General features: G+C 46.8%; 2 protein-coding genes across 2 annotated transcripts; one reads left to right on the forward strand and one right to left on the reverse strand.

Moving 5' to 3' along the window:
• Nucleotides 1-41,011: 41,011 nt before the first annotated feature.
• Nucleotides 41,012-52,527, forward strand: LOC147982561 (uncharacterized). Its single transcript, XM_087516346.1, has 4 exons — nucleotides 41,012-41,664; nucleotides 50,211-50,576; nucleotides 50,639-51,377; nucleotides 52,310-52,527. Exons 1-4 carry the CDS (start codon nucleotides 41,113-41,115, stop codon nucleotides 52,525-52,527), a joined length of 1,875 nt encoding a protein of 624 aa, XP_087372472.1. The 5' UTR covers nucleotides 41,012-41,112.
• A 15,893-nt stretch (nucleotides 52,528-68,420) lies between these two features.
• Nucleotides 68,421-70,898, reverse strand: LOC125528395 (protein SOSEKI 5). The gene is made up of 3 exons (XM_087514467.1): nucleotides 70,385-70,898; nucleotides 69,359-70,292; nucleotides 68,421-68,747 (listed from the first exon to the last, which is right to left on the reverse strand). The coding sequence occupies exons 1-3, from the start codon at nucleotides 70,608-70,610 to the stop codon at nucleotides 68,534-68,536; spliced, it is 1,374 nt and encodes a 457-aa protein (XP_087370593.1). The 5' UTR covers nucleotides 70,611-70,898; the 3' UTR covers nucleotides 68,421-68,533.
• Nucleotides 70,899-72,089: the final 1,191 nt, after the last annotated feature.

The raw sequence follows: 72,089 nt of genomic DNA on the forward strand, positions 1-72,089 counted from the left end.
CAAAGTAGTTAGATTCCTCACTTGTACTGATCCATGGATTCGTACAAATCTGGAACCAACTCCTTATCTATGAGTGAATGTCTTCGCACGATGAGGTCAATGTCTTCTAAACTGATTTATCTTCAAAATCTTCTGAGAATGCATATGACCTCTTCCCCTTCCCTCGCGCCTTAATGCTGTCACAGGTACATGTCCATGGGAGAATCCCTTGGTTCTCATAGTCCGCATTCATTTGCAGAATTCTTACAGTATCACATAAATTCTCCCGAAGCCAGTTCCTGTCTGTCCAGCAAGCGAAAGCCTTTGAAGCCTTTAAACATATTGAAACCTTTCAGTTTAAAGCTCATGGCTTCAGAGAAATCAGCAAGGAAGGGTGGCAGAAAGCGTCAAGGAGAAACATCAAGAGATCTGCCCGATGACCTCTCAGAGCTGTACAAGACAGATCCTGAAGAGGATTACAATCAGTGCAAGAAACGAATCCAATGGATTCGACGCTATTGGGCAGAACAGTGGTTCAAGTACAGATTTGTGACAAAGGAATATGCTGAAAAGAATGCCATCAAGCGACCATGGGGAGACATCCTCTACAAAAATCTTCAACCTAGGACCAGAGATGAAGCCATTGAACAAGGCTTCTATCCCTGCATGGTCCGTGGACCACAGCCTGCGGATGCTGACCCATCGTCACTGCTATGGTGTCGTGACGACAATCTGTTTAAGCGCAACTTCCAGTTTGCCCAGAACTCAGTGAAGCAGAACAAGAAGTCTTTGGGATTAGATTTCAACCCTGGTCCCTCTGCTCCCCGTGCCGATGGAACTCGCGAAGCTGAACCCAATCTTCTTGGGCCCTTCTACAACCTTGAAGGTCTCATCACCCACATAGTGGTTCAAGGGACTGCCGTAAATGAGCCTGCAGATGACGCTGACTCAGATGAAGCGCATGCAGCGCCGAAGCCAAAGAAACTGAAGCAGCCAAAAGCTTCCAAGCCTGCCTCTGCACCAAAAATCTCACGAGCGAAGCCATTGGCAACTGCACCTCCTGAAGATAGTGTGCAGTCTGAAGATTTGTCACGCATCTCCAAGCCCCAGAAGGTCAAGATGCCTCTGCCACACACCGGCCAAGAGCTGACAGCTGCTGCCATTCTGTGCAACGATGCCATTGATCTGTCCAGTGATGAAGATCTTGCAGATGACGCTCTTGAGCAACTCATCAAGAGCAAAGAAGAAGCAGAAATCTTCAATGATCTGCCTCTCTTTGACGTGACAATCATCCACAACTTCATTGATGAGTGGTTTGACACGCCAAACATCAGCTTCGAAGATCTGCAACTACCCATTGGCCTCAGTGTCGCCTTCCATGGCACCATTGCTTCAGAGCTAGCTCTCGCTCAGCGCATCGTCGAACTGAAGCAAAAGATTGACTATGAAAAGGCTCAGTTCAAGAAGCATATGGCCAAGCTCAGCGTGCAAGAGGTGAAAAACTTCAAGATTATGCTGCACGAGCTCAAAGAAGCCTTTCTCAAGAAACACGCAGAAGCTCAGGGTTCTCGGGAGCGCATGAAGAGCCTGGCTGACAAGTGTGTGCAAGGCTACAACGAAGCTGAGAAGCGCAAGGCCCTTGGGCGTCCGGGCATTGATCCCAGGATGGCTGCTAAGCAGAAGAAGAAGCCCATTGTGGCCGAACCTCTCGCACCAAGGCAGGAAGCAGATCCCATTATCTTCCCAACTAGCATGACTGGCTCGAAGCCAAAGGCCTGGTCAACCACTTCAGAGCTGAAGAAGACGAGGACTGCTGAGGCTGAAGCCAGGAAGAGGAAACATCCTGAAGCCTCTCCTACTGCCCCCTCTAAGAAGAAGAGGAAGACCAAGAAGGAACGGACTGCTCCCACAGAGCCCTTGATTGTTGAACCCATCTCCATGGTTCACCCTGATGCTGAACCACAAGAACGTCAACTGACTGTCCATGAGCCTGCTTTCACAGAGGCTCATGACGCTGAAGACTTTCCAGCAGCCGATCCCATCGCTGCTGAAGACATTGGTCACCATGACCATGTTGAAGATGATGCAGTCCTTCCTCAGCTCGAGCACCAACAGGTATCATCGCCTGTGCTAACGCACAGCGAACTCATCAGCATTGGTCGTCCTCTGACGCCAATTGCTCAGGATGCTTCATGGGCTGATCGCCCACAAGAGGAAGAAGACTTTGAGGCTCAGCCAACACCAACTCCACAGGCGTCGCCAGCGTTGCGCAGGCTTCGCAAAGGACCAAGGCCTCCAGTCTCTACGTCTGAAGCTAAAGCTGCTGAAGACATTCCGACTGCATCAGCCGATGAAGAAGAAGCCCCACAAGCTGCTACTCCCCTGTCCCACCAAGAAGCGGTTCTCGAGGAGAACGTGACTGTGACCGACCCTCCAGCTCGTCAAGTGGAGGTTGAAAATCTTGAGGCTGCCACCACCAACACCAATGAAGCCACTGACGTTGTCATGGCTGAAGCTAATGTGGAGCCCTCACCAACAAAAGCACCAGAAGTCAGCGAAGCCACTGATCCCACTGCCTCTGTTCCTGCGCCTGCTACCGGTCCTCAGTTCGACTATCATGTTGAGCACATGCCTCAGGTACAGAAGCCAATCCCAAGATTGCCCAGGTTCCCAGGTCCTGCATCAGCACCTGGATCTTTCAATATCAATGGCTTCAAAGCAGACAACACTTTCTTCAATAGCTCCAGGAACCCCTACTCAAGGGAAAGAATATCATCTGATCGGTTCTGGAGCTATCCGCAGCGAAGCTATTACTCCTGCATTCTTTACAATCAAGGTCGCATCTTCCCACACAAGCGTCTTGACATTGAAGCAATAGCTGGTCTGCCCTGTCTGGAAGAAGCTCTGGATTGCTTCAAAGAGGTTGAATTGCTGCCATTCGTCACCGATCAAGAGCATTGGAATGAAGAGTTGCTGCTACAATTCTATGCCACACTTCACATCCGCGGGTATAACAGAGATCCGAAGACTTGGGTCCTGGAGTGGATGACAGGAAATGTTCATCACGAAGCCAAAGCCTTTGACATCATTGAGCTCACTGGTCTACCCACTCCTGGCGATCTCTACGAATCTGGCTGTCAACTTCACAGTGAAGCTGTGGAGAGCATCTTTCAGAAGCCTGAACCTAACATGAGTCAGATGCTCAGTATGATGAAGCCATTGCCCCAAGATGCTGCATATCCCAAAGAGTTCTTTGTTGAAGACCTTGAGTATCTGCCAAGGACTATTTATCACATCATAAGGCGAACTCTCTGGCCCATCAAAGGACACTCTCCACATGCCAAGCTGGAAGGTGCAATGAAGACTTTGGTCTTCTATATTCTTCATGGAAAATGCTTCAATGCACAGGACTTCTTCATTCGCCAACTTGCTGCATTAGGCTCTGATCTTTTTGGCTTGAAGTTCTACGCCCCATGGGTAATGCGGCTGATCAAACTTCACTCCGCTATCTCATATCAGACATCTGCTTGCAATCATCGGATCTTTCTGCCTGATGTGGATATGTCTATTGAAGCCATCTATCCTGAGCCTGCCAAGGAACCTCTAAGTCTTCAGAATGCAGAGCATCAAAGTTTTTCTCAGAACATTGAAGGAGTTGAAGCAGTCACTCGTGTGTATCCTTTGGCTGGCACTACACATGCACCGCATCCTGCTCTCACTAAAGCTACTAATAGTACAACTGCCCAACGACCCAAGAAGCGCACTCGTGTTCTCAATGCCCGAAAGCTTCTTGTGGCTCTTCATCAGAAACAAGATAGGTGTCGGTGTCAAAACCGGCGGATCTCGGGTAGGGGGTCCCGAACTGTGCGTCTAGGTCGGATGGTAACAGGAGGCAGGGAACACTTTGTTTTACCCAGGTTCGGGCCCTCTCGATGGAGGTAATACCCTACTCCTGCTTGATTAATACTGATGATATGGGTAGTACAAGAGTAGATCTACCACGAGATCAAGGAGGCTAAACCCTAGAAGCTAGCCTATGGTATGACTGTTGTGTATGGAGTTGATTGCCTACGGACTACAACCCTCCGGTTTATATAGACACCGGATAGGGTTAGGATTACATAAAGTCAGTTACAATGGTAGGATATCTTGAATATCCGCATCGCCAAGCTTGCCTTCCACGCCAAGGAAAGTCCCATCCGGACACGGGACGAAGTCTTCAATCTTGTATCTTCATAGTCCAGGAGTCCGGCTGAAGGTATATCCGGCTACCCGAACACCCCCTAATCCAGGACTCCCTCAGTAGCCCCTGAACCAGGCTTCAATGACGACGAGTCCGGCGCGCAAATTGTCTTCGGCATTGCAAGGCGGGTTCCTCCTCCAAGTCCTTCATAGAAGATTGTAAACACCAAGAGTAGTGTCCGGCTCTGCAAAATAAGTTTCCACATATTGCCATAGAGAGAATAATATTGACACAAATCAAATCTGCCGACGTATTCCGTAGTGCGTCATCACACTACGGCCAAGCCCTTTACTCGAATCGTTTTTACTTTTCCACCTCAGCATGTTTTGCGAGGCGGTTTCCTTGGCACGTCTTGTCAAAGTAGAGATCGTGTACCCCCCTTTTACGGGATTCTCACCAATACGGACATGGGTAACCCAATCGTGCCCGTTAGCATGTTTTCTCGATTAAAGGCGAGTCCCAAACGGTTATGGGGAGGGATCCTGGTATTCAACCTCTTATAAAGAGACCAAGGCCTTACTCTTTTTTCCAATCTCAAACAAGTTCGCCCGTTGCCTCGAGTTCCAACACCCCAGGCTCCAAATTCCAGGCGCTTCGGACCTTCGACAATGTCCGGTTCCGACCTTCAAGGCCGATGGATGCCCTCTTCCGTCACGGAGGAGGACGTGCTAAAGTTGAGAGAGGCTAAGTTCTTGACCGCCAAAATTCCGCATAGGTTGCCTGCTCAAAGGCAGGCTATTCCTAGTCCCCAGCCCGGTGAGAGCGTAGTGTTCATGTCTCACTTCCTTCGGGGGTTAGGCTTCCCGATGGATCCCTTCGTGAGGGGGCTGCTGTTTTATTATGGGCTGGAATTTCATGACTTAGCCCCGGAGTCCATCCTCCACATTTCCTCATTCATCGTTGTGTGTGAAGCGTTCCTCCGTGTTACTCCTCACTTCGGATTATGGCTCAAGACTTTTGGATTGGAGCCGAAGATGATCGGGGGACGGCACGGAGAGTGCGAAGGCGCTGTCATAAGTAAGAATGCTGATGCTCCATGGCCCGAGGGCTCCTTTCAAGAGGAGCTTGGCTTGTGGCAATGAGAATGGCTCTATATCACCACTCCTAGGAGCGCCAAGTGGGTGGCGCCTCCTGCCTTTCGCTCGGGTCCACCATCACGGCTAGTGTCATGGGTCAACAAAGGATAAGATTGGGGTTTGCCCAAAGACGTGCCCTTGTTATAGGGCCGAATTAAGGATCTCTTGGAAGGAGACCTCAGTTTGGTCAAGGTGACGCAGGTCATGCTGATTCGCCGAATATTGCCCGGCAAACGTCGCCCCCTTCGCCTGTGGGAGTTTAATCCGGAGGGACCGCGAGCTCTCCAGAATTTTACGGGCGCAATGCCCGCGGAGATGTATAGAATGTTCTTCGGATCACAAGAGATGTGTCCGGATTTAACCGAGGACGCAGGCCTAAGCTGCAATCGCCCGGATACTCAAGTAAGCAACCCTGTGCCCGGACCTTCTATCCGTATAATTGTCATAAACTTGCCCCTAAAAGAGCCGTCCTTTTAAACAGGAGTGGATAGTGAAGGCAAAGCTGATCAGGTGTCCGGCTCCCCTTCCTGAAATCAGGCCGGATCCCGTGCTAGTCAGGATGCTGGAGATAATGCCTTTGGAGGGGGAGGACAAGGAAGCTACCGCCTCCTCGAAGGAGGCTGCCCCGAAGGGAGGAACCGACAATTCCTCTCCTAAGGGGAAGAAGAGAGCCGCCTCTGACGACCCGGAAACCATGGCCTCGATGTTGGGGAACGTAGTAATTTCAAAATTTTCCTACGCACACGCAAGATCATGTGATGCATAGCAACGAGAGGGGAGAGTGTTGTCTACGTACCAATGCAGACCGACTGCGGAAGCGATCACACAATGTAGAGGAAGTAGTCGTACGTCTTCACGATCCAACCGATCAAGCACCGAAACTACGGCACCTCCGAGTTCGAGCACACGTTCAGCTCGATGACGATCCCCGGACTCCGATCCAGCAAAGTGTCGGGGAAGAGTTCCGTCAGCACGACGGCGTGGTGACGATCTTGATGTACTACTGCAGCAGGGCTTCGCCTAAACTCCGCTACAGTATTATTGAGGTATATGGTGGCAGGGGGCACCGCACACGGCTAAGGAATAGATCACGTGGATCAACTTGTGTGTCTAGAGGTGCCCCCTGCCTCCGTATATAAAGGAGTAGAGGGGGGAGGCTGGCCGTCCAAGCTTGGTGCGCCAGGAGAGTCCTACTCCCACTGGGAGTAGGATTCCCCCCCCCCAATCCTAGTTGAAATAGGATTCGCGGAGGGGGAAAAGAGGAGGAGGGGGCCGGCCACCTCTCCTAGTCCTAATAGGACTAGGGGAAGGGAGGGAGGCGCGCAGCCCATCTAGGGCAGCCCCTTCTCTTTTCCACTAAGGCCCACTATGGCCCATATAGCTCCCGGGGGGTTCCGGTAACCCTCCCGGTACTCCGGTAAAATCCCGATTTCACCCGGAACACTTCCGATATCCAAACATAGGCTTCCAATATATCAATCTTTACGTCTCGACCATTTCGAGACTCCTCGTCATGTTCGTGATCACATCCGGGACTCCGAACAACCTTCGGTACATCAAAATGCATAAACTCATAATATAACTGTCATCGTAACCTTAAGCGTGCGGACCCTACGGGTTCGAGAACAATGTAGACATGACCGAGACATGTCTCCGGTCAATAACCAATAGCGGGACCTGGATGCCCATATTGGCTCCTACATATTCTACGAAGATCTTTATCGGTCAGACCGCATAACAACATACGTTGTTCCCTTTGTCATCGGTATGTTACTTGCCCGAGATTCGATCGTCGGTATCCAATACCTAGTTCAATCTCGTTACCGGCAAGTCTCTTTACTCGTTCCGTAATACATCATCTCACAACTAACATATTAGTTGTAATGCTTGCAAGGCTTATGTGATGTGTATTACCGAGAGGGCCCAGAGATACCTCTCCGACAATCGGAGTGACAAATCCTAATCTCGAAATACGCCAACCCAACATCTACCTTTGGAGACACCTGTAATGCTCCTTTATAATCACCCAGTTACGTTGTGATGTTTGGTAGCACCCAAAGTGTTCCTCCGGCAAACGGGAGTTGCATAATCTCATAGTCATAGGAACATGTATAAGTTATGAAGAAAAGCAATAGCAACATACTAAACGATCGGGTGCTAAGCTAATGGAATGGGTCATGTCAATCAGATCATTCAACTAATGATGTGACCTCGTTAATCAAATAACAACTCATTGTTCATGGTTAGGAAACATAACCATCTTTGATTAACGAGCTAGTCAAGTAGAGGCATACTAGTGACACTTTGTTTGTCTATGTATTCACACATGTATTATGTTTCCGGTTAATACAATTCTAGCATGAATAATAAACATTTATCATGATTATAAGGAAATAAATAATAACTTTATTATTGCCTCTAGGGCATATTTCCTTCAGTCTCCCACTTGCACTAGAGTCAATAATCTAGATTACACTGTAATGATTCTAACACCCATGGAGCCTTGGTGCTGATCATGTTTTCCTCGTGGAAGAGGCTTAGTCAACGGGTCTGCAACATTCAGATCCGTATGTATCTTGCAAATCTCTATGTCTCCCACCTGGACTAGATCCCGGATGGAATTGAAGCGTCTCTTGATGTGTTTGGTCCTTTTGTGAAATCTGGATTCCTTTGCCAAGGCAATTGCACCAGTATTGTCACAAAAGATTTTCATTGGACCAGATGCACTAGGTATGACACCTAGATCGGATATGAACTCCTTCATCCAGACTCCTTCGTTCACTGCTTCCGAAGCAGCTATGTACTCTGCTTCACATGTAGATCCCGCTACGACGCTTTGTTTAGAACTACACCAACTGACAGCTCCACCGTTTAATGTAAACACGTATCCGGTTTGCGATTTAGAATCGTCCGGATCAGTGTCAAAGCTTGCATCAACGTAACCTTTTACGGTGAGCTCTTTGTCACCTCCATATACGAGAAACATATCCTTAGTCCTTTTCAAGTATTTCTGGATGTTCTTGACCGTTGTCCAATGATCCACTCCTGGATTACTTTGGTACCTCCCTGCTAAACTTATAGCAAGGCACACATCAGGTCTGGTACACAGCATTGCATACATGATAGATCCTATGGCTGATGCATAGGGAACATCTTTCATATTCTCTCTATCTTCTGCAGTGGTCGGGCATTGAGTCTTACTCAACTTCACACCTTGTAACACAGGCAAGAATCCTTTCTTTGCTTGATCCATTTTGAATTTCTTCAAAATCTTGTCAAGGTATGTGCTTTGTGAAAGTCCAATTAAGCGTCTTGATCTATCTCTATAGATCTTAATGCCTAATATGTAAGCAGCTTCACCGAGGTCTTTCATTGAAAAACTTTTATTCAAGTATCCCTTTATGCTATCCAGAAATTCTATATCATTTCCAATCAGCAATATGTCATCCACATATAATATTAGAAATGCTACAGAGCTCCCACTCACTTTCTTGTAAATACAGGCTTCTCCGAAAGTCTGTATAAAACCAAATGCTTTGATCACACTATCAAAGCGTTTATTCCAACTCCGAGAGGCTTGCACCAGTCCATAAATGGATCGCTGGAGCTTGCACACTTTGTTAGCTCCCTTTGGATCGACAAAACCTTCCGGTTGCATCATATACAACTCTTCTTCCAGAAATCCATTCAGGAATGCAGTTTTGACATCCATCTGCCAAATTTCATAATCATAAAATGCGGCAATCGCTAACATGATTCGGACGGACTTAAGCATCGCTACGGGTGAGAAGGTCTCATCGTAGTCACTCCCTTGAACTTGTCGAAAACCTTTTGCGACAAGTCGAGCTTTGTAGACAGTAACATTACCATCAGCGTCAGTCTTCTTCTTAAAAATCCATTTATTCTCAATTGCTTGCTGATCATCGGGCAAGTCAACCAAAGTCCATACTTTGTTCTCATACATGGATCCCATCTCAGATTTCATGGCTTCAAGCCATTTTGCGGAATCTGGGCTCACCATTGCTTCTTCATAGTTCGTAGGTTCATCATGATCTAGTAGCATGACTTCCAGAACAGGATTACCGTACCACTCTGGTGCGGATCTTACTCTGGTTGATCTACGAGGTTCAGTAGTATCTTGTTCTGTAGTTTCATGATCATTATCATCAACTTCCTCACTTATTGGTGTAGGTGTCACAGAAACAGTTTTCTGTGATGTACTACTTTCCAACAAGGGAGCAGGTACAGTTACCTCGTCAAGTTCTACTTTCCTCCCACTCACTTCTTTCGAGAGAAACTCCTTCTCAAGAAAGTTTCCGAATTTAGCAACAAAAGTCTTGCCTTCGGATCTGTGATAGAAGGTGTATCCAATAGTTTCCTTTGGATATCCTATGAAGACACATTTCTCCGATTTGGGTTCGAGCTTATCAGGTTGAAGCTTTTTCACATAAGGATCGCAGCCCCAAACTTTCAGAAACGACAACTTTGGTTTCTTGCCAAACCATAGTTCATAAGGCGTCGTCTCAAAGGATTTTGATGGTGCCCTGTTTAACGTGAATGCGGCCGTCTCTAGAGCGTATCCCCAAAATGATAGCGGTAAATCAGTAAGAGACATCATAGATCGCACCATATCTAGTAAAGTACGATTACGACGTTCGGACACACCATTACGCTGTGGTGTTCCGGGTGGCGTGAGTTGCGAAACTATTCCACAGTTTTTCAAATGTACACCAAACTCGTAACTCAAATATTCTCCTCCACGATCAGATCGTAGAAACTTTATTTTCTTGTTATGATGATTTTCAACTTCACTCTGAAATTCTTTGAACTTTTCAAATGTTTCAGACTTATGTTTCATTAAGTAGATATATCCATATCTGCTTAAATCATCTGTGAAGGTGAGAAAATAACGATATCCGCCACGAGCCTCAATATTCATCGGACCACATACATCGGTACGTATGATTTCCAACAAATCTGTTGCTCTCTCCATAGTACCGGAGAACGGTGTTTTAGTCATCTTGCCCATGAGGCACGGTTCGCAAGTACCAAGTGATTCATAATCAAGTGGTTCCAAAAGTCCATCAATATGGAGTTTCTTCATGCGCTTTACACCGATATGACCTAAACGACAGTGCCACAAATAAGTTGCACTTTCATTATCAACTCTGCATCTTTTGGCTTCAACATTATGAATATGTGTATTACTACTATCGAGATTCAATAAAAATAGACCACTCTTCAAGGGTGCTTGACCATAAAAGATATTACTCATATAAATAGAACAACCATTATTCTCTGATTTAAATGAATAACCGTCTCGCATTAAACAAGATCCAGATATAATGTTCATGCTCAACGCTGGCACCAAATAACAATTATTTAGGTCTAATATTAATCCCGAAGGTAGATGTAGAGGTAGCGTGCCGACCGCGATCACATCGACTTTGGAACCGTTTCCCACGCGCATCGTCACCTCGTCCTTAGCCAATCTTCGCTTAATCCGTAGCCCCTGTTTCGAGTTGCAAATATTAGCAACAAAACCAGTATAAAATACCCAGGTGCTACTGCGAGCATTAGTAAGGTACACATCAATAACATGTATATCACATATACCTTTGTTCACCTTGCCATCCTTCTTATCCGCCAAATACTTGGGGCAGTTCCGCTTCCAGTGACCAGTCTGCTTGCAGTAGAAGCACTCAGTTTCAGGCTTAGGTCCAGACTTGGGTTTCTTCTCTTGAGCAGCAACTGGCTTGCCGTTCTTCTTGAAGTTCCCCTTCTTCTTTCCTTTGCCCTTTTTCTTGAAACTAGTGGTCTTGTTGACCATCAACACTTGATGCTCTTTCTTGATTTCTACCTCCGCAGCTTTCAGCATCGCGAAGAGCTCGGGAATAGTCTTGTTCATCCCTTGCATATTATAGTTCATCACGAAGCTCTTGTAGCTTGGTGGCAGTGATTGGAGAATTCTGTCAATGACGCAATCATCTGGAAGATTAACTCCCAATTGAATCAAGTGATTATTATACCCAGACATTTTGAGTATATGCTCACTGACAGAACTATTCTCCTCCATCTTGCAGCTATAGAACTTATTGGAGACTTCATATCTCTCAATCCGGGCATTTGCTTGAAATATTAACTTCAACTCCTGGAACATCTCATATGCTCCATGACGTTCAAAACGTCGTTGAAGTCCCGATTCTAAGCCGTAAAGCATGGCACACTGAACTATTGAGTAGTCATCAGCTTTGCTCTGCCAGACGTTCATAACATCTGGTGTTGCTCCAGCAGCAGGCCTGGCACCCAGCGGTGCTTCCAGGACGTAATTCTTCTGTGCAGCAATGAGGATAATCCTCAAGTTACGGACCCAGTCCGTGTAATTGCTACCATCATCTTTCAACTTTGCTTTCTCAAGGAACGCATTAAAATTCAACGGAACAACAGCACGAGCCATCTATCTACAATCAACATAAACAAGCAAGATACTATCAGGTACTATGTTCATGATAAATTTAAGTTCAATTAATCATATTACTTAAGAACTCCCACTTAGATAGACATCCCTCTAATCCTCTAAGTGATCACGTGATCCAAATCAACTAAACCATGTCCGATCATCACGTGAGATGGAGTAGTTTCATCGGTGAACATCATTATGTTGATCATATCTACTATATGATTCACGCTCGACCTTTCGGTCTCCGTGTTCCGAAGCCATATCTGTATATGCTTGGCTCGTCAAGTATAACCTGAGTATTCCGCGTGTGCAACTGTTTTGCACCCGTTGTATTTGAACGTAGAGCCTATCACACCCGATCATCACGTGGTGTCTCAGCACGAAGAACTTTCGCAACGGTGCATACTCAGGGAGAACACTTCTTGATAGTTTAGTGAGAGATCATCTTATAATGCTACCGCCAATCAAAGCAAGATAAGATGCATAAAAAGATAAACATCACATGCAATCAATATAAGTGATATGATATGGCCATCATCATCTTGTGCTTGTGATCTCCATCTCCGAAGCACCGTCATGATCACCATCGTCACCGGCGCGACACCTTGATCTCCATCGTAGCATCGTTGTCGTCTCGCCAATCTTATGCTTCCACGACTATCACTACCGTTTAGTAATAAAGTAAAGCATTACATCGCGATTGCATTGCATACAATAAAGCGACAACCATATGGCTCCTGCTAGTTGCCGATAACTCGGTTACAAAACATGATCATCTCATACAATAGAATTCAGCATCATGCCTTGACCATATCACATCACAACATGCCCTACAAAAACAAGTTAGACGTCCTCTACTTTGTTGTTGCATGTTTTACGTGGCTGCTACGGCCTTAAGTAAGAACCAATCTCACCTATGCATCAAAACCACAACGATAGTTTGTCAAATAGACTCCGTTTTAACCTTCGCAAGGACCGGGCGTAGCCATACTTGGTTCAACTAAAGTTGGAGAGACAGTCGCCCGCAAGCCACCTGTGTGCCAAGCACGTCGGGAGAACCGGTCTCGCGTAAGCGTACGCGTAATGTTGGTCCGGGTCGTCTCGTCCAACAATACCGCCGAACCAAAGTATGACATGCTGGTAGGCAGTATGACTTGTATCGTCCACAACTCACTTGTGTTCTACTCGTGCATATAACATCAACATAAATAACCAGGCTCGGATGCCACTGTTGGGGAACGTAGTAATTTCAAAATTTTCCTACGCACACGCAAGATCATGTGATGCATAGCAACGAGAGGGGAGAGTGTTGTCTACGTACCAACGCAGACCGACTGCGAAAGCGATCACACAATGTAGAGGAAGTAGTCGTACGTCTTCACGATCCAACCGATCAAGCACCGAAACTACGGCACCTCCGAGTTCGAGCACACGTTCAGCTCGATGACGATCCCCGGACTCCGATCCAGCAAAGTGTCGGGGAAGAGTTCTGTCAGCACGACGGCGTGGTGACGATCTTGATGTACTACTGCAGCAGGGCTTCGCCTAAACTCCGCTACAGTATTATTGAGGTATATGGTGGCAGGGGGCACCGCACACGGCTAAGGAATAGATCACGTGGATCAACTTGTGTGTCTAGAGGTGCCCCCTGCCTCCGTATATAAAGGAGTAGAGGGGGGAGGCTGGCCGGCCAAGCTTGGTGCGCCAGGAGAGTCCTACTCCCTCTGGGAGTAGGATTCCCCCCCCCAATCCTAGTTGAAATAGGATTCGCGGAGGGGGAAAAGAGGAGGAGGGGGCCGGCCACCTCTCCTAGTCCTAATAGGACTAGGGGAAGGGAGGGAGGCGCGCAGCCCATCTAGGGCAGCCCCTTCTCTTTTCCACTAAGGCCCACTATGGCCCATATAGCTCCCGGGGGTTCCGGTAACCCTCCCGGTACTCCGATAAAATCCCGATTTCACCCGGAACACTTCCGATGTCCAAACATAGGCTTCCAATATATCAATCTTTACATCTCGACCATTTCGAGACTCCTCGTCATGTCCGTGATCACATCCGGGACTCCGAACAACCTTCGGTACATCAAAATGCATAAACTCATAATATAACTGTCATCGTAACCTTAAGCGTGCGGACCCTACGGGTTCGAGAACAATGTAGACATGACCGAGACATGTCTCCGGTCAATAACCAATAGCGGGACCTGGATGCCCATATTGGCTCCTACATATTCTACGAAGATCTTTATCGGTCAGACTGCATAACAACATACGTTGTTCCCTTTGTCATAGGTATGTTACTTGCCCGAGATTCGATCGTCGGTATCCAATACCTAGTTCAATCTCGTTACCGGCAAGTCTCTTTACTCGTTCTGTAATACATCATCTCACAACTAACATATTAGTTGTAATGCTTGCAAGGCTTATGTGATGTGTATTACCGAGAGGGCCCAGAGATACCTCTCCGACAATCGGAGTGACAAATCCTAATCTCGAAATACGCCAACCCAACATCTACCTTTGGAGACACCTGTAATGCTCCTTTATAATCACCCAGTTACGTTGTGACGTTTGGTAGCACCCAAAGTGTTCCTCCGGCAAACGGGAGTTGCATAATCTCATAGTCATAGGAACATGTATAAGTTATGAAGAAAAGCAATAGCAACATACTAAACGATCGGGTGCTAAGCTAATGGAATGGGTCATGTCAATCAGATCATTCAACTAATGATGTGACCTCGTTAATCAAATAACAACTCATTGTTCATGGTTAGGAAACATAACCATCTTTGATTAACGAGCTAGTCAAGTAGAGGCATACTAGTGACACTTTGTTTGTCTATGTATTCACACATGTATTATGTTTCTGGTTAATACAATTCTAGCATGAATAATAAACATTTATCATGATTATAAGGAAATAAATAATAACTTTATTATTGCCTCTAGGGCATATTTCCTTCACTCGAAACGGGGGAGAAAATCCTCGTCAAAGGGTCCGACGCCGGGGACTTCCTCGGCCGGACTACGCCCTCAAGGGGATCAGCCCTCTAGCGAGCCGTAAGTAGAGAGAGGTTTTCCTTTTGAGGGATGAGATAAATCCTTGATTTATATCTGAGAAGATTAACCAAAATTTTACCTTGTAGCTCGGACCTCAGCCCTTCTCAGCAGAGCTCGTCTTCGGGGGATCTTCTTCCGGAGATGATGGAGAGTGGGACGCCTCCCCCTGCCGTACCGCCTAGCGAGGCGGGCGACCCTGAGGTGTCGTCGCGGAGGGTTTCTCTGAATCCGGCAGGGGCGGAAGATAGCTATGTGGCCTCCCAAGGCTCTCCGCGTCCGGCCTTCGAAGGAGGCCATAAGACAAGTCCGGCACCGTCTGGTGCTCGGCCGGAGGAGCTGAAGATTCTGCTGGGGCGAGCTTCTATCTCAGAGGAGCACCGTGCATTGATGGGCACAGTGATTGAAAGGATTTCATCCGCAGAAAGCGGATTGCATGAGGCCATCAAAAGTTTACTGACGGGTTTTGAGGTACGTTAGATAATGTACACTTTTGTCAGTTGCGCATAAGTAAGATGCGCCCTGTATAGATAGTAGCCCCTGAGACTCTGCGCGTTGTCAAGAAATGACGGCACGCAGAGGATCATAATCCCAGGTCTAAGATGTCGCCTTTGAATGTAGGTGGCGAGGTGTCCGGAATCAAGCTGAACTGATGATGTGGCCGAACTAAAGCGGCAACTGGACCTGTCAGACGCCGACATCGCGCTTGTCAACAAGCGGCTTGATGAGGCTCAAGGTATGTAATTCTTCGGGCGGCATCATGTAAGAGGAGCTTCATGTCAGTGTCTTACAATGTGTATGCTTGACGCAGATGGTACGGCCGCCGTGGAGAATCTTAGGGCAGAACTTGCCCGAGCTAAGGAGCAAGCCAGAAAAAGCGATGCGGCTGCCGAGAAGGCCCTTGAAGAGCTGAAAGCCGAATAGGCTGCTCACTGCCGAAGCAAAGAAGAAATGGCCGAGATGGCCGAGAAGTTAAAGAGCGCTGCAGACCGTTGCAAACTTCTTGAGAAAGAAGACCGGGCGAGACAGACGGACTTAGAGAAGGCCGTTGCCGATGCCAGGGATGCTCGCTCTGCGATGAGAGCTGCAAGGGAGGAGCTGCGTCAGGCCGAACAGATTGCGGCTGGAAAGCCCTTTATGCTGCGGAGGAAGTTTTGTGATCCGAAGTTTGCTCCGTTGGACCGGATGTGGAGTGTGGAGGATACCTATCTGGATTTGGCGGCGAGTGCTGCTGATGCGACCGAACACTTTCGAGATCAGAAAGATCGCGAAGTGGAAAAGCTTTTCTGGTCGCAGTTTCACAATCCAGAGCGTCCACTGGCAGTGGATGATCGTTTGGCTCAATGGGCCGAACTGAATAGGTTGTCTAGACTCGCCATGAAGTACGTCATGGGTCACCTGTGGCCAGGGAGATCGGAGCCGAAGAGTTACTTCAGCTTGGTGCAGCAATTCCTTGACGCGGTGCCGCGTATAAATGCAATGAAGAGGTCAGCATGCATAGAGGGCGCTAGGATGGCTCTTGCCCATGTTAAGACATACTGGGCAGAGATGGAGACCACCGTTGTTGCGTCCCGAGATTCGGACAAAAGCCGAGTATCCTCCGAACACTATTTTCAGGAAGTTCTTGAAGGCGCTCGTATAATAGAGACGCAGTGCTCGAAAGATGCTATGTTATGATAGCGTATGTAATTATAAAGTAATATTTTGATAAACTGTAGTGGCCTTTTTTATACTTGTGCCTCCAAGTATTGAGAACACCTCCTATGCGGCCGTTTTAAGATATATATTTTGATATTCTGAAAGATGGCAGTCGTTGGCTTCAGCCCCCACGCACATAGTGCGGGGGTGCTCGCAGAAGACGCATTTTCACACTTAACCCAACGTCTTGGTCCTACAAAGGAGGTGATAGCGCAGCGGGCCAGGCAACCGGACTATAATGCTTTAACACTTTCACTTAGCCATAGGTGTTTGACAATGAGACTCTTTAGGTAGCTCCTTGGTGGCAACTGCGCTCGTACGAATTCGGGGCGCGTGTGTGCCTAACCGGGAAGCGGCCCTTCGTTAAAGCGAAGGAATCCGATAGATTCCGATAGGTCATCGAGTGGCTGACCAGTCTCACGCTACATCATGACAGTCAGTTTTCGGCTTTCTCTACTGAGGTGCTTGCCCGGCCGAACCGGGGGCACAATCGCAGTAGTTCTCCTGGTGATACCTTAGCCGATAGAGCGGAACGTAAGGTAGCCGAACTCAGGAGCCTGGCAACCCAATATTTGACCAAAGACATGATTCGGAGCTGATGCATATAATGCCAAAACTCGCGACGCCAAACACTCCCTAAGGTGTTCGGTCTTTATGAGTGCGGGCGAAACGACACTCTTTATTAAAAAATCCCCTAGTGTCCAGGTACGTGCAAAAATTCTGACGTGGCCACATGCCAAGACGCCAGCCTCCTCCTTGGTTATATCAGAAAGAAAAAACCAGGGGATGTGTAGCAACAAGAGACAGTAAAAAAGGTTTATGCAGGGTCTTAATCTAAAAAGGATCCTTTAGGACAGGTCCCTACTGCACGTCTGCGCCTGTGTCTCCGATGTGCCGTATCCTGGACGGGCACCGCACGACGTTCATCTGTAAAAGAGAGGAACTGAGTTGAAAATGGGTCGTGCCGAAAAAAGTTTAAAATAAACAAAGTATAAAGTAAGATATATTGAGCTTTATTGTCTCTTATTGTATATGAGTGGAGCCCCTAGTGTGGGGGTATATGGCTTCTAGGCCTGCATCAATGATGATTTTGCACCGAACTCGTCTATCCGCGTTCGTGGTCTTTAATGACCTATTTCGAAGTTTTCTGGCCGGTGAGGCCGTTTTGCTGTGGGGCTGTCAAAGCGGCCGCACAGTCCTCCGCTTGGGGAGGCGCACTTTAGTGCTTCCCCTTCAAAGAGATGATGCCTCGTGGACCGGGCATCTTAAGCGTAAGAGATGCATAATGCGGTATTGCGTTAAAGCGAGCGAAAGCTTCGCGTCCCAGTAGTGCTTGATAGCGACTTGAGAACGGGACGATATGGAAGATCAGCTTTTCGCGGCGGAGGTTATCAGCCGAGCCGAATATGACTTCGAGCCGGAGAAAACCCATACAATGGGTGTCCGGACCAGGTATTACCCCTTGAAAGGAGGTTCTGCTGCGGCGGATTCTTGCTGGGTTTATCCCCATGTGCTGGATTGTATCCTGATATATCAGGTTTAGTCCGCTGCCGCCGTCCATAAGGACATTTGAAAACTGGAGTCCGCCAATTATTGGATCGAGTATCAAGGCAGTCTAGCCTACATTCTTGATATTCCTAGAATAATCTAGCTGATCGAAGATGATCGGTTTTGACAACCAGTGGCGGGACCCTTTGGGGATGGGCCGTGTGGTGCGTACCTTTACGGGCGCCGCACGTTTTGTTATGTGAAGTAAGTTTGCTGTTTTTACTTCTTGTGGGAAGCTCTTTTGTTTCCTGGTGCTCTGCTTTTGGGGTTCGTCCTCGTCATCGCTTGGTGTGTCGAGCCCCTTGTGTTCGGCATTTAGTCTGCCGGATTGTTTGAAAACCCAACAGTCTCTGTGGGTATGGTTAGCAGGCTTCCCGGGAGTATTGTGTATCTGACATATCCTGTCCAGGATTTTATTTAGGTTGTATGGATCCTCCCTGTTATCCTGGGGGGGCGATTTTTCCTGTTTTTGTCGTGAGCCTTTGAATCCGGCATTGACTGTCGTGCTCTTTGGACTTTTGTCCTTAGTCCAGCGACGGTCCTTGTTGCGTCGCGGTTTTCCGTTTCCATCCCTAGTTTTGGATGTACTTGGGTCGCTGGGGCTGCACCTTGCCAACCAGCTGTCCTCCCCTGCACAAAAGCGGGTCATGAGGCTTGTTAGTGCGGCCATTGTTCTTGGCTTTTCTTGGCCGAGGTGTCTGGCGAGCCATTCGTCTCGGACGTTATGCCTGAAAGCTGCTAAGGCTTCGGCGTCCGGACAGTCGACTATCTGATTCTTTGTAGTGAGGAATCTATTCCAGAACTGCCGAGCTGATTCTCCGGGTTGTTGAGTTATGTGACTAAGATCGTCTGCATCCGGGGGGCGGACATAGGTCCCTTGAAAGTTTGCTCGGAAAGCATCCTCGAGCTCTTCCTAGCTTCCAATTGTGTTTTCGGGAAGGCTTTTAAGCCAATGCCGGGCTGGCCCTTTAAGCTTAAGGGGTAGATATTTTATAGCGTGGAGATCATCTCCTCTAGCCATGTGTATGTGGAGGATATAATCCTCGATCCAAACTCCAGGGTCTATTGTTCCATCATATGCCTCTATGTTTATGGGTTTGAATCCCTCTGGGAATTCATAGTCCAGAACCTCATCGGTGATACATAGGGGGTGTGCGGCGCCCCTGTATTTGGGTGTGCCGGATTCTGATGATGGCTTCATAGCGTTGCTTACGAGAGCTTGCTTTCTTGGCCCGTAAATGGACCTGACTGGGCCGTGATGCGAATCCTTAAGTGGGCCGCATGCCGATTTAGGTGCGGCGCGGCTTGCCGCTTTATGGGGTCATCTATCCGACCGTGTGGCTCTTTTATTTTTTGAATGCGAGGGCTCTAGGGCCTCTTCGTCGAATTCAGGCAGTAGCTTTCTTTTCGGATAGCTTTTAGTGCGGCGACTATCGCCGTACTTATCTGTGGTATTGATTACTTTGCTCCATCTAATCCGGAGTGCATCTTCCGCTATTTTTAGCTTCCGCTTCTGCTTTTTAGGCTGCGTACAGTTGCAACGAGCCTCTCGTGGAGATTCTTCTGCTCCAGAGGTTTATTTGGCGTGAGGTCGTCCGGAATGCCATTTTCGCCGGAGGAGGGATGTTCGGTTTCTCTACCCGTATTGCCCTGTTCGGATAGTTGCTCTAAGGCCTGCTCGTCGTCTACCGGCTCGTCCTGCTCTATGGCTGGGTTTTTGTCAAGGCGGGGCTTGGGTTGGCGTTTACGTCGACGCTTTGATTGCTTTTCGGGGGGTCGATCTCCCATCCCATCCCCTTTTTCCTCGTTGTCCTTTCCTTTAGGGGTATCCACCATGTACACATCGTGAGATGAGGTGGCTATCCAATGCTCTATGGGCGTTGGTTCATCGGTATCTCCTGCATCGTCATCCATGCTGTCGATGTCTCCGGAGTCAAAGTCGAGCACGTCGTTTAAATTGTCGACAGTGGCTACCAAGTGGGTGGTGGGTGGGCTTTGAATTTCTTCATCATCCGTATCCCATCCTCGCTGACCGTAGTTCGGCCGGGGCTCTCCTGATAAGGAGAGAGTCTTGAGGGAGTTCAGGATATCGCCACAAGGCGAGTGCTGAAAGATGTCTGCGGCGGTGAACTCCATTATCAGCGCCCAATCGGATTCGATTGGCAGGGGCGCGTGGGGTTCGGAGTCCGGACAGGAGTCCGGATCCTCGGAGTCACGGGTAGTGCAGAGTGCGGGGCTAGCGTTCGGCTCGATCGCTTTCGGGATCGCAGCCCCTGAGGTGACGTCCAACCGTTCATCCTCGATTGGCGCAATAGGCTCCGAGTTAGGGGTCGGAACCGATGCGTATGCGGCCTCCAAGGCGCTGTTCGGCGGCTGAGCTATATCATGCCTATCGAGACAGTGCGGCGCGCTTGGCCGTGGCTCGAACCCGTCGAAGATCAAGTCTCCGCGGATGTCGGCCGTGTAGTTTAAACTTCCAAACCTGACCTGATGGCCAGGGGCGTAGCTTTCGATCTGCTCCAGGTGGCCGAGCGAATTGGCCCGCAGAGCGAAGCCGCCAAAGACGAAGATCTGTCCAGGGAGAAAAGTCTCACCCTGGATCGTATCGTTGTTGATGATCAAAGGAGCCATCGGGCCTAAGGGCGACGACAGAGAGGAACTCTCAATGAAAGCACCAATGTCGGTGTCAAAACCGGCGGATCTCGGGTAGGGGGTCCCGAACTGTGCGTCTAGGCCGGATGGTAACAGGAGGCAGGGAACACTTTGTTTTACCCAGGTTCGGGCCCTCTCGATGGAGGTAATACCCTACTCCTGCTTGATTAATATTGATGATATGGGTAGTACAAGAGTAGATCTACCACGAGATCAAGGAGGCTAAACCCTAGAAGCTAGCCTATGGTATGATTGTTGTGTATGGAGTTGATTGTCTACGGACTACAACCCTCCGGTTTATATAGACACCGGATAGGGTTAGGGTTACATAAAGTCAGTTACAATGGTAGGAGATCTTGAATATCCGCATCGCCAAGCTTGCCTTCCACGCCAAGGAAAGTCCCATCCGGACACGGGACGAAGTCTTCAATCTTGTATCTTCATAGTCCAGGAGTCCGGCTGAAGGTATAGTCCGGCTACCCGAACACCCCCTAATCCAGGACTCCCTCAATAGGCATCTTGACTGGCTGAAGCGTCAAATGCAAAGCCTCTTGGTGGATGTTAATCGCATTCGCAATCTTGCCACCAAGAATGCCTTTGTTGCCCATGAAACCTCTCGACGCACATGGAAAGGGCTGACGCTGATGTGTTCTGAAGATGATCTTCAAGAGGATGGCTTCTCTGAACGCTTCAAGTTTGACTCCACACCTCCTCGAAGGGCAGTGATGCGACGAACTCCATCTCTTGAAGACTCTGAGTTCTCTTCCTCTGCTGCAACTATGAATGCCAGAGTGATCGAGGATGACGACGATGCTACTTCACCGCCACCTCCTTCAGCACGCTTCGACACTGCTCCAAGTTCTTCTGCACCGCCGAACACCACCGACGACCCTGCGGCTTCACCTACTCTTCATGGGAACGAGTAGATGCTCTATGTCTTCAAAACCTTTTTGGTCCTTACTGACAAAACGGGGAGAAGCATATAAGTTTGATAGTCTTCAAGCGGGTCCATATGGGCGGGTGCTTTATACTTTTTGCTTCGTGTTTACAACTCTCATTTGCTTTGATACAGTTGGTTCTTTGAGTTGTAACACTTAAACTCGATGGTCGTCTACTACTTATTTGCCACCTCATGATGCGATGATAAATTCCGCATGTGCGACGATAAATTCCACACTTAGATCATTTTGCAGACGTCCATTTTCCATTCTGCATGTCATTATCTTCACATACCTTCACATGCATAGTGGATTGTCATCATAAGTTGAAGAGGATCTCCACAAGCACAACCTGCCATGTGCATTTGCATTCCAAAAGCAAATTACTTATATGCACATCTTCAGGGGGAGCCCTTGCAACTTATGAAGACAATTCCTTATCCTTTACAATTTCACATATTATATTCCCCGTTGAAAACTTCAACTAGTTTGTCATCAATCACCAAAAAGGGGTAGATTGTAAGTGCATCTGGTGCCACCCCTAGTTGGTTTTGGAGAATTGACGACAAACCTAGTTGAGGGACTAATGTGTTTGTGAGAATTGCAGGATAACACAGGTAGAAGTCCCTCATTGATTCGGTTTTCCTACCAGAGATGACCCCTAAAAATGTATGAAGACATTGATGTCAAAGGTGGTATATGAAGATATTCACATTGAAGACTATGACAAGAGAAGACATCGCATGAAGCCTATGGAGCTCGAAGACTTAGATCTTTCGTAGTTCTTTTTCTTCTTTGTTGAGTCATAGGAACCACCATACTGTTAAGTGGGGTCCAAGAGAACCAGTCAGAATGACTGAAGTGATGCTTAACCAAAACCTATGTCTTCGAGTGAAGACTATGAGAGTGAATCTTGTCCAGAGTCGGACAAGTCAGCTTTGCTTGTAGCCCAAGTAAAGTTGTCGTGTGAGTTTGAAATCTGACCGTTGGAACACGTGTCAGTTCCTTAGTGACCCAGGGTCATTTCGGACAAATCAGGTCGGGTTGCCTAGTGGCTATAAATAGCCCACCCCCTACAACCATAAATTGTTGGCTTCTCAAAGTTAGAGTACGGCTTTTGTCGTTTGAGAGCAACCCACCTCGAAGCCTTTGAGAGAGACTTCCTTGCGAGGATAAAGCCCTAACCACCTAGAGCCAAAGAGAATTAGGCATCACTTAAGTCTTCTTGTCTGTGTGATCTGAAGACTTATTACACTTGAGGACTGTGAATCCTCCAGCCGATTAGGCGTCGCGTTCTGAGCATCCAAGAGACATTGTGGATCGCCGGTGAACGAAGTCTGTGAAGGTTTGGGAGTCTACCTTGAAGACTTACCAGAGTGATTGGGCGAGGACTATGTGACCTTAGCTCAAGGGGAATACGGTGAGGACTGGGTGTCCTGAGCTGCGTGTTCAGGACTGGGTGTCCGGGACTGTGTGTCCTCAGGTTTAAATACCTAGCCGCCCTAACCAGACATACAGTTGTCACAGCAACTGGAACTGGTCCAACAAATCATTGTCTTCAACGAGTCACTGGTCTCATCCTTCCCTTCCCTTTACTTACTGTTACTCCTTGTGAAGTCATTATATGTTTGCACTATCTTTTGTCTTCACTGAGTGACTGCGTGTTCTATTTGGCTTCATAACATCTTCCTACCTGATCCTTACTACATTGCTGCTATTAGTCATTGTGCTCTCACTCCATTGAATACTTGACTATGGTTTGCCTAGTGTAGTCTACCTTCCGCTGCATGGTAATAGGTTTATTTCTATTGGTTGTCTTCGAAACTTCCACGTTTTGAAGACTTTCATAAAAATCGCCTATTCACCCCCCTCTAGTCGATATAACGCACTTTCAGTATGCTTGTTTGTTTGTCTATGATAGAATACCCGGAGTGCGCCGCTTGTTACTTCGAATCGCTAGGTTTCCTGGATCATCAGCAAGGCAAGTAACACTTTGATCATATCTTTCCTACTACCCAGTTTCATTGCATTAGATCAATCCTCACACAATGCATGATTAGGATCTAATTAAATTGTGGGATGGGAAGTAGTTGAGGTAGTACCTATTACCTGTTTATTATCAAACCTTTGGGAGTTACTTCTATGTTTGCTTATTATGACATGCTATGCTAGTAGACGTGGATTGGGTGAGTGATATCCATGACAGATGTGAGTTTGGTTAATTAATGGTTTATCTAAGGTGGCAACTTAAACACACATCTGGGTGGATTGAGGCACCTGGGTATTCCAGGACTTGCCTGTTTTCTTTTGGACTGCCACCCAGGCTCAAAGGGATCATGAGATAATTCATGCTAGAAACTTCCGTGTGCAGCCACAAGGTATTATGGGCTCTAGCATAGTTGACTAAGTCGTGCGAACTCTTACAATGGTAGACTAGCAGAAGTAGGGGATGTAGGTGGTACGGTCTACCCGATCGTAAGGTGCTAGCGCTTCTGAAAGACTATGTCTCGGTCATCCGTCTTCTCAAACACCTTGTAGTGCGAGAAACCAAACGGAGGCGATCGAGTCTTGTGGGGAAAAGTGCGCAAACCTCTGCAGAGTGTAATAAACTAATCATGATTAGCCGTGTCCCCGGTTATGGACATCTTGAGTATCTAGTACCTGGATTTTCATGTGAATCTCAACATGTTACTCTAAATTAATTTTGTTGGGTTTTGTTTAATGATGATGCTTAATTGGGATTGAGAATGTTGTCAACCATTCTCAATGTTTAAAAACTACCATGATAGATAAATAAATTTTATTCCTTTGAAGTAGGGAAAAATTGGCTTTACGCAAAACTATAACCATAGAGCTTTCCACCAGCCAAATATGCATATAGTATAGCTGTTTCATTCCATTACTCTCTATGTGTTACATTGCCAGCATATTCCATGTGCTGACCCGTTTCGGGCTGCAACGTTAATGTTGCAGACTTTTCAGACGACGATTAAGGAGTTTTTAGGTCGTGGTTCTATACTCAGTGATGCCGTTGGAGTTGATGGACTCACTTATCTTCCAAGCCTTCCGCTGTTATCGTATTTAGATGGCCTTAAGCCATATTTATTGTAATAAGTTCTCTTTTGAGACACTCGATGTAATAAGTGTGTGATTGCTACTCTGTTATAAATCCTCCGAGTACTGTGTGGTGTCAGCATTACTGATCCAGGGATGACACCGGAGCACAGAGATCAGACTGTTTGAGGTCTGGTCGCTACACAATCCAACTGAGCCAAGTACTGAACGTACGGCACCTCCGTGTTCAGCACACGTTCAGCACAATGATGTCCATCGAGCTCTTGATCCAGTAGATGGTCAAGGGAGAGTTCCTTCAGCACGACAATGTGGCGACAGTGTTGGTAATCTGATCCGCGCAGGGCTTCGCCTAAGCACTATGACAATATGACTCAGGTGGTAAACTATGGAGGGGGGCACTGCACATGGCTAAGAAATAACTATTGTGTCTTTGGGGTGCCCCCTGGCCACGTATATAAAGGAGGGGGGAGACAGGATGGCGGCCAGGAGGGGCGTGCCATGGGGGGGGGGTCCTACTTGGACTCCTAGTCCAAGTAGGATTCCCCCCCCCCCCTTTTCCTTTCTTCCATCGGAGGGAATAGGAAGCAGAGGGAGAGGGAAAGGGAAGGGGGGGTGCCGCCCCCTCCTCCTTGTCCTATTCGGACTCCCAAGGAGGGGGCGCAAGGCCACCCCCCGCGGGCTTCCCTCTCTCTCCCTTAGGCCCATGTTGGCCCAATAATTCCCCGCGGGGTTCCGGTAACCCCTCGGTACTCCAGAAAAATACCCGAATCACTCGGAACCATTCCGATGTCCGAATACTACCTTCCAATATATGAATATTTACCTCTCGACCATTTCGAGACTCCTCGTCATGTCCGTGATCTCATCTGGGACTCCGAACAAACTCTGGTCACCAAAACACATAATTCATAATACAAATCGTCATCGAACGTTAAGCGTGCGGACCCTACGGGTTCGAGAACTATGTAGACATGACCGAGACACATCTCCGGTCAATAACCAATAGCGGAACCTGGACACTCATATTGGCTCCTAAATGTTCTACGAAGATCTTTATCGGTCAAACCGCATAAAAACATAGGTTATTCCCTTTGTCATCGGTATGTTACTTGCCCGAGATTCAATCGTCGGTATCCTCATACCTAGTTCAATCTCATTACTGGCAAGTCTCTTTACTCATTCCATAATGCATCATCCCGTAACCAACCCATTAGTCACATTTCTTGCAAGGCTTATTGTGATATGCATTACCAAGAGGGCCTAGAGATACCTCTCTGATACACGGTGTGATAAATCCTAATCTCGATCTATGCCAACTCAACAAACACCATCGAAGACACCTGTAGAGCATGTTTATAATCACCCAGTTATGTTGTGACGTTTCATAGCACACAAGGTGTTCCTCCGGTATTCGGGAGTTGCATAATCTCATAGTCAAAGGAACATGTATAAGTCATGAACAAAGCAATAACAATAAAAATAAACGATCATTATGCTAAGCTAACGGATGGGTCTTGTCCATCACATCATTCTCTATTGATGTGATCCCGTTCATCAAATGACAACACATGTCTATGGTTAGGAAACTTAACCATCTTTGATTAACGAGCTAGTCAAGTAGAGGTATACTAGGGACATTCTGTTTGTCTATGTATTCACACATGTACTAAGTTTCCGGTTAATACAATTCTAGCATGAATAATAAACATTTATCATGATATAAGGAAATATAAATAACAACTTTGTTATTGCCTCTAGGGCATATTTCCTTCAGTCCTCCACTTGCACTAGAGTCAATAATCTAGATTACATAGTAATGATTCTAACAACCATGGAGTCTTGGTGCTGATCATGTTTTGCTCGTGGAAGAGGCTTAGTCAACGGGTCTGCAACATTCAGATCCGCATGTATCTTGCAAATATCTATGTCTTCCTCGACTTGATCGCGGATGGAATTGAAGCGTCTCTTTATGTGTTTGGTTCTCTTGTGAAATCTGGATTCCTTCGCCAAGGCAATTGGTCCAGTATTGTCACAAAAGATTTTCATTGGACCCGATGCACTAGGTATTACACCTAGATCAGATATGAACTCCTTCATCCAGACTCCTTGATTTGCTGCTTCTAAGCAGCTATGTACTCCGCTTCACACGTAGATCCTGTCACGACGCTCTGCTTGGAACTGCACCAACTTACAGCTCCACCATTCAATATAAATATGTATCCGGTTTGTGACTTAGAGTCATCCAGATCAGTGTCAAAGCTTGCATCGACGTAACCATTTACGACAAGCTCATTGTCACCTCCATAAACGAGAAACATATCATTAATCCTTTTCAGGTATTTCAGGATGTTCTTGACCGCTGTCTAGTGATCCACTCCTGGATTACTTTGGTACCTTCCTGCTAAACTTATAGCAAGGCACACATCAGGTCTGATACATAGCATTGCATACATGACAGAACCTATGGCTGAGGCATAGGAATGACCTTCATTTTCTCTCTATCTTCTGTAGTGGTCAGGCATTGAGTCTGACTCAACTTCACACCTTGTAACACAGGCAAGAACCATTTCTTTGACTGATCCATTTGAACTTCTTCAAAACTTTATCAAGGTATGTGCTTTGTAAAAGTCCAATTAAGTGTCTTGATCTATCTCTATAGATCTCGATGCCCAACATATAAGCAGTTTCACCGAGGTCTTTCATTGAAAAATTCTTATTCAAGTATCCTTCTATGCTATCCAGAAATTCTGTATTATTTCCAATCAACAATATGTCATCCACATATAATATTAGAAATTCTATAGAGCTCCCACTCACTTTCTTGTAAATACAGGCTTCTCCAAAAGTCTGCATAAAACCATATGCTTTGATCACACTATCAAAGCGTATATTCCAACTCCGAGAGGATTGCACCAGTCCATAAGTGGATCGCTGGAGCTTGCACACTTTGTTAGCACCTTTAGGATTGACAAAACCTTTTGTTTGCATCATATACAACTCTCCTTTAAGAAATCCATTAAGGAATGCAGTTTTGACATCCATTTGCCAAATTTCATAATCATAAAATGCGGCAGTTGTTAGCATGATTCGGACAGACTTAAGCATCGCTACAGGTCAGAAGGTCTCATCGTAGTCAACTCTTTGAACTTGTCGAAAACCTTTTGCAACAAGTCGAGCTTTGTAGACAGTAACATTACCGTCAGTGTCAGTCTTCTTCTTGAAGATCCATTTATTCTCTATTGCTTGCCGATCATCGGGCAAGTCAACCAAAGTCCACACTTTGTTCTCATACATGGATCCCATCTCAGATTTCATGGCCTCAAGCCATTTCGCGGAATCTGGGCTCATCATCGCTTCTTCATAGTTCGTAGGTTCGTCATGGTCTATTAACATGACCTCCAAAACAGGATTACCGTACCACTCTGGTGCGGATTGTACTCTGGGAGGTAGATGAGGAGCATAGCTAGCATCTAGTCAGATTCGGTGATGCAATCAATCTTGAGGAATCACTGGATTCACTACTGACTGACCGACGGTGCATAATGTTGTAAAGCTAAGCAGGCAGCACGATTGCGGGACTGCCTCTGCTCTGCATCCCAAAGGAATTGGAATTGTGACCCCGCCAGAGCAGAGCACCTCATGGTGGCAAAATTTCATGTTTTGACCCTTTTCTGAAAGTTACTCAAGATCTGACCCTTGTTTGTAAAAAAATTGGGATCTGGCCATTTTGCTACCGCCAGGGTCCATGGCGGTAGGGTATAACAGCCTACCGCCAGGGTCCTTGCAAGTAGGAAACACCCCTACCGCCAAACAGGTTGGCGGTAGGGTGTAACAGCTTACCGCCAGGGTCTGATACGTCTCCAACGTATCTATAATTTTTGACTGCTCCATGCTATATTATCTACTGTTTTGGGCAATATTGGGCTTTATTTTCCACTTTTATATTATTTTTGGGACTAACCTATAAACCGGAGGCCCAGCCCAGATTTGCTATTTTATGCCTATTTCAGTGTTTCGAAGAAAAGGAATATCAAACGGAGTCGAAATGGAACGAAATCAATTGGAGAAGTTATTTTTGGAAGGAAACCTACCGGATAGACTTGGACCCTATGTCAGAAGATGAAGGAGGAGCTCATGAGGGTAGGGGGCGCGCCCACCCCCTTGGGGCGCGCCCCCCTGCTTCGTGGCCCCCCCTTCGGTCCACCGACGTACCTCTTTCACACATATATACCTACGTAACCTAAAAGTTCCAGAACAGAGATTAGATCGGGAGTTCCGCCGCCAGAAGCCTCTGTAGCCACCGAAAGCCAATCTAGACCCGTTTCGGCACCCTGCCGGAGGGGGAATTCCTCTCCGGTGGCCATCTTCATCATCCCGGTGCTCTCCATGACGAGGAGGGAGTAGTTCTCCCTCGGGGCTGAGGGTATGTACCAGTAGCTATGTGTTTGATCTCTCTCTCTCTCTCGTGTTCTTGATTTGGCACGATCTTGATGTATCGCGAGCTTTGCTATTATAGTTGGATCTTATGTTTCTCCTCCCCCTCAACTCTCTTGTAATGAACCGAGTTTCCCCTTTGAAGTAATCTTATCGGATTGAGTCTTTAAAGATTTGAGAACACTTGATGTATGTCTTGCCGTGTGTATCTGTGATGACAATGGGATACCACGTGATTCACTTGATGTATGTTTTGGTGATCAACTTGCGGGTTCCGCCCATGAACCTATGCATAGGGGTTGGCACACGTTTTCGTCGTGATTCTCCGGTAGAACTTTGGGGCACTCTTTGAGGTCCTTTGTGTTGGTTGAATAGATGAATCTGAGATTGTGTGATGCATATTGTATAATCATGCCCACGGATACTTGAGGTGACATTGGAGTATCTAGGTGACATTAGGGTTTTGATTGATTTGTGTCTTAAGGTGTTATTCTGGTACGAACTCTAGGGCTGTTTGTGACACTTATAGGAAATAGCCCAACGGATTGATTGGAAAGAATAACTTTGAGGTGGTTTCGTACCCTACCATAATCTCTTCGGTCGTTCTCAGCTATTAGTGACTTTGGAGTGACTCTTTGTTGAATGTTGAGGGATAGTTATGTGATCCAATTATGTTATTATTGTTGAGAGGACTTGCACTAGTGAAAGTATGAACCCTAGGCCTTGTTTCAACGCATTGCAATACCGTTTACGCTCACTTTTATCATTAGTTACCTTGCTGTTTTTATAATTTCAGATTACAAATACCCATATCTACCATCCATATACCACTTGTATCACCATCTCTTCGCCGCACTAGTGCACCTATACAATTTACCATTGTATTGGGTGTGTTGGGGACACAAGAGACTCTTTGTTATTTGGTTGCAGGGTTGCTTGAGAGAGACCATCTTCATCCTACGCCTCCTACGGATTGATAAACCTTAGGTCATCCACTTGAGGGAAATTTGCTACTGTCCTACAAACCTCTGCACTTGGAGGCCCAACAACGTCTACAAGAACAAGGTTGTGTAGTTGACATCAAGCTCTTTTCTGGCGCCGTTGCCTGGGAGGCGAGTGCTTGAAGGTATATCTTTAGATCTTGCAATCGAGTCTTTTAGTTTCTTGTTTTATCACTAGTTTAGTTTATAAAATAAAACTATAAAAATGGAATTGAGTTTGTCTCATACGCTTCAGCTTTTTAATATCTTTCGCGAGTATGATGGAAAGGATAATTGTGCTCAAGTGCTAGAAGAAGAAATCTATAAAATGTTTGGCACTAAATATTTGAATGATGAGAATGATTGCAATGTTGTTAGTATGAATTCTTTGAATATCCATGATGCTAATGATATGCAAAGCCACAAGCTTGGGGAAGCTATGTTTGATGAAGATGATATTTTTTGTCCCCCAAGCTTTGATGAGCAAATTTACTATGATGAAAGCATGCCTCCTATCTATGATGATTATTGTGATGACACGTATACTTTAAATAATAATGATAACCATGAAACTTGTCATCTTGATCTTAATTTTCAAACACATGATAGTTATTTTGTTGAGTTTGCTCCCACTATTATTCATGAGAAGAAATTTGCTTATATGGAGAGTAGTAAAATTTCTATGCTTGTAGAATGTTTTATGTGATAGTTATATTGTTGAATTCATTCATGATGCTATGAAAATTATTATGAGGGAGGAACATATGCTTGTAGGAATTGCAATAATATCAAGTTTCCTCTCTATGTGCTTAAAATTTTGAAGTTATGCTTGTTTTACCTTCCTATGCAAGTTGATTCTTGTTCCCATAAGTTGTTTGCTCACAAAATCCCTATGCATAGGAAGTGGGTTAGGCTTAAATGTGCTATTCATATTATTCATGATGCTCTCTCTATATTTCAATTCTTATCTTTTATGTGAGCATCATTGACATCATCATGCCTAGCTAGGGGTATTAAACGATAGCGCTTGTTGGGAGGCAACCCAATTTTATTTTTGTTCCTTGCTTTTTTTCCTGTTTAGTAATAAATAATTCATCTAGCCTCTGTTTAGATGTGGTTTTATGTGTTTAATTAGTGTTTGTGCCAAGTAGAACCTTTGGGAAGACTTGGGGAAAGTCTTGTTGATCATGCTGTCAAAAACAGAAAATTTAGCGCTCACGAAAATTGCTGCCATTTTTATTTGGAGAGTGATATTTAGTTAATTATTTTTGCATATGATTAATAGATAAATTCCTCAGGTCCAGCAATTTATTTGAGAATTTTATGAGTTCCAGAAGTGTACGTTTGATCCAGATTACTACAGACTGTTCTGTTTTTGACAGATTCTGTTTTTCATGTGTTGTTTACTTATTTTGATGAATCTATGGCTAGTAAAATAGTTTATAAACCATAGAGAAGTTGTAATACAGTAGGTTTAACACCAATATAAATAAAGAATTATTTCATTACAGTACCTTGAAGTGGTGGTTTATTTTCTTATACTAACGGAGCTTACGAGTTTTCTGTTAAGTTTTGTGTTGTGAAGTTTTCAAGTTTTGGGTAAGGATTCGATGGACTATGGAATAAGGAGTGGCAAGAGCCTAAGCTTGGGGATGCCCGAGGCACCCCAAGGTAATATTCAAGGATAACCAAGAGCCTAAGCTTGGGGATGCCCCGGAAGGCATCCCCTCTTTCGTCTTCGTTCATCGGTAACTTTACTTGGAGCTATATTTTAATTCGCCACATGATATGTGTTTTGCTTGGAGCATCAATTTATTTTGCTAGGATTTGCTTGCTGTTATTTAGAACAATTTTTTGCATCTTTTATTTCAATAAAAGTTGCATTGATAGCCTTTACTATGCCTATGTTACAAGTATACATATTGCTGTTTGCAAACAGAAAGTTTACCGCTGTTGCAATAATTCCCTAGAAAAGTCAGAATGTGATAAAATGTTTAAACCTTTTGCATATTAAGATATGATAAATTTACTACAGTGGGAATTTTATTTCATATTTTTTGGAGTTAGGGAAGTATGGATGTTGCAGCATTCTTTACAGACTATCCTGTTTAGGCAGATTGCTGTTATGTTTGCGTTGTTTGCATATGTTTGCTTCTTTAATGATTCTATTTGATGATAGGACTATTAAATATGCAGAGACATTTAGTATGCAATGTTGAATAATAATTTTAGTGATTTGCTACAGTAGAGTATGATAAGGTTTTGGCAATGGTTTATACTAACTTATCTCACGAGTCCTTGTTGAGTTTTGTGTGGATGAAGCTTTTGAGATTTAGGGAGACCGTGATATGAGAGGAATTAAGGAGACACAAAAGCTCAAGCTTGGGGATGCCCAAGGCACCCCAAGATAATATTTCAAGAAGTCTCAAGCGTCTAAGCTTGGGGATGCCCGGTTGGCATCCCACCTTTCTTCTTCAACAACTATCGGTTAGTATCGGTTGATCCTAAGTTTTTGCTTCTTCACATGATGTTTGCCATTCTTAGAATGTCATTTTATTTTGCTTTGCTTTGCTGTTTGAATAGAATACCAAGATCTGAAATTATTAAATGTTAGAGAGTCTTCACATAGTTGCATAATTATTCGACTACTCATTGATCTTCACTTATATCTTTCGGAGTAGTTTGTCATTTGCTCTAGTGCTTCACTTATATCTTTTAGAGCATGGTGGTAGTTTTATTTTGAAGAAATAGATGAACTCTCATGCTTCACTTATATTATTTTGACAGTCTTAAATAGCATGGTAATTTTCTTAAAATCCTAATGTGCTAGGTATTCAAGAATAATAAAATTCTCTTATGAGTGTGTTGAATACTATGAGAAGTTTGATACTTGATAATTGTTTTGAGATATGGAGATGGTGATATTAGAGTCATGCTAGTTGAGTAGTTGTGAATTTGAGAAATGCTTGTGTTGAAGTTTGTGATTCCCGTAGCATGCACGTATGGTGAACCGTTATGTGATGAAGTCGGAGCATGATTTATTTATTGATTGTCCTCCTTATGAGTGGCGGTCGGGGACGAGCGATGGTCTTTTCCTACCAATCTATCCCCCTAGGAGCATGCGCGTAATTCTTTGCTTTGATAACTTGTAGATTTTTGCAATAAGTATATGAGTTCTTTATGACTAATGTTGAGTCCATGGATTATACGCACTCTCACCCTTCCACCCTTGCTAGCCTCTCTAGTACCGCGCACCTTTCGCCGGTATCATACACCCACCAAATACCTTCCTCAAAACAGCCACCATACCTACCTATTATGGAATTTCCATAGCCATTCCGAGATATATTGCCATGTAACTTTCCACCGTGCCGTTATTATGACATGCTTCATCATTGTCATATTGCTTGCATGATCATGTAGTTGACATCGTATTTGTGGCAAAGCCACCGTTCATAATTCTTTCATACATGTCACTCATGCATCATTGCACATCCCGGTACACCGCTGGAGGCATTCATATAGAGTCATATCTTGTTCTAAGTATCGAGTTGTAATTCTTGAGTTGTAAGTAAATAAAAGTGTGATGATCATCATTATTTGAGCATTGTCCCAGTGAGGAAAGGATGATGGAGACTATGATTCCCCCACAAGTCGGGATGAGACTCCGGACGAAAAAAGAGAGGCCAAAGAAGCCCCAAAAAAAGAGGCCAAAGAAGCCCCAAAAAAAGAGGCCATAAAAAAAGAGAAGGCCCAAATAAAAAAATAAAAAAATAAAAAAAATGAGAGAAAAAGAGAGAAGGGACAATGCTACTGTCCTTTTACCACACTTGTGCTTCAAAGTAGCACCATGATCTTCATGATAGAGAGTCTCCTATGTTGTCACTTTCATATACTAGTGGGAATTTTACATTATAGAACTTGGCTTGTATATTCCAATGATGGGCTTCCTCAAAATGCCCTAGGTCTTCGTGAGCAAGCAAGTTGGATGCACACCCACTAGTTTCTTTTGTTGAGCTTTCATACACTTATAGATCTAGTGCATCCGTTGCATGGCAATCCCTACTCACTCACATTGATATCTATTGATGGGCATCTCCATAGCCCGTTGATACGCCTAGTTGATGTGAGACTATCTTCTCCCTTTTTGTCTTCTCCACAACCACCATTCTATTCCACCTATAGTGCTATGTCCATGGCTCAAGCTCATGTATTGCGTGAAGATTGAAAAAGTTTGAGAACAACAAAAGTATGAAACAATTGCTTGGCTTGTCATCGAGGTTGTGCATGATTTAAATATTTTGTGTGGTGAAGATGGAGCATAGCCAGACTATATGATTTTGTAGGGATAACTTTCTTTGGCCATGTTATTTGAGAAGACATAATTGCTCTATTAGTATGCTTGAAGTATTATTATTTTTATGTCAATATGAACTTTTGTCTTGAATCTTATGGATCTGAATATTCATGCCACAATTAAGAAGAATTACATTGAAATCATGCTAACTAGCATTCCACATCAAAAATTATCTTTTTTATCATTTACCTACTCGAGGACGAGCAGGACTTAAGCTTGGGGATGCTTGATACGTCTCCAACGTATCTATAATTTTTGATTGCTCCATGCTATATTATCTACTGTTTTGGGCAATATTGGGCTTTATTTTCCACTTTTATATTATTTTTGGGACTAACCTATTAACCGGAGGCCCAGCCCAGATTTGCTGTTTTATGCCTATTTTAGTGTTTCGAAGAAAAGGAATATCAAACGGAGTCGAAACGGAACGAAATCAACTGGAGAAGTTATTTTTGTAAGGAAACCTACCGGATAGACTTGGACCCTACGTCAGAAGATGAAGGAGGAGCTCACGAGGGTAGGGGGCGCGCCCCCCTGCCTCGTGGCCCCCCCTTCGGTCCACCGACGTACCTCTTTCACCCATATATACCTACGTAAGCTAAAACTTCCAGAACAGAGATTAGATCGGGAGTTCCGCCGCCAGAAGCCTCCGTAGCCACCGAAAGCCAATCTAGACCCGTTCTGGCACCCTGCCGGAGGGGGAATTCCTCTCCGGTGGCCATCTTCATCATCCCGGTGCTCTCCATGACGAGGAGGGAGTAGTTCTCCCTCGGGGCTGAGGGTATGTACCAGTAGCTATGTGTTTGATCTCTCTCTCGTGTTCTTGATTTGGCACGATCTTGATGTATCGCGAGCTTTGCTATTATAGTTGGATCTTATGTTTCTCCTCCCCCTCAACTCTCTTGTAATGAACCGAGTTTCCCCTTTGAAGTAATCTTATCGGATTGAGTCTTTAAAGATTTGAGAACACTTGATGTATGTCTTGCCGTGCGTATCTGTGATGACAATGGGATACCACGTGATTCACTTGATGTATGTTTTGGTGATCAACTTGCGGGTTCCGCCCATGAACCTATGCATAGGGGTTGGCACACGTTTTCGTCGTGATTCTCCGGTAGAACTTTGGGGCACTCTTTGAGGTCCTTTGTGTTGGTTGAATAGATGAATCTGAGATTGTGTGATGCATATTGTATAATCATGCCCACGGATACTTGAGGTGACATTGGAGTATCTAGGTGAAATTAGGGTTTTGATTGATTTGTGTCTTAAGGTGTTATTCTGGTACGAACTCTAGGGCTGTTTGTGACACTTATAGGAATAGCCCAACGGATTGATTGAAAAGAATAACTTTGAGGTGGTTTCATACCCTACCATAATCTCTTCGTTCATTCTCCGCTATTAGTGACTTTGGAGTGACTCTTTGTTGAATGTTGAGGGATAGTTATGTGATCCAATTATGTTATTATTGTTGAGAGGACTTGCACTAGTGAAAGTATGAACCCTAGGCCTTGTTTCAACGCATTGCAATACCGTTTACGCTCACTTTTATCATTAGTTACCTTGCTGTTTTTATAATTTCAGATTACAAATACCCATATCTACCATTCATATACCACTTGTATCACCATCTCTTCGCCGAACTAGTGCACTTATACAATTTACCATTGTATTGGGTGTGTTGGGGACACAAGAGACTCTTTGTTATTTGGTTGCAGGGTTGCTTGAGAGAGACCATCTTCATCCTACGCCTCCTACGGATTGATAAACCTTAGGTCATCCACTTGAGGGAAATTTGCTATTATCCTACAAACCTCTGCACTTGAAGGCCCAACAATGTTTACAAGAAGAAGGTTGTGTAGTAGACATCAGGATCCTTGCAGGTAGGAAACATCCCTACCGCCAAACAGGCTGGCGGTAGGCTGTACAACCCTACCGTCTCGGTGCCCGGCGGTAGGTGTGGACACGCACAATGTTTCATACTTAGAAATTTTTTGCGGTAGGGCATGCAACCCTACCGCCAGGGGCCTTGACAGTAGGGTGTTATACCCTACCATCATGGACCTTGGCGGTAGCAAAATGGTTAGATCCTGATTTTTTTACAAACTAGGGTCAGATCTCGACTAACTTTCAGAAAAAGGGTCAAAACATGAAATTTAGCTTCACATGTTTATCTTCAGATATATATGGACGAAAGGGATCATTCTTTGGCATTTTGCTGCTAAAGTCTACGCAGATATATAGACGAAAGGAATCATTTTTTGGCACGTATCCATCAGAGAGTCACTGGGTTCGAGTAGCCAGCAACCTAGCTACCAGCAATGGTAGATTCAGAGATTGGCAGTGACCGGTGCTCTAAAAGTAGCTTTTCAGTGTGAGGCTGGAGCACAAATTTTCTGATTGTCTACGAGTACGCTAAGATAGATGCATCCAGCATCTAGCTAGCGGCAATGACAGAGACAATATGACGCTAAGTATAGTACTAGCAAAAGTACCCGTACGTTGCAACGGGAGAAACAAATTATCACTCTTAGCGTCCCATCCATATTACCACTTATTTTATTTGTCCACATTGTCTCTCACGATGTCCACTACATGTAAACGTAAAAACCCAAAGTTCAAATAATGTATAGTTAGAGCATCTCCAGCCGTTGGCCTCCCAGGGGGCGCCTAAAATCGCAGCCTGGGAGTAAGCCGGTGCAAAAAATTGGCCTAGGGCGAGTTGGTCCCCAGCCGCCGGCTCCAGGGCCGCCCCCAGGCGCGATTAAATAAAAAAAGTATAGCAAATTTCGGCACAGTTCGGCGAAGTTCGGCTAAACACGACAAATTTCGACCAACTTGGGCATATATTTGGACAAAATTCGCCGATTTTCATTACAGAGCAAATATATAAACTAATCTAAAAGATACTTGCTGAACACCGAGTAGTCGCCGCCATCCTCGTTGTCGGCCTTCTCCTCCTTGACGCGGGCGCCCCGGATGGACCCGGCGTCGCCATGGCGGACTGGTGGCGGCGATGGCGCGTCGTCGTCGTCGCTGTCGTCGATGACGACGACTCCTCCTTCGTCGTGGCCCCGGCGGCGCTCCGCGAAGCGCTGCAGGGCGCAGCACTGGCGCTCCATCGCCATCTTGAGGAAGTCCTCGCGTGCCCATTCAAGGGCCGCGTCGTCGTCGCGCTCGACCTCACCGTGCTCCGTCTTCACGGCGGCGAGCCCCGGCTCTGCCTTCACCGGCGTGATCCCTGGCTCCGTCTTTGGCTTGACGAAGCACGGAGCAGGAGCCGACCAGGAGGCGCGCCGGCCGCCCTCATTGATGACGATGCCGGCGCGGTGAGTGCGCCGGCCGAGCGGCGACTCCACCGCGGGTTCGGCCTTGACGCCGAGCAGCGCCGGAGGAGTGTGAGGAAGAGCGCGAGGAGGAGGAGGAAGAAGAGGAGGAGCCGAACCTCCTTGGCGCCCATGGTCGGTCGCGTCGGTGGTGCGCCTGGGTGGCCGCCCTCGCCGGGGGGGTACGCCAACGGCGGGTCGTTGCCGCCCTCGAGGTGCATCAGCACGCCCTCGAGTGTGCGGCCGGGGACGCCCCACCACAGGTGGCGCCCCTCGCTGTTCTTCAGGCCGCCAACCACCGCCGCGCCATTGGTGGACGCCAGCCGATGCTGCTGACGGCGCTCAAAGTACGCCGCCCAAGCCGCATGGTTGTCGGCGGCGTACTGGGGGAAGGAGAGTTGGGCGTCGGTGAGGGAGGCGCGCACGACGTCGACCTCCTTGGCGAAGTACCCAGGTTTGGCCACGGCGTCGGGCAACAGGGGAATGGGCACTCCCCCGTTGCTGAGCTTCCAGCCCGTCGGCCCAGCGCGCATGTCCGGCGGCGCCGGGATGTTCGCCTGGAACATGAGCCAAGACTCATGTTCACAAAGCGAGCGGCGGCCGAAGCCGTTGGCCGCCGCCACGTCTCCGGGGAAACGCTCGGCCATCGGGAGGGAAGGGAGAGCGAGGGCTCGACGGCGGCGCTCGGGAGAGGGGGAGCTCGGCGGCGGCTCTCGGGAGAGGCAGAGCTCGACGGCTAGGGCGGCTAGGGCTAGGGCTGGTGTGGCCAGAGGCGAGGGAAGCCGCCGGCTTTATATAGCCGCGTCGCGCCCGTGTGTACACGTGCGAGGGAGGGGAGGCGTCGTCGCCGTCCCGTGACGCGCCGCCCGTGAGGAATCAATGATAAGGCTGACCGGCGGCAGCCTTGCCATTGATTCCCCGCAAGAAACCGAGGCGTGGGGCGGAAGACGACGCGCGGTGTCGCTGACGCGGCGGGCCCGCGGCTCTTTCGCGCCAAAACTGCTCGCCCCGGCGTCCCCGAGCGCCCCCAGCGCGCCGGGTTCGGCCTGGGTCCGCTGGCGCTAATTTCGGCCCATGCCGACGAAAATCGGGCTCCTGGGAGCGCGGCTGGGCTGATTTTTCTGCGCCGGCGCGAAAAAATCGCCTAGGGAGGCCTTTCTGGGGGCGCGGCTGAAGATGCTCTTATAAGTTAGAGCATCTCCCATAATCGCGCCACCGCCACTGACCATCGCCGCCACGCCACCCACCCACCGCGCCAAAGTTCACCGCCACTATTACACCACCACCAAAAACCAATTTTAGAGGAAATTTTCACGAAAACTAAGAAAACAACTCACTCAAATTTAGCACAGATACCCGTGCGTTGCAACGGGAGAAACTTTTGATGTGGATTCAAATTTAGCGAGAATTGTTCAATCTTGTTCATTTCACCAACTTGCTCGATGCGCACCTTCTTCTACTCAACTTTGACAAAGCGCCCGTTCTTCTGCCCAACTGTGACAAATTCTATATCTATATCGATAGAGGAAGGTAAAAAAATTGAAAAAAAATCTAATGCACTCCATATCTTATAAAGTCACAAATATGGTTACTCACCCCGCCAAAAAAGGTTACTTTTCTCTCTAATGATTGTTCTTGTGATAGTGTAAACATAATGTAATTGTCGTCGTGTCTGCCAGAGTTTCACTAAAAGGAAAAGAAAAAAGGAAAATTAGCTAAAATCAGGAACCGAGAAAGAAAATTATGAAACTTAGAAACTTTTGTTCAAAATTGTACAATTAAAAGCTTAATTTTATCTAAAAATCAGATTAATAACAGAAAGTTCAAATATAAAATAAAATGATTTAATGTTGGATTTCCTACTAATTAATTACGTGATATGCATATATATGCTTGCTTTTTAAATAGGAAGGCAATCAGCAACAATAATTATCCCCACGTGCATCTTGCTTTTTTTTAGATCCGCATCTCCGCCTTTAAGTAGGAAAGCAATCAGCCGGCACTAATTAAATCATTGCCTTCCCGTGGAGTCAACTTCTTCATTTGCTTTTTTTTTCTTGGCGTTATTCCTTCCTCTCTTGTCTTTTTAATTACAAATAATCATTATTTCTTAGATTCTCGGGGCAGCTCTGCTTATTTTTCAGGCAATTCATAAGCTAACACATGCACTGGTTTAGCCCAGTTGGTTGCGCACGTTGAGATGAAACTGCAGGCGATGAGTTTGATCCCCATGAAAATCTACTAATTTTTGCTGCTGCTTTTCTACAATCTCGGCCCATATGGAAGGGCAAAGTCGCTGCTCACAATCTCGGCCCATGTGGGAAGAAGCTCATGACGGATAGAAAAACGTAATTTGTTGAATTAAAACCTATGTTTAAAATTCAAACTAAAAGTGTAAATTCACGGCAGGAAGCGTATTGTGACGGTGAACCCGACAAAGCCAATCCGTGCTTTATTATTAGAGAAAGATTTGGGAGTTTCGATTCACAAAAAATAGCTTTTCAGTGTGAGGCTAGAGCACAACTTTTCTGCATTGTCCCCCTCACCATGCACAATTAAGCTAACTACTGACTGATAGTAGTAGAACACGATAAGATTAAACTCCTTCCTGTCGGCATTGTACGACGACGACCGCTTCAGAGCGCCCAGCTCGCCGCCGTGGCCGGCACGGTCGCCGCTCGCCGACTTCTTGGTCTCCACCAGGCTGCCGCTGAAGTACTCCCGCTCCATGCTTGCGCCGACGCCAATGCTGTCCGAGAAGCCGTCTGCCACCGTGCTGCTGCTCAGGTCCGACCGCCCGCGCGGCAGCCTACGCTCCGCCGTGTACCTCGCCCTGCCCGCGCCGCCCGGGCCGTTCTCGCGCTTGGCGGCCGGGGGATGTAACCGCAGGAGATGAGCTGCATGAGCACCGCCGATGCGCGCATCCACCCGCCCGCGATCACGACGTGCTGCGCCAGCTCATCCTCCTCCCGGCGAGCGGCAACGGTGTTCGAGGCTGCTGGAGGAATCTGGTTCCCACTAAAACGTCCAGTAGCAAGGTGCCAAAGCTATATACGACACTTTCAGGTGGGATCGACAAGTCTTACAAGTAAACAAGTGTAAACCGAAATATGTGTTAACATGTATGTATGTAGCGCGCACGTCGCCTCCTAGTTTGTAGGATCTGAACTGACTAACCTGGCGTGCGTACCTTGTCCATGGGGTATATATATGTAACACCGATGTATGTGTGATAATCAACACAAGAGAGCAAGTTTACTCTCCAACTTGGTATCAGCAGTCTCCAGGCCGCCGCCATGTTGGAGCAGCACTCCTCTTCCTCCTCCGCGGCGACTCTCTCCGCCACCTCGTCGCCCTCCCTCTCCGGCACTGCTCCCTCCTCGGCCTCCTCTAGCGCGGGCACCTCCCCGTTCACCTTTGGCACTCTCCCGGCTAACCCTAGCGCCACTGCCCCCGCTTCCTCTCAATTCGCCCCCCTCTTCTCCTCCACCGTGCCGCCGCCGCCGCCCCCGGCCAAGCACCCTATCCTCAACGTCGACCTCACCAACCATATCCGCTTCCTTCTCAATCCCGCCGAGCACAATTATCACAAGTGGAAATCCTTCTTCCTTATGGTTCTGCTTCGTTACGGCGTCATGTATCTCATCGAGCACCCACCCCCACCCAACGCCAATAGCCAGTACCTCGAGCTCGACACCCACGTCGCCCTCGCCATGTATGCCACCCTCTCTGATCAGATCGTCGACCACGTGATCGGCGCCACCACCACTTTCGATCTCTGGTCTCGGATCAGGGACTACTTCCTCGCAAATCGCGCGGCTCGGTACATGATGCTCATGTTGGGGAACGTAGTAATTTCAAAATTTTCCTACGCACACGCAAGATCTTGGTGATGCATAGCAACAAGAAGGGAGAGTGTGATCTACGTACCCTTGTAGACCGACAGCGGAAGCGTTAGCACAACGCGGTTGATGTAGTCGTACGTCTTCAAGGCCCGACCGATCAAGCACCGAAACTACGGCACCTCCGAGTTTTAGCACACGTTCAGCTCGATGACGATCCCCGGACTCCGATCCAGCAAAGCATCGGGGAAGAGTTCCGTCAGCACGACGGCGTGGTGACGATCTTGATGTTCTATCGTCGCAGGGCTTCGCCTAAGCACCGCTACAATATTATCGAGGATTATGGTGGAAGGGGGCACCGCACACGGCTAAGAAAACGATCACGTGGATCAACTTGTGTGTCTAGGGGTGCCCCCTGCCCCCGTATATAAAGGAGCAAGGGGAGGAGGCCGGCCGGCCCCTATAGGCGCGCCAGGAGGAGTCCTCCTCCTAGTAGGAGTAGGACTCCTACTAGGAGGGGAAAGAAGTGGGGAGGGAGAAGGAAAGGGGGGCGCCGCCCCCCTTCTCATAGTCCAATTCGGACCAAGGGGGGGAGGAGGCGCGCGGCCCACCCTCGCGCCCTTCTCTCTCTCCACTAAGGCCCATATGGCCCATTACTACTCCCGGTAGGGTTCCGATAACCCTCCGGCTCTCCGGTTTTCTCCGAAATCACCCGGAACACTTCCGGTGTCCGAATATAGCCGTCCAATATATCAATCTTTATGTCTCGACCATTTCGAGACTCCTCATCATGTCCGTGATCACATCCGGGACTCCGAACTAACTTCGGTACATCAAAACTCATAAACTCATAATATACCTGTCATCGAAACCTTAAGCGTGCGGACCCTACGGGTTCGAGAACAATGTAGACATGACCGAGACACGTCTCCGGTCAATAACCAATAGCGGAACCTGGATGCTCATATTGGCTCCTACATATTCTACGAAGATCTTTATCGGTCAGACCGCATAACAACATACGTTGTTCCCTTTCTCATCGGTATGTTACTTGCCCGAGATTCGATCGTCGGTATCTCAATACCTAGTTCAATCTCGTTACCGGCAAGTCTCTTTACTCGTTTCGTAATACATCATCTTGCAACTAACTCATTAGTTGTAATGCTTGCAAGGCTTATGTGATGTGCATTACCGAGAGGGCCCAGAGATACCTCTCCGACAATCGGAGTGACAAATCCTAATCTCAAAATACGCCAACCCAACATTCACCTTTGGAGACACCTGTAGAGCTCCTTTATAATCACCCAGTTACGTTGTGACGTTTGGTAGCACGCAAAGTGTTCCTCCGGTAAACGGGAGTTGCATAATCTCATAGTCATAGGAACATGTATAAGTCATGAAGAAAGCAATAGCAACATACTAAACGATCGGGTGCTAAGCTAATGGAATGGGTCATGTCAATCACATCATTCTTCTAATAATGTGACCCCGTTGATCAGATGACAACACATGTCTATGGTTAGGAAACATAACCATCTTTGATTAACGAGCTAGTCAAGTAGAGGCATACTAGTGACGTTTAGTTTGTCTATGTATTCACACATGTATTATGTTTCCGGTTAATACAATTCAAGCATGAATAATAAACATTTATCATGAAATAAGGAAATAAATAATAACTTTATTATTGCCTCTAGGGCATATTTCCTTCAGTCTCCCACTTGCACTAGAGTCAATAATCTAGTTCACATCGCCATGTGATCTAACATCAATAATTCACATCTTTATGTGGTTAACACCCATAGTTCACATCGATATCTGACCAACACCCAAAGGGTTTACTAGAGTCAGTAATCTAGTTCACATTGCTATGTGATTAACACCCAAAGAGTACTAAGGTGTGATCATGTTTTGCCTGTGAGAGAAGTTTAGTCAACGGGTCTGCCATATTCAGATCCGTAAGTATTTTTCAATTTTCTATGTCTACAATGCTCTGCACGGAGCTACTTTAGCTAATTGCTCCCACTTTCAATATGTATCCAGATGAAGACTAAGAGTCATCCGGATCAGTGCAAAACTTGTATTGACGTAACCCTTTTACGACGTACCCTTTTTGTCATGTCCATAATCGAGAAACATATCCTTATTTCACTAAGGATAATTTTGACCGCTGTCCAGTGATCTACTCCTAGATCACTATTGTACTCCCTTGCCAAAATTAGTGTAGGGTATACAATAGGTCTGGTACACAGCATGGCATACTTTATAGAACATATGGCCAAGGCATAGGGAATGACTTTCATTCTCATTCTATTTTCTGCCGTGGTCGGGCTTTGGGTCTTACTCAACTTCACACCTTGTAACACAGGCAAGAATTCTTTCTTTGACTGTTCTATTTTGAACTACTTCAAAATCTTGTCAAGGTATGTACTCATTGAAAAAACTTATCAAGCGTCTTGATCTATCTCTATAGATCTTGATGCTCAATATGTAAGCAGCTTCACCGAGGTTTTCTTTGAAAAAATCCTTTCAAACACTCCTTTATGCTTTGCAGAATAATTCTACATTATTTCCGATCAACAATATGTCATACACATATACTTATCAGAAATGCTGTAGTGCTCCCACTCACTTTCTTGTAAATACAGGCTTCACCGCAAGTCTGTATAAAACTATATGCTTTGATCAACTTATCAAAGCATATATTCCAACTCCGAGATGCTTGCACCAGTCCTTAGATGGATCGCTGGAGCTTGCATATTTAGTTAACACCTTTAGGATCGACAAAACCTTCTAGTTGCATCGTATACAACTCTTCTTTAATAAATCTATTAAGGAATGCAGTTTTGTTTATCCATTTGCAAGATTTCATAAAATGCGGCAATTGCTAACATGATTCGGACAGATTTAAGCATAGATACGAGTGAGAAACTCTCATCATAGTCAACACCTTGAACTTGTCGAAAACCTTTTGCGATAATTCTAGCTTTGTAGATAGTAACACTACTATCAGCGTCCGTCTTCCTCTTGAAGATCCATTTATTTTTCTATGGCTTGCCGATCAACGGGCAAATCTATCAAAGTCCATACTTTGTTCTCATACATGGATCATATCTCAGATTTCATGGCCTCAAACCATTTCACGGAATCTGGGCTCATCATCGCTTCTTCATAGTTCGCAAGTTCGTCATGGTCTAGTAACATGACTTCCAGAACAGGATTACCGTACCACTCTGGTGCGGATCTCACTCTGGTTCACCTACGAGATTCGGTAGTAACTTGGTGTGAAGTTACATGATCATCATCATCAGCTTCCTCACTAATTGGTGTAGTAGTCACAAGAACAGATTTCTGTGATGAACTACTTTCCAATAAGGGAGAAGGTACAATTACCTTATCAAGTTTTCTACTTTCCTCCCACTCACTTCTTTCGAGAGAAACTCCTTCTCTGGAAAGGATCCATTCTCAGCAATTAATATCTTGCCTTCGGATCTGTAATAGAAGGTGTACCCAACATTTTCTTTTGGGTATCCTATGAAGACGCACTTCTCCGATTTGGGTTAGAGCTTATCAGGTTGAAACTTTTTCACATAAGCATTGCAACCTCAAACTTTAAGAAATGACAGCTTAGGTTTCTTGCCAAACCATAGTTCATACGGTGTCGTCTCGACGGATTTAGATGGTGCCCAATTTAATGTGAATGCAGCTATCTCTAATGCATAACCCCAAAACGATAGTGGTAGATCGGTAAGAGATATCATAGATCGCACCATATCTAATAAAGTACGGTTATGACGTTCGGACACACCATTATGCTGTGGTGTTCTAGGTGGCGTGAATAGTGAAAGTATTTCACATTGTTTTTAACTGAAGGCCAAACTCATAACTCAAATATTTTACTTCTGCGATCATATCGTAGAAACTTTTATTTTTATTACGATGATTCTCCACTTCACTCTGAAATTCTTTGAACTTTTCAACTGTTTCAGACTTGTGTTTCATTAAGTTGATATACCCATATCTGGTCAAATCATCTGTGAAGGTCAGAAAATAACGATACCCGCCGCGAGCCTTAACAGTCATCGGATCGCATACATCAGTATGTATTATTTCCAATAAGTCAGTTGCTCGCTCCATTGTTCCGGAGAACGGAGTCTTAGTCATCTTTCCCATGAGGCATGGTTCGCAAGCATCAACTGATTCATAATCAAGTGATTCCAAAAATCCATCAGCATGGAGTTTCTTCATGCGCTTTACACCAATATGACCTAAATGGCAGTGTCACAAATAAGTTGCACTATCATTATTAACTTTGCATCTTTTGGTTTCAATATTATGAATATGTGTGTCACTACGATCGAGATCCAACGAACCATTTTCATTGGGTGTATGACCATAGAAGGTTTTATTCATGTAAACAGAACAATAATTTATTCTCTTACTTAAATGAATAACCGTATTGCAATAAACATGATCAAATCATATTCATGCTCAACGCAAACACCAAATAACACTTATTTAGGTTCAACACTAATCCCGAAAGTATAGGGAGTGTGCGATGATGATCATATGAATCTTGGAACCACTTCCAACACACATCGTCACTTCACCCTTAACTAGTCTCTGTTCATTCTGCAACTCCCGTTTCGAGTTACTACTCTTAGCAACTGAACCAGTATCAAATACCGAGGGGGTGCTACGAACACTAGTAAAGTACACATCAGTAATCTGTATATCAAATATACCTTTGTTTATTTTGCCATCCTTCTTATCCGCCAAATACTTGGGGCAGTTCTGCTTCCAGTTACCAGTCCCTTTGTAGTAGAAGCACTTAGTCTCAGGCTTAGGACCAGACTTGCGCTTCTTCACTTGAGCAGCAACTTGCTTGCCGTTCTTCTTGAAGTTCCCCTTCTTCCCTTTGCCCTTTTTCTTGACACTAGTGGTTTCGTCAACCATCAACACTTGATGTTTTTCTTGATTTCTACCTTCGTCGATTTCAGCATCACGAAAAGCTTGGGAATCGTTTCTGTTATCCCTTGCATATTATAGTTCATCACGAAGTTCTACTAACTTGGTGATGGTGACTAGAGAATTCTGTCAATCACTATCTTATCTGGAAGATTAACTCCCACTTGATTCAAGCGATTGTAGTACCCAGACAATCTGAGCACATGCTCACTAGTTGAGCGATTCTCCTCCATCTTTTAGCTATAGAACTTGTTGGAGACTTCATATCTCTCAACTCGAGTATTTTCTTGAAATATTAACTTCAACTCCTGGAACATCTCATATGGTCCATGACGTTTAAAACATCTTTGAAGTCCCGATTCTAAGCCATTAAGCAAGGTGCACTAAACTATCAAGTAGTCATCATATTGAGCTAGCCAAACGTTCATAACGTCTGCATATGCTCCTGCAATAGGTCTGTCACCTAGAGGTGCATCAAGGACATAATTCTTCTGTGCAGCAATGAGGATAAACCTCAGATCACGGATCCAATCCGCATCATTGCTACTAACATCTTTCAACACAATTTTCTGTAGGAACATATCAAAATAAACACAGGAAAGCAACAACGCGAGCTATTGATCTATAACATAATTTGCAAAATACTACCAGGACTAAGTTCATGATAAATTTAAGTTCAATTAATCATATTACTTAAGAACTCCCACTTAGATAGACATCCCTCTAATCCTCTAAGTGATCACGTGATCCAAATCAACTAAACCATGTCCGATCATCACGTGAGATGGAGCAGTTTCATTGGTGAACATCACTATGTTGATCATATCTACTATATGATTCACGCTCGACCTTTCGGTCTCTGTGTTCCGAGGCCATATCTGTATATGCTTGGCTCATCAAGTATAACCTGGGTATTCCGCGTGTGCAACTGTTTTGCACCCGTTGTATTTGAACGTAGAGCCTATCACACCCGATCATCACATGGTGTCTCAGCACAAAGAACTTTCGCAACGGTGCATACTCAGGGAGAACACTTCTTGATAATTAGTGAGAGATCATCTTAAAATGCTACCCTCAAACTAAGCAAAAAAATAAGATGTATAAAAGATAAACATCATATGCAATCAAAATATGTGACATGATATGGCCATCATCATCTTGCTCCTTTGATCTCCATCTCCAAAGTACTGTCATGATCTATATCGTCACCGGCATGACACCATGATCTCCATCATCTTGATCTATATCAATGTGTCGTCACGTGGTCGTCTCGCCAGCAATTGCTCTTGCAACTATTGCTATCGCATAGCGATAAAGTTAAGCAATTATTGGACGCTTGCATCTTATGCAATAGATAGACAACCATAAGGATTTTGCCGGTTGCTGATAACTTCAACAAAACATGATCATCTCATACAACAACTTATATCTCATCACGTCTTGACCATATCACATCACAACATGCCCTGCAAAAACAAGTTAGACGTCCTCTACTTTGTTGTTGCAAGTTTTACGTGGCTGCTATGGGCTTAAGCAAGAACCAATCTTACCTACGCATCAAAACCACAACGATAGTTTGTCAAGTTGGTGCTGTTTTAACCTTTGTAAGGACCGGGCGTAGCCACACTCGGTTCAACTAAAGTTGGAGAAACTGACATCCGCTAGCCACCTTTGTGCAAAGCGCGTTGGGAGAACCGGTCTCGCGTAAGCGTACGCGTAATGTCGGTCCGGGCCGCATCGTCCAACAATACCGCCGAACCAAAGTATGACATGCTGGTAAGTAGTATGACTTATATCGCCCACAACTCACTTGTGTTCTACTCGTGCATATAACATCAACACATAAAACCTAGGCTCTGATACCACTATTGGGGAACGTAGTAATTTCAAAAATTTCCTACACACACACAAGATCATGGTGATGCATAGGAACGAGAAGGGAGAGTGTGATCTACGTACCCTTGTAGACCGACAGCGGAAGCGTTAGCACAACGCGGTTGATGTAGTCGTACGTCTTCACAGCCCGACCGATCAAGCACCGAAACTACGGCACCTCCGAGTTTTAGCACACGTTCAGCTCGATGACGATCCCCGGACTCCGATCCAGCAAAGCGTCGGGGAAGAGTTCCGTCAGCACAACGGCGTGGTGACGATCTTGATGTGCTATCGTCGCAGGGCTTCGCCTAAGCACCGCTACAATATTATCGAGGATTATGGTGGAAGGGGGCACCGCACACGGCTAAGAAAACGATCACGTGGATCAACTTGTGTGTCTAGGGGTGCCCCCTGCCCCCGTATATAAAGGAGCAAGGGGAGGAGGCCGGCCGGCCCCTATAGGCGCGCCAGGAGGAGTCCTCCTCCTAGTAGGAGTAGGACTCCTACTAGGAGGGGGAAAGAAGTGGGGAGGGAGAAGGAAAGGGGGGCGCCGCCCCCCTTCTCCTAGTCCAATTCGGACCAAGGGGGAAGGAGGCACGCGGCCCACCCTCGCGCCCTTCTCTCTCTGCACTAAGGCCCATATGGCCCATTACTACTCCCGGTAGGGTTCCGGTAACCCTCCGGCTCTCCAGTTTTCTCCGAAATCACCCGGAACACTTCCGGTGTTTGAATATAGCCGTCCAATATATCAATCTTTATGTCTCGACCATTTCGAGACTCCCCGTTATGTCCGTGATCACATCCGGGACTCCGAACTAACTTCGGTACATCAAAACTCATAAACTCATAATATAACTGTCATCGAAACCTTAAGCGTGCGGACCCTACGGGTTCGAGAACAATGTAGACATGACCGAGACATGTCTCCGGTCAATAACCAATAGCGGAACCTGGATGCTCATATTGGCTCCCACATATTCTAAGAAGATCTTTATCGGTCAGACCGCATAACAACATACGTTGTTCCCTTTGTCATCGGTATGTTACTTGCCCGAGATTCGATCGTCGGTATCTCAATACCTAGTTCAATCTCGTTACCGGCAAGTCTCTTTACTCGTTTCGTAATACATCATCTCGCAACCAACTCATTAGTTGCAATGCTTGCTAGGCTTATGTGATGTGCATTACCGAGAGGGCCCAGAGATACCTCTCCGACAATCGGAGTGACAAATCCTAATCTCGAAATACGCCAACCCAACATTTACCTTTGGAGACACCTGTAGAGCTCCTTTATAATCCCCCAGTTACGTTGTGACGTTTGGTAGCACACAAAGTGTTCCTCCGGCAAACGGGAGTTGCATAATCTCATAGTCATAGGAACATGTATAAGTCATGAAGAAAGCAATAGCAACATACTAAACGATCGGGTGCTAAGCTAATGGAATGGGTCATGTCAATCACATCATTCTTATAATAATGTGATCCCGTTGATCAGTTGACAACACATGTCTATGGTTAGGAAACATAACCATCTTTGATTAACGAGCTAGTCAAGTAGAGGCATACTAGTGATGTTTAGTTTGTCTATGTATTCACACATGTATTATGTTTCCGGTTAATACAATTCTAGCATGAATAATAAACATTTATCATGAAATAAGGAAATAAATAATAACTTTATTATTGCCTCTAGGGCATATTTCCTTCAGCTCAATCGTCAGTATCGCAACCTCAAGCAGGGCGACCTCTCCGTCGATAAATACGCGCGCCGCATGAAGCTGCTCACCGCGGGCCTCGCCGACATCGACCATGCGGTCTCCGAGGTGGATCTGACCACTCAGTTCCTCCACGGCATCGACGGCCGCCTTGACACGATCCGGGTCGTGCTGGGGGACACGGTTCCCTTGCCCCCATTTGAGACCGTGTTCTCGCGCCTGAAGCTCGCCAAAGAAAACCTCGCTCAGCGCACCGCCGACGCACCGGCCACGGTCCTCGCCGTCCATGGGCTCGATGGGCCACCCGGTGGCTCCGGATCCAACAGTGGTGGCAGCTCCTCTTGTCGACCGGGTGATCGGATCGTCCCCTGGACCGCATCCCTGATCGGGCGCCTGGGCGCGACTACAACAACCGCAGCGACGCTGGTGACCGCGGTGGTGACCGCGGTGGTGATCGCGGCGGTGACCGTGGACGCGGCCTTGGCCGTGGCAGTCGCAACGGCCAACAAGGTCGTGGTGGTTCCTCTCCCGCGCCGTTCAATCCCTACATGGGGTTCTTCGCCCCGTACGGCATGGCCATCCCTCCACCGCGCCCTGGCTGGGTGCCCCCGAACACCGTCGGTGTCCTCGGCCCCCGTCCGGGCTCCCATGCTCAGGCGTACCCGATGCAGTACTCCCCCTACCAGCAACCGTCTTGGGATCACCTGGCTCTCCTTCACGCCGCCTACAGCAACCATGGCTTCACCAACACCGCGCCGTCCAACGAGTGGTACCTCGACAGTGGCGCCTCCAACCACGTTACCGGCAACCTTGGTAACCTCAGCCACTCGAATTCTTCTGTACAGCGTAAATTCTCTAGCCTTGTTGTAGGCAATGGCCATCACCTTCCCATTCATGCCACCGGCTCCACCTCCCTCCCTCCCCACAATTTCCAACTGCGCAACATCCTTTTCTCCCCTTCCGTCACTACTAGCCTCATCTCTGTTAGCCAATTTACCAAAGATAATTTTTGTTACGTCGAATTTTACCCATTTGGCTTTCTTGTGAAGGATCTTCGCACACGGAGGGTAATCCTGATCTCCTCTAGCTCCGGCGACCTCTACCCGTTCTTCGGCAATAACACGACGTGGTGCACTGCCCTCTCCGCCACGACCTCCGATGGTGACATGTGGCATCGTCGCCTCGGCCATCCAAGCACCCAATCATTCCATGCCATTACTAGTAGTTTTCCCTTTCAATGTAATAAGCCATACACTGGCCCTTGTAATGCTTGCCAACTAGGGCACCAACCTCGACTACCTTTATTCTCCTCTACTAGCCGCACCAATGCTCCTTTCGAGCTCATTCATTGTGATCTGTGGACCTCTCCGGTCGTGAGTTTTTCTGGCTATGAATATTACTTGGTTGTTCTTGACGATTATTCTCACTTCTCTTGGTCCTTTCCATTACGGCGCAAATCGGACACGTCCATTACTCTCCAACGTTTCTTTGCTCATGTACGCACCCAATACAACATTGTCATTAAGGCCCTCCAATGCGATAATGGTGGTGAGTTCATTAACTCCACCCTCCGTTCCTTCTTCTCTACCCATGGCATTTCCTACTGTTTCTCGTGCCCACACACCTCCCCTCAAAATGGCAAGGCCGAACGACTCCTCCGCACTACAAATGACGTCGTGCGTACCCTCATGTTCCAAGCCAACCTCACCCCGTTGTTTTGGGTGGAGGCCCTTCACACGGCCACATACCTCCTCAATCGCCGCCCCTCACGTACCATTCATAGGCCATACACCTTACTATCGCCTCCACGGCATCCACCCCACCTACGACCACCTTCGAGTTTTCGGTTGCCTTTGTTTCCCTAACCTATACGCCACATCTTCACACAAACTTGCCCCCCGGTCTACTCGTTGCGTCTTCTTAGGCTACCCACTTGAGCACAAAGGCTACCGCTGCTACTACTTAGAATCGCGCCGCGTCATCGTTTCACGTCACGTTGTTTTCGATGAGACCATTTTCCCTACATCTCTCCCACACCACCAACCAGCTCGCCACCAGCCACAAACGATCCCAACCACCAAATCTCGCTACAGCCGCGTCCTCCCGATCCCCATGCACCAGCTGGGCCCCGCCACCTGTGCACACCCGCCACACCGAGCGATCCGCCAATCGCGTCGCCCTGCACACCGGCCACCCAATCCACCCGCTCCACGCGCTCCACCCCCACGCGCTCCACCAGCCCGACCGAATCTTCCTCACCTCCCGCGCCGTCCCCACCTGCTGGCCCGCAGCGCACTACCTCCGACCATAGCCCTGCCAACCAATCTACCTCGGATCGCGCGTCCACCTCGTCCACTTCTCCTCTGACCGGATCCCCCTCGAATCACGCGCCCAGCTCCGGCCCCAGAGGATCAAACCCAACCTACCACACCCCGCCACGTCATCCTTCCCATGCAATCTCGATTCAACCCCCTGTCAACGTGCATAAAATGTGCACACGCGCCAAATCTGGCTTCTGTCAACCCAAGCGCCTCTTCCTCGCCACCCAAACGGCTTCCCCCATCTCACCCATCCCCGCCACATATCGCTCAGCCCTCTGAGACCCTCATTGGCTACATGGAATGCAAGATGAATTTAGCGCTTTAATCAAGAACTCGACTTGGTCTTTGGTTCCCAAACCTGCAGGTGTTAATGTGGTCACTGGCAAATGGATATACCACCACAAGTTCAATCCTGACGGCTCCTTGGCACGGTACAAAGCTCGGTGGGTTGTTCGGGGTTTCACTCAAAAGGAAGGCGTGGACTACGAGGAGACTTTCATCCCGGTGGTGAAACCGGCCACGATCCATGTGGTTCTCAGCCTCGCCACCTCTGGTTCTTGGCCCATACATCAACTTGATGTCAAGAACGCATTTCTTCATGGCGAACTCAAGGAGACAGTCTATTGTGCACAACCATCCGACTTCATCATCGACCCCTCTCACCCGGATCATGTTTGTCTCCTCCGTAAGTCTCTCTACGGCTTGAAACAAGCCCCCCCCCCCCCCGCACGTGGTTTCATCCCTTCAAGTCCTTCCTCTTATCCCTTGGTTTTCATGCATCCAAAAGCGACTCCTCACTTTTCATTATGTCTCACGGGTCCTCCATTGCTTATCTACTCGTCTACGTTGATGACATAATTCTCACCGCAAGCACACCGCATGTTCTTCACTCCATCATCCACTCCCTCAAAGCAAAATTTTCCATGACAGACCTCGGCGAGCTTCATCACTTCCTCGGCATTAATGTCACACCCAACCGATCCGGTCTCTTCTTGAGTCAGCAACAATATACATTAAAGGTTTTGGATCGCGCCCATATGCTCAACTGCAAACCCGTGTCCACCCCGATTGACACCACCGCCAAACTCTCTGCTACCGATGGCCCGCCTCCTTTCCAACCCAACCAACTATCGCAGCATTGCCGGTGCCTTGCAATACCTCACCCTAACCCGTCCGGACATATCATATGCGGTGCAACAGATTTGCCTTTTCATGCATCAACCAAGGGATACTCACATGCAACTCATCAAGCGTGTTCTTCGCTATCTCCGGGGTACCACCCACTTTGGACTTCAGCTCTACAAGTCCCCCTCTCTCAATCTCGTGGCCTATACCGACGCCGATTGGGCGGGTTGCCCTGATACGAGAAAATCCACGTCGGGGTTCTGTGTCTTTCTCGGCAACAGCTTGATGTCCTGGTCCTCCAAACGCCAGCCCACCGTTTCCCGCTCCAGCGCTGAGGCTGAATACCATGGCATCGCAAACTGCGTTGCAGAATCTTGTTGGGTCCGTCAGCTTCTCCACGAACTACGGCGCCCTCCTTCTCGAGCCACCATTGTATATTGTGACAACATCAGTGCATCTTACCTCTCTTCTAATCCAGTTCAGCATCAGCGCACTAAACATATAGAGATTGATCTTCACTTCGTCCGTGATCGCGTGGCACTCGGCGAAGTGCGGGTTCTCCATGTTCCGTCCAGTTCTCAGTTTGCAGACTTGTTCACCAAGGGGCTTCCTTCATAGGTCTTCACTGAGTTTCGATCCAGCTTGAACGTCCTCCCACACGGTGTTCCAGCTGAGGGGGGGTGTTAACATGTATGTATGTAGCGCGCACGTCGCCTCCTAGTTTGTAGGATCTGAACTGACTACCCCGGCCTGCGTGCCTTGTCCATGGAGTGTATATATGTAACACTGATGTATGTGTGATAATCAACACAAGAGAGCAAGTTTACTCTCCAACTATATGCGACGGTGATGTTAAAGCTGAAGGTAAAGTGTGGTGTAAGAAGTGACAATACGTTATCTTTGGGAATAGTCAAGTGTTATACACAGTTAAAAGAGATGAATTTATCACCTAGACTGCCTAGTACAAGGAACCTAAACGAAACATTACATAATATTCAACCAGTTCAAGTTACATGCATAATTGTGATTCATGCATAATTGTGAAGCTATCATTAAACCTTGGGATCTATGCAGATTCTCTCATCTTACAATTATCACAATGTGTGAAGATCTCAAGGTATATTCATGGTTCTCCAGATCATGTGAACACTCACCTTTGCATGTGGAAAACCCACTATTACATATTCTAAGCCATGCCACTTGAAATCAGAACAGAGAAATTTCTTAATATCTTGCGGGATATGTCCTATCGACAACCTACATATGGATTCAATATCAGGAGACACAAAGCTTGCTGCTACTTTGTTTCTGTCCCAATCTTCATGCCCTAGATCAATTGTTTCTTTCATTAAATTTACATTAGCTTGATATAGAAGAACCATTGGTTTAGATGTTTAGTTATGTTCTATCCATGGATCGTCCCACACTTTGGTGTTTGAACCATCACCTATGCGTTTGATTAATCCGCACTTCAGAGCCTCACGTACATGCAAGATAGCCCGCCAAGTGTGGGAGGCATTCTTCTATTTCCCACTAACATACATTCAGAATCATGGTAATATCTGCCCTTCAGCACCCTTGCACATAATGAATCTAGTTTTGTGATCAATCGCCAGCCTTGTTTAGCAAGCATGGCCTGGTTAAATAAGAGGAAGTCATGGAATCCCATGCCTCCTTCCCCCTTCGGAATAGCCACTTCTTCCCACATTGTCCAGTGCATTTTCCTCTTCTTTTCATCTCCTCCCCACTAGAAATGAGCAATGGCCCCTGTGAGCTTCTTGTAGCATTTCTTCGAGAGGAGAACGAAAATCATGGAGTAACTAGGAAAATCTTCACAGATTGATATAATTAGGACCTCCCTTCCGGCACTACTAAGCATGCGGGGTATCCCACCATTAACAAGTTTCTTGGTTTTTGCTATGATATGTTCAAATTCAGAATTAGTGGCCCCTTGAATATAAGCATGCTGATGAATCCTTCGGCACATAAGAGGAAGAGATAGGGGAGGTTGGGTCTGCTTGTCGGATGCCTCTTGTAGGTTTAAACTGCTCAGAGAAGACTCCATTCACCATAACTAAGAAGGTGACTGATTCAACACATGTCATAACCTTGCTCACCCAAGCATTTGCAAAGCCAAGCTTAGTCATTACAGCTCACTTGACCCGGTCATACGCTTTTGTCATATCTAACTTGATAGAACAAGCTCCAGATTTACCTCTTTTCCTCATAAGATATTGAAAGGTACAAATGCACTTTGCTCCTCTGAGATTATCTCTTCCAACACCTGTCTAAGACGAAGAACGAGAACCTTCGAGGCTATCTTATACACCACAAAACATTACGCAGAGCAATTGGCCTAAATTGTGTTAGGTCCTGAGGTGTTTTTATTTCTGGAATCACCCTTTGAAGAAGTTCCGGGTCGCATCACAAACCACTCTTTTAAGTATCCTGCTGAAACCTATTGTGAAACTGTCCGGCACCAAAACTGGTTGTAGATGCTCTAATTGGAAATGTTCACATTTTGAGTTGATGTGTTGTTTCCACGGAAATGTTCACATACTTCAAGTACGTTGCACACGTCACATGCTGCATGACCCCCTTCTATTATTATATAGCGCGCATGTGAGCGACCGATCGAGTAGGTCCAAGCAAGGAATGACAAGAGAAGCTGGTGGGGATGGATGCAACTTCCTTTTGAGCAAGTGAAAGCACAAACAAAGCCAAACGTCGCATGTGCCACGTTGTTCGGTTCGGTTCGGACATGCTTTCTAGTAGTAGTACACCTTGATCCAAGTGAGTTTGAAGTTGACAGACCTATGCAAGCTACTCGGGGAACGGAAAGATGATGCTAAAATGAGTAAATTAACAAGGGAGGTGCGTGTCGTAGCAAGACATTCATTCAGTCTGGAGTGCACACGCTTCCATCCACAATTTGATGCTACAATTGAATCATCATCAGTCACAACTCAAAAAGTAAGATTTGGTGACGCCTGACGGATGGAGCAAGGCGATATCGAGGACTGACTGACCGACTATGCACTATGATGTAGCTACGCCGGCAGCAACGCGCGTGGTCCTGCCCCTGCTCTGCATCCCAAAGGAATTGGAATTGTGCCCCAGCCAGAGCAGAGCACATGGTTATCTTCAGATAGATGGAAGAAAAGAATCATTCTTCGGCATTTTGTTGCCAAAGCCTACATATCCACCTATCCATCAGGCACATGGTTATCTTCAGCAGAGAGTCACCTAGATCAAGTAGCTATTAGCGCATATACAATGCATAGCCTCAGGGTGATGCCTCATATGCCATGTAGAATCGGGGTTATCTTTAGTAAAGAGTCACCTAGATCGAGTAGCTATTAGGGCATGTACAATGCATAGCCCCAAGGTGATGCCTCATATGCCATGTAGGATCGGATAACAAATAAAGTAGGCACATAGTTATCCTCTGCGAGAAGCGGGTGCTTGAAAAGAAAAGGTGTGGTCCGGTGTCAAAAGCTAAAAAATTGGGGTGAAAAATAAAGATGCATGTGTACTAGAGTTTTTATTTTCTATTTCTTGTTGAGGCCCATCAATGGTAACTTGCATTGAGGAGAAAAAATAAATCTAGATGCCTCAAATTACTTTTTATCATGGGCATCTGTATCCATATGTCACCATTGTACATGCCCTTAGCAATGGCGGATTCTGAGATTGGCAGTGACAAGATGGTCCTAAGTACATCTCCAAAAGTAGCTTTTCAGTGTGAGGCTAGAGCACAAATTTTCTGAATTGTCTACGTAGTGTATGCCCATTGGGATCGAGCATCTAGCAGCAATGACAGATTGACAGAGACAATATGGCGCTAAGTATTACTCCCTTCGTTCCAAAATAGATGACCCAATTTTATACACATAAAAGTCGCGTTTGGATGTGATGCTAGACAACCACTTTTCTGCATTGTCCCCCTCACCATGCACAATTAAGCTCACTACTGCTAGTACAAGATAAGATAATCTCTCTAAATAAATAGTTGTACTTCGTTACAATCTCTCAGCTATAGTTGTATTTTGTACACCTCAATCGAAGATACACGAGCACGAGTATGATTTTACCTTGTAAGGAGGGCCTGAACCTGAGTAGATTGTCTTTTTTTTTCTCCCTCCAACCTAATCACCGCGCCAGGATATAGAAGAATGCTTTATTGAAAACAAAGGACACATAAGAATGGAGGAAAGAGTTTCCCTTGGCTATATTCTTCTAGTGTATACAATGCAAGCAAGCTAGAGGTCCAATGGTGAAGGGACGGGGGTGCATCGATCGATTGTTCTCTTTGCTGCACACCAAGCGGCCAAATTTCGTGTTTTGACCCTTTTCCGATAGAAATTCAGGATCTAATCCCGGACAGAAAAAAATTCGGGATTTGACCCTTTTGCTACCGCCAGGGGCCCTGGCGGTAGGTTTAGACAGCCTACCGCCAGGTCCTCTGACGGTAGGGTCCAACAGAGGGGGACGGCGGCCGTTTGCCTGTGCTGACGTGGGTAAGTACCCTACCGCCGCCCCCCTGGCGGTAGGCTGTCTAACCCTACCGCCAGGGCCCCTGGCGGTAGGGTGTGGTGAAGGAAATATGCCCTAGAGGCAATAATAAAGTTATTATTTATTTTCTTATTTCATGATAAATGTTTATTATTCATGCTAGAATTGTATTAACCGGAAACATAATACATGTGTGAATACATAGACAAACAAAGTGTCACTAGTATGCCTCTACTTGACTAGCTCGTTAATCAAAGATGGTTATGTTTCCTAACCATAGACATGTGTTGTCATTTGATTAACGGGATCGCATCATTAGGAGAATGATGTGATTGACATGACCCATTCCATTAGCTTAGCACCTGATCGTTTAGTATGTTGCTATTGCTTTCTTCATGACTTATACATGTTCCTATGACTATGAGATTATGCAACTCCCGTTTGTCGGAGGAACACTTTGTGTGCTACCAAACGTCACAACGTAACTGGGTGATTATAAAGGAGCTCTACAGGTGTCTCCAAAGGTAAATGTTGGGTTGGCGTATTTCGAGATTAGGATTTGTCACTCCGATTGTCGGAGAGGTATCTCTGGGCCCTCTCGGTAATGCACATCACATAAGTCTTGCAAGCATTGCAACTAATGAGTTAGTTGCAAGATGATGTATTATGAAACGAGTAAAGAGACTTGCCGGTAACGAGATTGAACTAGGTATTGAGATACCGACGATCGAATCTCGGGCAAAGTAGCATACCGATGACAAAGGGAACAACGTATGTTGTTATGCGGTCTGACCGATAAAGATCTTCGTAGAATATGTGGGAGCCAATATGAGCATCCAGGTTCCGCTATTGGTTATTGACCGGAGACGTGTCTTGGTCATATCTACATTGTTCTCGAACCCGTAGGGTCCGCATGCTTAAGGTTTCGATGACAGTTATATTATGAGTTTATGAGTTTTGATGTATCGAAGGAGTTCGGAGTCCCGGATGAGATCAGGGACATGACGAGGAGTCTCGAAATGGTCGAGACGTAAAGATTGATATATTGGACGACTATATTCAGACATCGGAAAGGTTCCGAGTGATTCGGGTATTTTCGGAGGTACCGGGGAGTTACGGGAATACGAGGAAGAAGCAATGGGCCTTAATGGGCCTTAGTGGGAAGGACCAGGAGGTGGCGTGCGCCCCTCCCAAGCCCAGTCCGAATTGGACAAGGGGTTTGGGGCGCGGCCCCTCTCTCCCTTCCTTCCCCTCTTCCCCCCTTTCCCCCCTTCTCCTAGTTGGACTAGGAAAGGTGGAAACCTACTCCAACTAGGAGTAGGAATCCTACTCCTCCTTGGCGCGCCCACAAGGGCCGGCCGGCCTCCCCCTTGCTCCTTTATATACGGGGGCAGGGGCACCCCAAAGAGACACAAGTTGATCCATGTGATCATATTCTTAGCCGTGTGCGGTGCCCCCTTCCACCATAATCCTCGATAATATTGTAGCGGTGCTTATGCGAAGCCCTGCGACGGTAGTACATCAAGATCGTCACCACGCCGTCGTGCTGACGGAACTCTTCCCTGACACTTTGCTGGATCGGAATCCGGGGATCGTCATCGAGGTGAACGTGTGCTAAAACTCGGAGGTGCCGTAGTTTCGGTGCTTGATCGGTCGGGCCGTGAAGACGTACGACTACATCAACCGCGTTGTGCTAACGCTTCCGCTGTCGGTCTACAAGGGTACATAGATCACACTCTCCCCTCTCGTTGCTATGCATCACCATGATCTTGCGTGTGCGTAGGAATTTTTTTGAAATTACTACGTTCCCCATCATGTGGCTGGGTTTTGACGTGCAAACCTTCTGTAACGAAATATGCGGGGGGCCCTGGCGGTAGGTTCACCCCGCCGCCCGGGCGGCGGTAGGCTGTGTGACCCTACCGCCAGGGTCCTTGGCGGTAGGGTGCTGTGTTTTATTTCTTTAAGTTCATTTGCTTGCTTCTTTTCAAATTCAATATGACAGCAATATCACAGCAAGTTTCACAAATATGACAGCAATATCACAGATCTTAAACAATTAAACTTGGGCATTACATACACATTAACAAAACTTGAAGTGCATAGCACATTTCAAACGAACTTCAACTAATTAGTAAACGGAGTTTCACATAGTTTCACAAATAGCAAACACATAGATCCACAGATAGAAAACACATGGTTCCACGTAGTTTCACAACCACTAGACAAGTTCAACCAAACGAAGTTCAACCAAATAGCAAACACATAGACAACCCAACTACAAGAGCCAACTATCGAAGAGCATAATCAGTTGCTCCTTCCCCTCTTGGATGTATGGTCCTCGTTACTCTTTGAACGAGTCTCTTCAGTCTTCTTCTTGGGCCGTCGAGTAACCGGTCTCTGGAAAGGGTCCGGACTCAGCAAATCCTTCTTCTTCGGATTCCTCTTCGGCAGCTGAGGTGGTTGAGATGATTGAGTTGGTGGATGTCCATAATCTTCATCATGCTCTTCCTCCCCGTTGCTCTCATCCTCCTCCTCCCCTTCTTCATACGTGGCCTCCTCCTCCTCCTCCTCATCCTCTTCCTCCGCCTCCGCCTCCTCCTCAGCCAACCTAGACGACGAAGGAACATGGCTTGATGAGTCGATGTGATCTTGTGTGGCTACAGGCCGATAAGCTTCAACCGACCCAGCTCCAGCACACCCAAGCAGCCCTACTAGTTTGCGACAACGCTTCACGAACTTCTGCACTCACAATGAAACAAGGGCATAATAAGTATTAGGTTTATGATTGCAAGTGAACAAGATGCATCTGTTCCGAGGAGGCTGAAATTGTACCTTCATCGTCCCCCTCATTTTGTTCTCAGATTGTACGCTCTCGGGGATATCACCTAGTGCATCTGAGGCTTCAAAGATGCATCTGTTCAGCTCACCAGACTACAAAGGCATAAGTCAGTCATGATGATGAATAAAATAATTTAAATACAACTGTCGGTTCAAACTTACCACTCTATTGATGAGGGGTGCAAACTCCCTAAATCCACTGTGCATGTCTCTGATGCGGGTCTGGTAGGCCTCTTCCTCGGGGTCATCCCTCTCCAGCTCTGCAATGTCTTCCGCCGTCCACTAAGGCCTGAGACGAAGACGGTGCTTCTGGCCATCATCGTACCACCTCATGTGTCGGTCCAGGTAAGCATCCCAGTCCGTCACTTTCCTCTTCATGTCTTTCCGGTACCTCCGTCGGTTCCACTCCGTCACATGAATTTTATGCTCCTCTCCCCAGTCTGTGATCGACTGATTCTTCTGCCGGCTCATCCTGCAAGGCATAGGCCACAAGAAACATCATAATAAAAGTCGCCACGCAATGAAATCATGTGCATAAAGAACAAAGCGCTCATAGGTGGAGCGCGTGGCCGTCGGTATCAGTGGGCTGGCCCGGTAGGGTATGCTGATACACCCCAAACTACGTGGCCACGCGGTGTGGCAAGTGCCACTTGACGGCGTACACACAGATCATGGGCACGATGCACCGCCAGAGACCACGGTCCGCATCGCACATCATGTTCAGATTAAAGTCCCACTCTCGGTCATGATACGGTCATGGTCAAAAGTGGAATCAAAGAGAAAGGTGTTGAGCGAGTTCATATACCTGCGTATGCGTCAAAGCGTCCAACTCGTTGGTGTAGGTCTTGTACGAAGTCTTGTTTAGGCCCGTGTAGAGTTTGACAATGTCCCACTCGTAAGCTACGGTGGGGTATCGAGTCTCGTCGCCGTCTTCGCTATAGGCACCCCATGGGCGTCTTGGCATCTTCTCCGGACACCCCACCGGCAGCCGCTCCCACATCGAAATGGAGAAGGCCCAGACAAAGCCACCCATATTGGACTTGTCTCCCATCCTCTGTGTTGCGTCGTCAAGCTGCAAAACATCAAATAAGGATCAGATATAACAAAAATGTCATGGACACACTTTCGTAGGTAGGTAGGCAATTAGATACTCTCTTACTGAACGGTATAGGTAGGCGAGAGATGCGGTCCCCCAACTATATCTTGCATCCCAGTCCGCTGGGAAGAAGAGATACGACTAGTTGGCAGAGTTCCCGGAGCTATCTGGAAACACGACCTCTGCGAGAATGTACCACAGGTAGGCCCTCGCGTACCACTCCACAGTCGTCTCGTCGGCGCCTTTGGGGCATTTCTGCCGGTGCTCCGAGAGCCAGGTCAACGGTACACCGGATGTACGGTTACCCTTAGCAGCGGGGCAGTCGCCGATGAGGGTGGCAACCCTCTCCTGCCAGTTGGTCCTCTCCACTCGCCCGGTGAGTGCATGACCCTCGATCGGCATGGCAGTAATCATCTCCCAGTCCTTGAGGGTCACCGTCATCTCCCCGCATGGCAGATGGAAGGAATGGGTCTCCGGTCGCCACCGGTCAATCAGAGTTGTGAGAGCTGCATGGACAAGCGTCGGCGGCTGACGCTTGAACTGCAACACGAAACCCAATAGTCGGGCTCTCTTGAAGAATGGCGCGTAGCGATCGTCGTAGTCCATATGCCCATGAACCCCGTGACCCCTCATGCGTAGTAGCTGGAGCATCTGCCAAAAAGTGAACGCCAAAAGTTAGGAAATCATTTTCATCAATCCGAAAACTTTGATCAAAAATTCATTCATATCACTTACCTCTCCGTTCTCTATGAACCGGGCACGATGACCCTTGTCGAATGCCCAGTCCAGCATGGAGTATCGTGGGCCGATGTTGTCCGCAAGAGGTGGCCGCCTTAATAGAATTTCATAAACAAAAGCATCATAAGCATAAGCATACATAAACAAACAATGAAATCAAATCATATCAACATGCATTATATCAAAATAAAATCTTAAGCATATTCGTCCAACAACATCTACTACACATGATGGATCAAATCATATCAACATGCATCATATCAAAAAAAATCCTCCAACATACATCATATCATCATATTTTTAAATATATTTTTCCAAACAACATCTTCATATCATCATATCAACATGCATCATAAAACTAGGGTTCATCTTCACACTACATCATATAATCATATCAACATACATCATCAAACTAGGGTTCATCCTCATATCAACATTACATCATAATTTTTTTACAAAAAAAATTTATGAACTAGGGTTCATCTTCACACTAACATATGAACTATTGATTAGAGTTCATATTCAATACCACTAGTTACTAAAGAACTAAGAACTAGAACTACAATCAAGCTAAAACAATCTTAGGTGGAAAAAATCCAATCTAAGTTCAAAAAAAGAGGGATTTCAAGCAAATAATGCGTCGAATCGGAAGCAAGTTTGCAAAAACTAATTGGAGGGATTGGAGGAGCTTACGTTTCTCTCTTCGGGGCCATCTCGATCCGCAAAAACGATGAAGAAACGGTGAAGATCCGAGGGGGAGAGTGGAGGGGATGAGAGAGGGAGAGAGGGGCGACTTGGGGGAGAAAAAGAGGAACTGCCGATGGGGGAGGGGAGGGTGGGGAGATGGGCAGGGGCGCGGGGTCTCAGGTGAAATAACTGCCCGGACCCTACCGCCAGGGGCCCTGGCGGCAGGGTTAGACAGCCTACCGCCAGGTGCCCTGGCGGTAGGGTGCGACGGAGGGGGACGGCGGCCGTCTCCGCGCGCTGACGTGGATAAGTACCCTACCTCTAGGGCCCCTGGCGGTAGGCTGTCTAACCCTACCGTCAAAGCCCCTGGCAGTAAGAAAAAGGGTCAAATCCCGAAAAAAATTCAAACCGGGGTCAGATCCTGAATTTCTATCGGAAAAGGGTCAAAACACGAAATTTTGCCACACCAAGCTAGTACTCCTAGCTTGCTTGCTAGGTTTATTCATTTTAATTTTATTCATACAGATAGAAGCAAGCACGCATGTGCATGTGATGTGTGTAGCATGCCATAGCTAAGCTCCATCCATCCCATCGAGCCGGCCATATATGGGAAATGCTTCTGGTTCCTAGGCGTATATACACCTTATATTGGAAGAAAAAACAAATAAAAAGGTCAAAAAGTTTATAACTTTTTTAGAATAAACTTGAGTTTCTTTTGCACAACTATATAAATTTTCACAAAAAAACCAGTGTTGACTTCAGGGCAAAAAAACATATCTTGTGTTCCAAAATATTACTTAAGTTCAGTAAAAATATGCTTGCAACCACTTACGTTACAATTGTCTAGGTATTGTGTTGTCAATTTTATAAAATGTGATAAGAAACTATAATCAATTAAAAATTTATGTGGACCATCTCCAAGGAAGAATTGTGCTTTTGTGAGTCAATTCGCTAGCTTTGAAGGTGAATTGACATTTCGTTCATCGTTTGACCTTGATTTATTTTCTACACTCCACATGTTGTGGTAAAAAATGAAAAGGTTTTCATAAATCTTGGTATGTACACTGCTTAGAAAATGAACAACGTCCGAGGAAGAATCTTGGTTTCGAGAGTGAATGCGCCAGCTTTGAAGGGGAGTTCACATTTCCTTCATTGTTTGACCTTGACAATTTTACATAATCAACATAAATGCTTGCCGGGTACTTTGACAATTGCTCCGGGAGGAGGAGCATATGTAAGTAGGGATGGCACCCGCAGGGTATGGGTATGGGTGGAGCTACCCCATACCCTTACCCGTCCGCCCTGAGTTTACCCATCACCCATACCCATACCCGTCAAGGGTACAATTTTTTCCCATACCCGTTACCCGACAGGGTATATGGATACCCGCGGGTAAAAATATCCGCGTTTACAACACATCAATTGAGTAGAAAATAGTTGTAAAAAGTAGGATATAATCATAAATTATTAATAGCAACACATTTTAAACAACAATGTACAACAACATATTGTAACAACAACATATTCTCATAAACAAAAATACTTGCCTATAAAGTGAAAAATATTAAATAAGAACACATAATCATAAATAACAACACATATGCATACACTTTAAGTTCATGAAATCAGGATAAATTATAGAGATAATTTGAATATACATTAGAGTTTTTACCTAGCGTGATTAGGAGGGGAAATGAATACATTGGGATATTAACGGAAACCCACCTGCCAACATTTTAGATGGGTACATGGGTATGCGGGCATGGGTTATATGATCCTATACCCGTACCCTCTCTACCCGATGGGTATGATATTTTCCCATTTAAGTACCCATGGGTAATTTTCTGTCCCATACCCTTACCCTAATAGGATTTTTACCCATAGGGTAGGCGGGTAATGGGTACCCATTGCCATCCCTATATGTAAGGTAATCCCGCTTTCCCTTGTTGCTATACTCTCTTATTTCATTTCTTTCCTCCTACAGAGCCATATTATACTAGCTAGAGAAAGGATTCCATGCCCATGGTGGTAGCTACTATTATTGATGGTGTTTAGTGCATACCATGTTTTGAATCCATGAATCAATGTACATGCATGTAGAGTTTGGTAGCCCTCACCTTGATTATGTAGCAAATATTGAAAAGACGAATTTATTGTCAAAATTTGAACTCATAAACTCAATATATGTCTTAGAGCGTACTACGTGTGTCTGTGTCAAGAAGTGTTCCAAAAGTATTCTCCAATTAGTCTTAAAAACTAGCTAGCCATGCAAGTGCACGGGCTCTTGACTAGTTTTTATTAATTTAAATATATTATTTGATTTATTTATGAAATTCTGACAAAGATTCGCCAACGAATCCTTCCAAACACCTTATATACTCTGGAACTTTTGAATGGTTTTACATTTAATATTTTTAATCATATGCTATAATTTTCTATTGAATCAAATATATGAGAAATAAGCAAGTACTTTAGAGACATCTATTCAAGTATTAATTTGAACAGTACATTATTAGGCTCTCTCCAAAGATGTCTAACTACCTGTGAAAACAACCAAGTTGATATACATATACACCATGATTTATTGGAGTGTCACATATTAGTATGCGGAGGCATGCAACTTCTATTTAAATATTTTTGCTGCATCCAGGGTGCTTGGTTAAATAAAATGTTTTCTTCATAAGCAATGTTGAAAAACAAAAAACATATGTTTTTAAGTTATTGAAAATATGCTTACAACCACTCATCTTAGAATTGTACAAACATGGTGTGGTCAAATTGTATTAAGTGTGATAGAAAACTATACAGAGTCGCTCGATTCATAAGCCTCATGCTCAATTGTCATTAATCTGACTAGGTCGCCATGATATCATCTCAGATACTTTATTGCTCAAGAGATGTACAATTGGTTGGTTAAAGTTTTGGGATTAGAATTCAGTCTTTTTCCACTATATGTCTAAGATACCGTCAGAATAATATTGATAAGTTCACATTCTATTGTATTTCATCATTACCCCACAATTAAGAATTTACTTTCCTGACTAAATGGTCCCCTGCTCTGGTTCATCGGGGTGTCCTCCTGCTGAGGGGGTGAGCTCTTTGTGCAGGTGCATGAGTTTGGCCAGCAGGTTCGTGTGGCCAATATAAGCGTCAATTCTAAAGAGGAGATTGAAGACAATATAAGCGTCAATTTGCTAGACGTGACAAGCTATCTACAGAAAGGCTGTGCCCGCTGGGTCCACGTTGGCTCACTGACCGACGATCATTGAACGTTGACGGTCAAAGATGGCAAGCGGCTGGTCATATCTCTTGTAGATAGCATGTCTATCGGGTAGTCGTTTCATCGAGGGCGTCAGACGTATATATAAGTTTTCAGCGGGGTCATGGGTGCGCTTAAGTAAAAATGGGTCATTTAGTCAAATAAATACGTAACCTCCTTTTGAAACAAGTGAAAAAGGTAAAACATTGCATGTGGCACCTTGCTCGGTTCAACACACCCATATTTTCTACTAAATAACCCTTGATCCAAATGAGCTTGAAGTTGACAGTAATCTTAGCAGACTACACTAGCTACTCGGGGAAGAGGAAATGATGCTAATGGAAAAATTAACAAAGGAGGTGTGTGTCGTAGCAAGGCATTCGTTTAGCCTGTGCGCACGCTTTGATCTAAATATTTCTTTTGTATACACATTTTTCTTAAAATACTGCTGGTAGTACTAGTGTGATTGAGTTTTCTTCGGTTAGCCATTGGTAGGTTCCGGCTGGTCGCTGCGCTGGCCGCAAAGGTGACGTGGTTGGTTGCTGCTGTTGCTGCTGGTTTCCTCACAGCAGGGATGCAGCGGACGCCGTCCACCTCCTCGGCCGCCAGCTCCATCTTATGACCACCACTACCCCTACACGCATAGTTCAATTGAATCATCAGTCAGCCAGGACTCAAAGAAGAAGCAATCTTGGTTGTTAGATGAGGAGCGTAGCTAGTATCTAGTCAGATTTGGTGTCGCGTGTGCGTGGATGGATCGAGCAACACAATCAATCGCGAGGAGGTCAAATTTGGTGTTTTAAACCTTTCGCAAAAGTTAAGCCAGATCTGACCATGGTTCAAAAAAATTCAAGATCCGTCGGGGTCGATGTCAGTAGGGTATACTAGCCTACCACCGAGGCCTGCGGTAGGCAACTTATCCACATCAACGTAGTGCAGCCCTACCGCCAAACAGGCTGGCGGTAGCCTTTGAAACCCTACCGCCAAGGTGCCCGGCGGTAGGTGGCATTTTTCAAAGTTCCTTTTCTATTTTTCAATAATGTGGCAAATGGGATGGCAATATCCTGTTTGTTTTTTCCTAAACTTAGCATGTCAAATTCGTTTTTCAGTTTCCGTAATTTGTTTTTTTAGGGGATGTACAACACCTGATCAATTTTGAACGTGATGTTTTTATTTATTATGTACATCATGACATGTTTTGTGTTGTTTGCTGTATTAGCATGAGGTCCGTATCCGTTTCAAAGTTGTGGCCAAAAAAAAAGATTGATTTGGCCTAAATTCTCTAGCGAACAATTTTGCTCCCTTATAAATCGTTCACATGGGATCGCCCTAGGGCAGGATCGCCGATTATTAGCGTCCTAGTTTTATAAGCGTCCTCGTGCTGCATGCGAGCAAGGGAGTAGGTCCAAGGTAGGATCGACAAGACAAGATGGGGTGGGGAATTGGGGATGGATGCAACCTCGTTTTGAAGTTTGAACAAATGAAAACACAAAGTCAAACACTGCACTGCTCGGTTCGGACACACATGCTACATACACCTTGATACAAGTGAGTTTGAATTCTACGCTAGCTACTCCGGGAATGGGGAAAATATAAAAAAGAAAGTGAGTCGATGCAAGAGCTCGTGCCGTAGCAAGACATTCGTTCGTTCAGTCTGCAGTGCACGCGCTTCGATCCACATTTTGATGCTAGACTGCTAGTAGTACTAGTATGTTTTGCAGAGTTTTGTTCGCTGAATTCAGTCAGTCCGTCCGTTGTCGGTAGTTTCCTGTTGGTCGCCGCGCCGGCTGCTAACGTGGACGTGGGTGGTCGGAGACTTCTTGCTGCTGCTGCCGCCGCTGGGTTTCCTCCCGGCCGGGATGCACCGGGCGCGGACGCCGTCCACCTCCTCCGCTGCCAGCTCCAGCTTGCAACTACCACTGGCAGTAGTGTTCATTGCAGATTCTCTGCCCCTGCACGCACAATTCAATTGAACCATTATTAGTCAGAACTCAGAAAGTAAGAAAGAAAGGAGCATAGCTATCTAGTCAGATTTGGTGACGTGTTCGTGGATAGATCGTGCAACGCAAGCAATCTCGAGGAATCGCTCCACTCACTCACGGACTGTGCAGCATCGTGCTCCTGCATCTGCTCTGCATGCCAAAGGACTTGGAATTGTGCCGCGGCCAGAGCAGAGCAACTACGGTAAAACAGATGAGCATGCAGCACATTCTTGGTTATCTTTCTGCATTTTACTGCTAAAACCTACATCTATCTATCTTCGCAGTACCCCAAAAGTAGCTTTTCAGTGCGAGGCTAGATCGCAAATTTTCTGAATTGTCTACGTCACAGACAGCCATTGGGTTGGGGGTCGAGCATAACACTAGCAGCAATCGCAGTTTGACAGAGACAACATGGCGCTAAGTATTGTTTGGGAGTTTGGATTCACAAAAAAGTAGCTTTCCAGTGTGAGGCTGGACTGGAGCACAAGTTTTCTGCATTGTCCCCTTCACCATGCACAATTAAGCTCGCTACTGCCAGCACACGGTAAGATAATCTCTCTTAAACAGGATTGAGCTCCTACCTGTCTGCATTGTACGACGACGAGCGCTTCAGTGCGCCCAGCTCGCCGACGCCGGCACGGTCGCCGCTCGCCGACTTCTTGGTCTCCACCAGGCTGCCGCTGAAGTACTCCCGCTCCATGCTTGCGCCGACGCCAATGCTGCCAGAGAACCCGTCTGCCGCCGTGCTGCTGCTCAGGTCCGACCGGCCGCGCGGGAGCCTACGCTCCGCCGTGTACCTCGCGCCGCCCGGGCCGGCGTCCCGCTTGGGGGCCGCGGGGATGGAGCCGCAGGAGATGAGCTGCATCAGCACCGCCGACGCGCGCATTCGCCCGCCCGCGATCACGCTCTGCTGCGCCAGCCCCGCATCCTCGTTCTCACGGCGAGCGCCGATGGCGTTCGAGGCGGCGGCCACGCGGACGTCGTTGTTGATGAGCGCCTCGAGCGTGTCGGGGCTGCTGGACGACGGCGGCGGCGAGATCTCGTCCGCGCCCAGCTCCGTCGTCGGCTCTTGCGGCGGCGAAGGCTCGGGGCCCCGGCGCCGGCCGCACCTGTCGTCCGTCTGCGTGGCCGCGTCCGCCCCGGCCCCGCCGCGCGCGGCGGCCACCCGGTACTCGCCGAGGTCGAAGGAGCTCCAGTTCTTGCGCCGGCCGTGGGCCCTGCTAACGGCCGCTGCGGGCATCTTCTTGGTAGTCTCGCTACCGGCCTGGCAGCTGGAGGAGGAGGAGGAGGAGGAGGAGGAGCCGGCGGAGGCGTCGCGCGGGTAGGCGGGCGCCGGGAGGAGGCGGAGCAGCTCGGAGCCCTTGAGCACGTACTCGGCGCCGCTGGCGGGGTGGACGGGGTCGTCGGCGGTGAGGTCGTGCCAGACGTAGCCGGTCTTGTAGCTCCGCTTGGAGGACCAGGAGTACGCGTCCGCCATGCCGGCGCCCCGGAGCACGGCCAACCGGTCCAGCACATCTGAGTAAGCATTCGAGCACGGACAATGTCGTCAGTTCACCCTCCGAGACACAGGCAGAGCGAGAGTGAAAGAAACAGAGGAGAGTTGGTACCGCGGAGGCAGAGGCCGTCCTGGGGGCTGGAGACGGGGACCTCCATGAAGTGCGGGTGGTCGAGCTGGCCGTTGCGGGAGAGGTAGTAGACGACGGGCACCTTGGTGGGCGGCGCGGCGTGAGCGTGACCATGACGCCTGGTGGTGGCGGAGGTGGTCTTGGGCGGCGGCTCGGTCCAGACGACGGTGCGCTCGGGGCTCGCCCACCGCCCACGGGAGCTCGCCATCCCCTCGCCTCGCTGAAGCTCCCGACCGCGCGCCGGAGCAGCTAGCTTGCAGCGGAGCGGAGTAGTGGTAGCTAGTGAGACCGTGAGAGCGTGTGCGTGACACAAATGGCGAGTGGCGTGCCGTGTAGTGGAAGGAGAGGAGAGGAGAATGTCTACGTCACAAGTGTCGGGGTGTCGTCGCCTCCATTTTTATAGGGGGGTGATGACGCCGTGTGGGCAATGGCGATGGCAATGCGTGGGCGGCGGGGTGGGTTCAAACCGGAGTGAGGAACGGGGAAGGGAAAGCTCGTGACTGATGGACTGCTACTGCTACGGACTGATAGAAGATGGAGGTGGAGTGGAAATTCGGCGGTGAGGGTGGAGACACGGGGGCGGGGACAAAGGCCGGTGAGGTCACGCGAATCACAGTCGGCCACGCCGCGGCCCAAATGACCATCGTGCCCATGCTACCTCTGACCTCTGTGTGAGTGTGAGTGTGAGTGTGCGTGCCTCTCCCTGAGCGGCGGCCTTCAATTCAGTAGACTACTGTTTGTACAGCACGTCACGTGCTTGCTCGCCCTCGCCCTGTCCTCTCCGTCAAGCAAAAACAATGGAGTGGTCGTACGTAGTACGTTGCGTACGTGCCCGGGTGAGTTGACTAGCACTACTTAGCTACGACTCCTACCACCTAGGAGTATGACCTATCCCGTCCTGTCTCCTCACGCTTTCACGTAGCTAGGTGCAACCGTGCAAGCAAGCAAGTGAGCACGCAACGTACGGGTACGGGTCAACTCGGTGCGCCGGTGCATGTTAATTTTAAATTCAAATTCCTCCCTTGATCTCAGGGCAACTCCAACGCACCATCTCAAATGGACGTCCGATTTTATCTATATTTTGTTTATTTGGGATAGCAATGCGTCGGCTCCGTCCAGATTTCCGGATGCGCCGCCCGTATTTCGGCTGTCCGGCTGCATGCAAATTTTTCAAAGCAACAAAGATGTAGCTAATGACAACGGTCATGGTTCACGCCGGCCGGCAACAAAGCCAGCGGCCTATAGAATGGTCATCCCCTAGTTTCACACCGGCAACAAAAAGCCAGTGACCTGCACACTAATCTGCCTTCAAAATGAACAAATTTTTGACACCGACAACAAAAAAGCCAGCGGCCGGCACACTAGCCAGGCTCCAAAATGAACAAATTTTTGACGCCGACAACAAAGCCAGCGGCCGGCACACTAGCCAGCCTCCAAAATGAACGGCCATAGTCCATGACCGAGGTCTCACCTAGTTCAGGCCGTCTTGGGCGGACATCCCCTTCTGCCAGTTCGCGAACCAAGTATTTCTCTGCGGTGACATTTTCGTCTTTGTCGATGCTCATGATAGCGAGCGCCACCTCTTTTGCTTTGGTGTCGGCATCGGTGCCCTCGATCTCGAGCTTCTTCAATTGAACGCCCTCCTCCATGTCAAGCTTCCTCCCTCCTCCATGTCAAGCTTCTTCGT

The sequence above is a fragment of the Triticum urartu genome, chromosome 3A, assembly GCF_056163025.1.
Source record: "Triticum urartu cultivar PI428250 chromosome 3A, HENAU_Tu73, whole genome shotgun sequence".
Classification (NCBI taxonomy): Eukaryota; Viridiplantae; Streptophyta; class Magnoliopsida; order Poales; family Poaceae; genus Triticum; species Triticum urartu.

What these genes read in the sequence shown, in the direction of transcription:
- LOC147982561 (XM_087516346.1), top strand. Translation starts at nt 41,113, where the DNA reads ATGTTGGAGCAGCACTCCTCTTCCTCCTCCGCGGCGACTCTCTCCGCC. An exon ending in TGATGCTCATGTTGGGGAAC is followed by an intron (nt 41,665 to 50,210) that starts GTAGTAATTTCA and finishes TATTTCCTTCAG; the next exon opens with CTCAATCGTCAGTATCGCAA. An exon ending in CTCCGCCACGACCTCCGATG is followed by an intron (nt 51,378 to 52,309) that starts GTGACATGTGGC and finishes ATCTCGCTACAG; the next exon opens with CCGCGTCCTCCCGATCCCCA.
- LOC125528395 (XM_087514467.1), bottom strand. Translation starts at nt 70,610, where the DNA reads ATGGCGAGCTCCCGTGGGCGGTGGGCGAGCCCCGAGCGCACCGTCGTC. An exon ending in GGACGGCCTCTGCCTCCGCG is followed by an intron (nt 70,293 to 70,384) that starts GTACCAACTCTC and finishes ATGCTTACTCAG; the next exon opens with ATGTGCTGGACCGGTTGGCC. An exon ending in TCGTCGTACAATGCAGACAG is followed by an intron (nt 68,748 to 69,358) that starts GTAGGAGCTCAA and finishes TTGTGCGTGCAG; the next exon opens with GGGCAGAGAATCTGCAATGA.